Below are 71,927 nucleotides of genomic sequence, written 5' to 3' on the forward strand. Positions count from 1 at the left end.
CTCGAACACGGAGGACATGGACAGTGGAGCGCTCAGAGGCGACTGCCGGTGGTTTCACGCATAGGAATGCGCTTCATCCGGCCTCGTAACGAGGCCGGATGAAGCGCATTCCTATGCGTGAAACCGCCGGCAGTCGCCTCTGAGCGCTCCACTGTCCATGTCCTCCGTGTTCGAGCCGTGACCCGAAATGGGAGCAGGATTACCTGGATTTAACCCTTTAATGACGCAGGACGCATCACATCATGTCGGTCCCGGCGCTCATCTACGGCCGGGACCCGCGGCTAATACCACACATCGGCGATCGCGGCGATGTGCGGTATTAACCCTTTAGAAGCGGCGGTCAAAGCTGACCGCCGCTTCTAAAGCGAAAGTGAAAGTATCCCGGCTAGTCAGTCGGGCTGTTCGGGACCGCCGCGGTGAAATCGCGGCGTCCCGAACAGCTTGCAGGACACCGGGAGGGCCCTTACCTGCCTCCTCGGTGTCCGATCGGCGAATGACTGCTCCGTGCCTGAGATCCAGGCAGGAGCAGTCAAGCGCCGATAACACTGATCACAGGTGTGTGAATACACGCCTGTGATCAGGATGAGAGATCAGTGTGTGCAGTGTTATAGGTCCCTATGGGACCTATAACACTGCAAAAAAAAAAGTAATAAAAAAAAGTGTTAATAAAGGTCATTTAACCCCTTCCCTAATAAAAGTTTGAATCACCCTCCTTTTCCCATAAAAAAAATAAAACAGTGTAAATAAAAATAAAAATAAACATATGTGGTATCGCTGCGTGCGTAAATGTCCGAATTATAAAAATATATCATTAATTAAACCGCACGGTCAATGGCGTACGCGCCAAAAAATTCTAAAGTCCAAAAAAGCGTATTTTGGTCACTTTTTATACCATTAAAAAATGAATAAAAAGTGATCAAAAAGTCCGATCAAAACAAAAATCATACCGATAAAAACTTCAGATCACGGCGCAAAAAATGAGTCCTCATACCGCCCTGTACGTGGAAAAATAAAAAAGTTATAGGGAAAACGGAAGTTATACAGAATATATAAGTTTGTATGGGACCTGTCCAATAATAGGAATAGGTCCCACTGACTGTATGGACACTGGGGGGTTAACAGGTGCCGAACAAGGTTGGGGCCCTCCCACAGGTCGGGGTGGGAACTGGGTGTATAGTTACGCCCATAAGGGATATAGGAGACTCTCCTGCTTCCTCCCTCCTCTTACCTCACCAGCAACGAGAGACGTAGGTGCTCGCTATGGCTGACGAGGCTGTGTGGTTGGCGATACGGGAGCGGTTGCTGGCTGATCCTGGGCTTCTCTCACGGCTCCTTCCCGATATGGCCCCCGCTGGGGTTCCTTCTTCTGCCCGGTCCTTGTCTTCGGCGACGGTTTCGGTGCCTGCAGCGAGCCGCCGGACGGGTAGGCAATCCCGCCCCCCTTCTAGGTTGAGTCCCAGCCCGCCGCGGGTTGATACAGGTGGGCGGCGGGGACGTGCTGTGGCGCAGGCTTTGGCCTCTGCATCGGGGCCTGGGCCTGCTGCTGCTGGTGCCGGGTTGCGGGGGATGGCTCCTCCCCTTCCTGCACGTGCGCTTCCGGTAGTCGCGCGCGCATCTTCACTAGTAGCGGCGGTCCCCGGGCAGTGCAGTGTGAGTTCCGGGGTAATGGGGAACCATCATGCCCCCTCGGCCGGATCTCGTGCCTCCTCGTCGGCTGACGAAGTTCCGGACACGCCGCCGGCGCGGGTATCCGCGGTCAGCCTGCCACATGGTGGTGGGCTGGCTGTGTCACAACCCCTGCCAGTAGATTTGGGGGAGGAGGACCCTTTATTTGAGGATGCCCAAGATAGCATGGGCCCCGGGGTTGATACTGCGGGCCCCTCTTCTCTGACTGTCCCTCAGGTAGCGCCCCCACCTCTCCCTCCCCCCCCTAGCACCGGCCCTTCACAGTCTCTTGCTGGGGGTCAGGTGTTTGAGCAGCGGGTCAGCCAGCCCCCGCGTGACCGGGATTCAAGGGGGTCTGTGAGGAGTGTACGCAGGCGTTTTTCCAGGTCATCCTCCCGGGGTTCTGGCCGCTCTCGGCGGTACAGGGCTGCTGAGTCTCGTGCTCGGTCACACCGCAGTTGTCGCCGGGACCACAGATGCAGAGCGAGATCGGGGAGGTCCCGCTCGTCCCGCTGGCGATCGCCATCTTCTTCGAGAGACAGCTCCTGGAGCTCGGCGAGCCCGGACAGGAGGGCTCGCCGGCGTGGCAGTCGTCGGCGACGTTCCAGGTCCTCTAGGAGGTCTTCGCGTGGAGGCGAGCGGCCCAGTGCGGCTCCAGCTCCGAATCCGGATCCTGCTCCTCCTCCTGCTCCGGTGTCAGATCCAGTGCCTGATGCTTCCTCCAGTGGTCCATCGACTTCTTCTGGTGCCCCTGCGCGGACTGGTGAGTTCGACTTTGCGGGGGCTTGGGGTACTGGGGGTGGGTCTGCGGATGTTTTGTCTGTTTTGAAGGCTGTTCTTTCCAAGTTGGAAGGGTCGCCAGGTGAAAAACTGGCTACACCAGCCCGTCGTGTGTCCCCGGTTAGAGCGGGCGTACACAAGGAGGCTATTTTTTGTGGGCTCAGCCCTTTGGGGGTGCATGTGGACGAAGCGGTTAAGGAGAAGATTTGGGGAAATGCATATGTGGATGTGTGGTCCCTGGTTTCTGTGGACCAACATACCATAGATAGGGAGCGGCGACCTCAGTCTGAGAAGGCGGGCCCCTTCAGGCCTAAGGTTGCCAAGTCCATGGGTAACTGGTTACAGGCTTTTGCTGTCTTGGGGTGTGTTATGGGGGAGAGGCATCCCGAACGCTGTTCGGAACTTTTTATTTATATGGATTCTGTTTACAATGCCTACAAGGCTCATGGGGGGTCTGCCTGGTGGCGTTATGACGAAGAATTTCGTCGACGGCTGGCGTTGCAGCCGGAGGTTGGTTGGGGTGTCAAGGCGACTGACGTCTGGTTGCGCCTCATGATGTCCCAAAAGGGGCCGTCCTTTCAGTCAGGGGCCGCTGGTCAGCCCGGGGCTACGGGGTCAGTGGCCGTGCGAAGGCCCGGGGCTTGTTGGCTCTTCAATGAGGGCCACTGCCGATTTCTCAGCTTGTGCAAGTACAAGCATGAGTGTTCCTCCTGCGGCGGGGGACATGCCGCAGTGCGATGTCCTAGGGCTGCAAAAACGCCCCCCCGCCCGGCGTCTGCTGCCGGAGGGAAGGACCCCGGTGAGGGTGGCCGCGATGCGCCCGTGGTTAGAGCAGTACCCCATTAGGGAAGCCGCTTTGGTTCTGACAGATGGTTTTGAATGTGGTTTCTTTATTCCGTTTGTTTTGACTACGGTTGGTGGTGTTTTTCCGGATAACTTAAAATCGGCTCGTGAGCGTCCTGAGGTGCTCCGGGACAAGATTGGCAAGGAGGTGGCTTTGGGTAGGTTTATGGGCCCCTTTTCCGTCCCGCCTTTTCACAACCTGCGGGTGTCCCCTTTGGGTGTGGTGCCCAAGAAGGAGGCAGGGAAGTTCCGGCTCATCCATCACCTATCGTACCCGAAGGGTTCCTCGGTGAATGACGGAATTCCCAAGGAGGATGCGTCTGTGTCCTATGTTTCTTTTGATAGGGCAGTTGCCCTGGTTAGAAGTGCGGGAGCTGGGGCCTTGATGGCGAAATCCGACATTGAATCGGCTTTCAGGTTGTTGCCGGTTCATCCGGAATGTCACCACCTGCTGGGGTGTCGGGTTGACGGGTTGTTTTATTTTGATGTCTGTTTGCCTATGGGCTGCTCCATCTCGTGCCACTACTTTGAGTTGTTCAGTTCATTTTTGGAATGGGTGGTTCGGGTGGAAACAAGCAGTTCCTCTATTATTCATTACTTGGATGATTTTTTGTTTGTTGCCCCAGCCGGGTCCTCCAGATGTCGTTTTTTTGTTGGATTCTTTTTGTTTCTTTATGCGTAAATTTGGTGTTCCTTTGTCGGCGGATAAGACGGAGGGTCCTGCCACTGTGATGTCGTTCTTGGGCATTGAGATTGATTCGGTTGCCATGGTTTTTCGCCTGCCGAGTGAGAAGTTGGAATCTTTGTTGGGTTTAGTGGAAGTTTTTTGTGAGGTTAAGAAGGTCACGTTGCGGCAAATGCAGGTGTTGTTGGGTCACCTTGTCTTTGCGTGCAGAGTTATGCCCATGGGGCGGGTTTTTTCTCGGAGGCTGTCTTTGTCCACGCGAGGGGCGCGGTATCCGGACCACAGGATCCGCATTTCCCGGCAGCTGCGAGCTGATGTTTTGGTTTGGAGGGAATTTTTGAGATGCTATAATGGTCGCACTTGTTGGCAGGCGGCTGAATTGTCCAATGGTGACCTTCAACTGTTCACGGACGCTGCGGGGTCTTTGGGTTTCGGGGCTTTCTTTGATGGTGCGTGGTGTGCCGAGGAGTGGCCTCGGGAGTGGCGTGAAGACGGGCGATGCCGGAACCTTACGTTGCTGGAACTTTTTCCCATTGTGGTTGCGGTGGAACTTTGGGGCTCTCTTTTTAGTAACCGCCGGGTTGTTTTCTGGTCTGACAATGTGAGTGTAGTTCATTGTGTTAACGGTCTTACGTCCTCTTCGCTTCCTGTGTTGTCTCTGCTTCGTCATCTGGTGCTTCGCTGTCTGGAGCTGAATATTTGGTTCCGGGCCCGCCACGTCCCTGGGATCGACAATGTGATTGCTGATGCTTTGTCCCGTTTTCAGTTTCAGGCCTTTCGGAAGATGTGTCCGGACGCGGCCCAGGAGGGCACTCCTTGCCCCCGGTTGGTGTGGGACTTGGTGACGGTCGATTGATGCCTCTTATCCAATCATCGGTAGCGGCTGCTACTTGGACAGGACATGGTAAGGCGTGGGCTGCTTGGTGGGGTATGGTTGCTGGACGCCAGGTGGAAGTCTGTGGGGAGTCCCGCTTATCGGTAACCATTGACTATTTGTTATCTTTGCGCGCAGCTGCTGTTTCCGCTGTGGTGGCCCGCCGGAGGCTGGCGGGCGTGAGTTTTTACTTTAAACTTTTGGGTTGGGAAGATGTGACGAAGCGTTTTTTAATTCAGCAAGCGCTGAAGGGTTGGCAGAAGACCCACGTCAGGCGCGAGCGCAGGCGCCCGGTTTCCTACACTTTGTTGGTGGCTCTGTTGTCGGCTACGGAGGAATGTTGTTGTTACGCCGAGCGCTCCGGGTCCCCACTCCTCCCCGGAGCGCTCGCTACACTTCCCTCACTGCAGCGCCCCGGTCGGTTCCACGGACCCGGGGCGCTGCGTTACCACCTCCGGCCGGGATGCGATTCGCGATGCGGGTAGCGCCCGCTCGCGATGCGCACCCCGGCTCCCGTACCTTACTCGCTCCCCGTCAGTTCTGTCCCGGCGCGCGCGGCCCCGCTCCCTAGGGCGCGCGCGCGCCGGGTCTTTGCGATTTAAAGGGCCACTGCACCGCTGATTGGTGCAGTGGTTCCAATTAGTGTTTACACCTGTGCACTTCCCTATATCACCTCACTTCCCCTTCACTCCCTCGCCGGATCTTGTTGCCCTAGTGCCAGTGAAAGCGTTCCTTGTGTGTTCCTTGCCTGTGATTCCAGACCTTCTGCCGTTGCCCCTGACTACGATCCTTGCTGCCTGCCCCGACCTTCTGCTACGTCCGACCTTGCTTCTGTCTACTCCCTTGTACCGCGCCTATCTTCAGCAGCCAGAGAGGTTGAGCCGTTGCTAGGGGATACGACCTGGTCACTACCGCCGCAGCAAGACCATCCCGCTTTGCGGCGGGCTCTGGTGAAAACCAGTAGTGACTTAGAACCGATCCTCTAGCACGGTCCACGCCAATCCCTCTCTGGCACAGAGGATCCACTACCTGCCAGCCGGCATCGTGACAGTAGATCCGGCCATGGATCCCGCTGAAGTTCCTCTGCCAGTTGTCGCTGACCTCACCACGGTGGTCGCCCAGCAGTCACAACAGATTGCGCAACAAGGCCAACAGCTGTCTCAACTGACTGTTATGCTACAACAGTTACTACCACAGCTCCAGCAATCATCTCCTCCGCCAGCTCCTGTACCTCCTCCGCAGCGAGTGGCCGCTTCTGGAATACGACTATCCTTGCCGGATAAATTTGATGGGGACTCTAAGTTTTGCCGTGGCTTTCTTTCCCAATGTTCATTACACTTGGAGATGATGTCGGACCAGTTCCCCACTGAAAGGTCTAAGGTGGCTTTCGTAGTCAGCCTGCTGTCTGGAAAAGCCCTGGCTTGGGCCACACCGCTCTGGGACCGCAATGACCCCGTCACTGCCTCTGTACACTCCTTCTTCTCGGAAATTCGAAGTGTCTTTGAGGAACCTGCCCGAGCCTCTTCTGCTGAGACTGCCCTGTTGAACCTGGTCCAGGGTAATTCTTCCGTTGGCGAGTATGCCGTACAGTTCCGTACCCTTGCTTCAGAATTATCCTGGAATAATGAGGCACTCTGCGCGACCTTTAAAAAAGGCCTATCCAGCAACATTAAAGATGTTCTGGCCGCACGAGAAATCCCTGCTAACCTACATGAACTCATCCATCTTGCCACTCGCATTGACATGCGTTTTTCCGAACGGCGTCAGGAGCTCCGCCAGGATATGGACTCTGTTCGCACGAGGCGTTTCTTCTCCCCGGCTCCTCTCTCCTCTGGTCCCCTGCAATCTGTTCCTGTGCCTCCCGCCGTGGAGGCTATGCAGGTCGACCGGTCTCGCCTGACACCCCAAGAGAGGACACGACGCCGCATGGAGAATCTCTGCCTGTACTGTGCTAGTACCGAACACTTCCTGAAGGATTGTCCTATCCGTCCTCCCCGCCTGGAAAGACGTCCGCTGACTCCGCACAAAGGTGAGACAGTCCTTGATGTCTACTCTGCTTCTCCACGTCTTACTGTGCCTGTGCGGATGTCTGCCTCTGCCTTCTCCTTCTCTGCTGTGGCCTTCTTGGACTCTGGATCTGCAGGAAATTTCATCTTAGCCTCTCTCGTCAACAAGTTCAACATCCCGGTGACCAGTCTCGCCAGACCCCTCTACATCAATTGTGTAAACAATGAAAGATTGGACTGTACTATACGTTTTCGCACGGAGCCCCTTCTAATGTGCATCGGATCTCATCACGAGAGGATTGAACTGTTGGTCCTCCCCAATTGCACTTCTGAAATCCTTCTTGGACTTCCCTGGCTTCAACTCCATTCCCCAATCCTGGATTGGTCCACTGGGGAGATCAAGAGTTGGGGGCCCTCTTGTTCCAAGGACTGCTTAAAACCGGTTCCCAGTAAACCTTGCCGTGTCCCTGTGCTTCCTCATGTAACCGGTCTCCCTAAGGCCTATATGGACTTTGCGGACGTTTTTTGCAAAAAACAAGCTGAGACTCTACCTCCTCACAGGCCTTATGATTGTCCCATTGACCTCCTCCCGGGCACTACTCCACCCCGGGGCAGAATCTATCCTCTGTCCGTCCCAGAGACTCTTGCCATGTCTGAATACGTCCAAGAAAATTTAAAAAAGGGCTTTATCCGTAAATCCTCCTCTCCTGCCGGAGCCGGATTTTTCTTTGTGTCCAAAAAAGATGGCTCTCTACGTCCTTGCATTGACTACCGCGGTCTTAATAAAATCACGGTTAAGAACCGCTACCCCCTACCCCTCATCTCTGAACTCTTTGATCGTCTCCAAGGTGCCCATATTTTTACCAAACTGGACTTAAGAGGTGCTTATAATCTCATCCGCATCAGAGAGGGGGATGAATGGAAAACGGCATTTAACACCAGAGATGGACACTTTGAGTATCTGGTCATGCCCTTTGGTCTATGCAACGCCCCTGCCGTCTTCCAAGACTTTGTTAATGAAATTTTTCGTGATCTACTATACTCCTGTGTTGTTGTATATCTGGACGATATCCTGATTTTTTCTGCCAATCTAGAAGAACACCGCCAGCATGTCCGTATGGTTCTTCAGAGACTTCGTGATAATCAACTCTATGCCAAAATAGAGAAATGTCTGTTTGAATGCCAATCTCTTCCTTTTCTAGGATACTTGGTCTCTGGCCAGGGACTACAAATGGACCCAGATAAACTCTCTGCCGTCTTAGATTGGCCACGCCCCTCCGGACTCCGTGCCATCCAACGTTTTTTGGGGTTCGCCAATTATTACAGGCAATTTATTCCACATTTTTCTACCATTGTGGCTCCTATTGTGGCTTTAACAAAAAAAAATGCCGATCCCAAGTCCTGGCCTCCTCAAGCGGAAGACGCCTTTAAACAGCTCAAGTCTGCCTTTTCCTCGGCTCCCGTGCTCTCCAGACCTGACCCATCTAAACCCTTCCTATTGGAGGTTGATGCCTCCTCAGTGGGAGCTGGAGCTGTCCTTCTACAAAAAAACTCTTCCGGGCATGCTGTTACTTGTGGTTTTTTTTCCAGGACCTTCTCTCCGGCGGAGAGGAACTACTCCATCGGGGATCGAGAGCTTCTAGCCATTAAATTAGCACTTGAGGAATGGAGGCATCTGCTGGAGGGATCAAGATTTCCAGTTATTATTTACACCGATCACAAGAACCTCTCCTACCTCCAGTCTGCCCAACGGCTGAATCCTCGTCAGGCCAGGTGGTCTCTGTTCTTTGCCCGATTTAATTTTGAAATTCACTTTCGGCCTGCTGATAAAAACATTAGGGCCGATGCTCTCTCTCGTTCCTCAGATGCCTCTGAAATTGAACTCTCTCCTCAACACATCATTCCTCCTGACTGCCTGATTTCCACTTCTCCAGCCTCCATCAGGCAAACTCCTCCAGGAAAGACCTTTGTTTCTCCACGCCAACGCCTTGGGATCCTCAAATGGGGTCACTCCTCCCATCTCGCAGGTCATGCGGGCATCAAGAAATCTGTGCAACTCATCTCTCGCTTCTATTGGTGGCCGACTCTAGAGACTGATGTGGTGGACTTTGTGCGAGCCTGCACTATCTGTGCCCGGGATAAGACTCCTCGCCAGAAGCCCGCTGGTTTTCTTCATCCTCTACCTGTCCCCGAACAACCTTGGTCTCTGATTGGTATGGATTTTATTACTGACTTACCCCCATCCCATGGCAACACTGTTATTTGGGTGGTCGTTGATCGATTCTCCAAAATGGCACATTTCATCCCTCTTCCTGGCCTTCCTTCAGCGCCTCAGTTGGCTAAACAATTTTTTGTACACATTTTTCGTCTTCACGGGTTGCCTACACAGATCGTCTCGGATAGAGGCGTCCAATTTGTGTCTAAATTCTGGAGGGCTCTCTGTAAACAACTCAAGATTAAATTAAATTTTTCTTCTGCATACCATCCTCAATCCAATGGACAAGTAGAGAGAATTAACCAGATCTTGGGTGACTATTTACGACATTTTGTTTCCTCCCGCCAGGATGACTGGGCAGATTTTCTACCTTGGGCCGAATTCTCGTATAATTTCAGAATCTCTGAATCTTCCTCCAAATCTCCGTTTTTCGTGGTGTACGGCCGTCACCCTCTTCCCCCCCTCCCTACCCCCTTGCCCTCTGGTCTGCCCGCTGTGGATGAAATTTCTCGTGATCTTTCCACCATATGGAAAGAGACCCAAAATTCTCTCTTACAGGCTTCTTCTCGCATGAAGAGATTCGCAGATAAGAAAAGAAGAGCTCCTCCCATTTTTTCCCCTGGAGACAAGGTATGGCTCTCCGCTAAATATGTCCGTTTCCGTGTCCCGAGCTATAAGTTGGGACCACGCTATCTTGGTCCTTTTAAAGTTTTGTGTCAAATTAATCCTGTCTCTTACAAACTTCTTCTTCCTCCTTCTCTTCGTATCCCTAATGCCTTTCACGTCTCTCTTCTTAAACCTCTCATCCTCAACCGTTTTTCTCCTAAATCTGTTCCTCCCACTCCTGTTTCCGGCTCCTCGGACATCTTCTCTGTCAAAGAGATTTTGGCCTCTAAAAAGGTCAGGGGAAGAACTTTTTTTTTAGTGGATTGGGAGGGTTGTGGTCCAGAAGAGAGGTCCTGGGAACCTGAGGACAATATCCTGGACAAAAGTCTGATCCTCAGGTTCTCAGGCCCCAAGAAGAGGGGGAGACCCAAGGGGGGGGGTACTGTTACGCCGAGCGCTCCGGGTCCCCACTCCTCCCCGGAGCGCTCGCTACACTTCCCTCACTGCAGCGCCCCGGTCGGTTCCACGGACCCGGGGCGCTGCGTTACCACCTCCGGCCGGGATGCGATTCGCGATGCGGGTAGCGCCCGCTCGCGATGCGCACCCCGGCTCCCGTACCTTACTCGCTCCCCGTCAGTTCTGTCCCGGCGCGCGCGGCCCCGCTCCCTAGGGCGCGCGCGCGCCGGGTCTTTGCGATTTAAAGGGCCACTGCACCGCTGATTGGTGCAGTGGTTCCAATTAGTGTTTACACCTGTGCACTTCCCTATATCACCTCACTTCCCCTTCACTCCCTCGCCGGATCTTGTTGCCCTAGTGCCAGTGAAAGCGTTCCTTGTGTGTTCCTTGCCTGTGATTCCAGACCTTCTGCCGTTGCCCCTGACTACGATCCTTGCTGCCTGCCCCGACCTTCTGCTACGTCCGACCTTGCTTCTGTCTACTCCCTTGTACCGCGCCTATCTTCAGCAGCCAGAGAGGTTGAGCCGTTGCTAGGGGATACGACCTGGTCACTACCGCCGCAGCAAGACCATCCCGCTTTGCGGCGGGCTCTGGTGAAAACCAGTAGTGACTTAGAACCGATCCTCTAGCACGGTCCACGCCAATCCCTCTCTGGCACAGAGGATCCACTACCTGCCAGCCGGCATCGTGACAGTTGTCCTTCTCAGTTTGAGTCGTTGCTTTTTTCTGCTGCTTTTTGCGCCGCGTTTTTTGGCGCTTTTCGGGTCGGTGAGATGGTTCCCGCGTCTAAGTCGGGCGTGGGTGGTTTGTTGTTTGAGGATGTAGTTTGCTCAAACGGCGTATTGCAGTTGCGTATACGCAGGTCCAAGACGGATCAGATGGGCCAAGGGGCGTGGGTTAGTTTGCGGTCTGTGGACGGGGAGGTGTGTCCTGTTCGGGCCTTTTTGGGTTATTTGGCGGTTCGCGCGGGTGGTGAGCATTTTTTCGCGCATGCTGACGGCTCCCCTCTGACGCGCTATCAGTTCCAGGCGGTTTTTAAGCGGTGCCTTGGTGCTGTTGGTGCCCCGGTGGCTGAATTTGGCATACATTACATAGTTACATAGTTAGTATGGTTGAAAAAAGACATACGTCCATCAAGTCCAACCAGGGGATTGAAGGGAAGGATGTAAGGGGATAAGGGAAAGGGATGTAGTTTTATAATTCTGCATAAGCATTAATGTTATTTTGTTCCAGGAATGTATCTAACCCTGCTTTAAAGCTGTTAATTGTTCCTGCTGTGACCAGTTCCTGAGGTAGACCGTTCCATAAATTCACAGTCCTCACGGTAAAGAAGGCGTGCCGCCCCTTTAGACTAAACCTTTTCTTCTCCAGACGGAGGGAGTGCCCCCTCGTCCTTTGGGGGGGTTTAACCTGGAACAGTTTTTCTCCATATTTTTTGTATGGGCCATTTATATACTTATATACGTTTATCATATCCCCCCTTAAACGTCTCTTCTCAAGACTAAACAATTGTAACTCCTTTAATCGCTCCTCATAGCTAAGATGATCCATGCCCCATATTAGTTTAGTCGCGCGTCTCTGCACCCTTTCCAACTCCGCAGTGTCCCTTTTATGAACAGGCGACCAAAACTGAACAGCATATTCCAGGTGAGGCCGTACCAATGCTTTATAAAGGGGGAGTATTATGTCCCTGCCCCTCGAGTCCATGCCTCTTTTTATACATGACAATATCCTGCCGGCTTTGGAAGCAGCAGCCTGACATTGCATGCTATTTTGTAGTCTGTGATCTACAAGTACACCCAGATCCTTCTCTACCAGTGACTCTGCCAGTTTAATCCCCCCTAAGACATACGACGCATGCAGGTTATTAGTACCCAGATGCATAACTTTACATTTATCCACATTGAACCTCATTTGCCAAGTGGATGCCCAGACACTTAGTCTATCCAAGTCATCTTGTAACTTATGCACATCCTCTATAGACTGTACCGTGCTACAAAGCTTGGTGTCATCTGCAAAGATAGAAACAGAGCTGTTAATACCATCCTCTATATCATTGATAAATAAATTAAACAGCAGCGGACCCAGTACTGAACCTTGGGGTACACCACTAATAACCGGGGACCAATCAGAGTACGAATCATTTACCACCACTCTATGGGTACGATCTATGAGCCAGTGTTCAATCCAGTTACAAACTAAAGTTTCCAAACCCAAAGACCTTAACTTACCTGTCAGACGTCTATGAGGGACAGTATCAAATGCTTTGGCAAAATCCAGAAACACTATATCCACAGCCATTCCTCTATATACACAACCCCCCCTCTATATACACAGCCCCCCCCCTCTATATACACAGCCCCCCCCCCCCCCCACTATATCCACAGCCATTCCTCTGTCAAGGCTTCTACTCACCTCTTCATAAAAGCAAATTAGATTGGTTTGACAACTTCTATCCTTAGTAAACCCATGCTGGCTATCACTTATAATACAATTATCCCCTATGTATTCCTGTATGTAATCCCTTATAAGTCCTTCAAACAATTTACCCACAATGCACGTTAGACTTACCGGTCTATAATTGCCTGGCGAAGACCTAGAGCCCTTCTTGAAGATTGGTACCACATTAGCCTTGCGCCAGTCCCTTGGCACAATACCAGACACCAGAGAATCTCTAAATATCATGAACAAGGGTACAGATATTACTGAACTTACCTCTATAAGAACTCTTGGGTGTAGTCCATCCGGTCCTGGGGATTTGCTTACATTTATATCACTTAACTTACCTTGTACCATCTCTACATTAAGCCAGTTCAGTACATTACATGATGTGTTACCAGCACTGACCTGGCCAATGTCAGCTCCTTCTTCCATAGTATATACAGAACTAAAGAACCCATTCAGTAGCTCCGCCTTCTCTTGATCGCCTGTGACAACCTCCCCATTATCATTATTAAGGGGTCCTACATGCTCTGTCCTTGGTTTTTTTGTATTTATATATCTAAAAAAATATTTAGGATTAGTTTTGCTTTCTTCGGCCACCTGTCTCTCATTTTGAATTTTTGCTGTTTTTATTACATTTTTACAGATTTTATTAAGCTCCTTGTACTGTTTAAATGTTATAGCTGACCCATCAGATTTGTATTTTTTGAAGGCTATTTTTTTGTTGTTTATTGCTCTTTTAACCTCATTTGTCAGCCATGTAGGATTTAGTTTTAATCGTTTATATTTGTTCCCCTTTGGTATATATTTAGCTGTATAGTTATTTAGAGTTGATTTAAAGATGTCCCATTTACCTTCTGTATCAGTATTTGAGAACACCTCCCCCCAGTCTATGTCCTGTAGTGCAGCCCTCAGCCCAGGGAAATTTGCCTTTTTAAAGTTATATGTTTTTGCTTTCCCCGTCTGTCTTTGTTTTCTACATTTTAAGTCAAAAGTAACTATATTGTGGTCGCTATTACCAAGGTTTTCCCGCACAGTTACATTACCAACCAGCTCTGCGTTGTTGGAAATGATCAGATTCAACAAGGCATCACTTCTTGTTGGGTCCTCCACAAACTGGCCCATAAAATTATCCTGCAATAAATTTAGGAATTGTCGCCCCTTTGTAGTTTTAGCCAACCCCGGACCCCAATCTATATCTGGATAGTTAAAATCTCCCATTATTACCACTGTACCTGCCCGGGCGGCCCTCTCTATTTGTTTATACAGCCGACCTTCTATCTCTTCAGTGATATTAGGGGGTCTGTAGATTACCCCAAATATTATTTTTTCAGTATTTCCCTCCTTTTGTAATTCTACCCACAGTGATTCCACCTCCTCAGAATCATCACACACTATGGCACCGTTCACACTGACTTTCATACCACTTCTTACATACAGACAGACTCCACCACCTTTTCTGTTCATTCTATCCTTGCGAAACAATGTAAACCCCTGCAGATTAACAGCCCAGTCATGCGAGGAGTCCAGCCATGTCTCAGTGACCCCAACTATATCAATATGTTCCTCCAGTATCAAGGCCTCAAGCTCCCCCATTTTATTTGCTAGGCTTCTGGCATTTGTGAACATACACTTTACATTTCCATTAAGTTTTACACATATAGTCTCACTAATGGGATTTTCAGAGTTATTGGGGTTAATGTCATTTTTTGAGTTATAAGGGCTAATTGTACTATTTAAGTTATTGGGGCTAATGGGATTTTTTGAGTTATTGGGTCTAACGTTATTATTTAAGTTATTGGGGCTAATGGGATTTTTTGCGTTATTGCGTCTAACGTTGTTATTTAAGTTATTGGGGCTAATGGTATTTTTTGAGTTAATGGGGCTTATTGTAGTTATTGAGTTATTGGGGCTAATGGAATTTTTTGGATTATTGGGATTACAATTTTTCGGGCTACATTTATTTTTACATTTATTTTTACATTCCTTTCGGATTGGTGCGGCTACGGAGGCGTCGCGTGCCGGGCTGGCTGTGGCGGACATTCAGCGCATTGGGAGATGGCGCTCGGCATGTTATGCAGGATATGCTCGTCCGGAACTGCTTCTTTAACTTGTTTTTCTGTTTCAGAGTCTCCGGTGGCTTCCGTGTTCTTTTTGGGGCATTCATATATCCACCGGGCGGCCCAAAGGGCGAGTTGCCGTCCTGGCGGAAGATCGTTGGGGGTTCCGAACATTGATGCCCACTGGCGTGGGATTCCGGGCATGCGGTGGCACCAAATTCTTTCGGAAGCGGTGGTTATTGCCGGTATGGTTCGATCTCCGGTGATTTTGGTCGTTCATGCCGGTGGGAACGACCTTTGTTTTACCCGTTTTCCAGAGCTGATCACCGTTATGAAAGTTGATGTGGAGAGGTTATCTGGCTTCTTTACGGAGCTGGTTTTGGTATGGTCGGAAATTGTTCCTCGGGTCAAGTGGCAAGGGGCCAGGGATGCTGAGGCCATTGAGCGGTCTCGCCGCCTGGTCAATGCTAGGATGGCCCGTTTTGTCCGGTCCAAGGGCGGGGTGGTGGTCCGTCACCGCGAGCTGGAGGGTGACTACAGACGATTCATGATCGCAGACGGGGTCCACCTCAATGATATTGGGCTGGACATTTTTCTATCGGGCCTGCAGGATGGTCTGGAGCAGGCCCTGTTCCTGTTAAGTGGCGGTCGGAGCTCCGTGTAGGGATACACGGGCTCCTAGTGGCATGGAAATGGTATGACCTTAGAAGATGGAAGATGCCGTGGGCAGTCATGCCCGTCGGGGATCCGACGGTTGGCATTCCTCTACGGCTGTTGAACAGGTCAATATCATCGTTTTGTTATATGGTTACTGCTATGCAGTGTTGATTTAGAGTTGCACGCTATAGTGCTGTTCATTACTTAATAAATTGGAGCTGTGACCACCACCTCAGCCCACTAAAAGAGAAACACGGTGTCTGTTGTTATTTACTGAGCGGGGGGAGGGCAAAAGGTTTTGTAGAGGGAAGGTATGTTCAATGCAGTCTGTATGGGACCTGTCCAATAATAGGAATAGGTCCCACTGACTGTATGGACACTGGGGGGTTAACAGGTGCCGAACAAGGTTGGGGCCCTCCCACAGGTCGGGGTGGGAACTGGGTGTATAGTTACGCCCATAAGGGATATAGGAGACTCTCCTGCTTCCTCCCTCCTCTTACCTCACCAGCAACGAGAGACGTCCCGCCCTCCCTCCCCTTTTGGTTGTTATAATTTGTAATGTTTTCTTGTATTTATGTCTATTTTGGCCCGTGCTCCGGTTGTTCGGCGCGTGGGCTTGCTTGTTCACCCCTTTTAAAAAAAAAAAAAAAAATTATAATAATTTGAAATATATAAAAAAAATAAAATAAAAAAAAGGTGGTTTACGTTTCAGAGGCCGTACTGTAGGCTTGTCTACTCCCGTGATGTTTACGATTTTTCTGCTTCTTGTACTTATTTCTGTATTGTGTTTTTCTTATTCTTTTTGTCTTCCTTTTAGTCACAGCTGGCATGGAATGGTTTGACCTTAGAAGATGGAAGATGCCGTGGGCAGTCATGCCCGTCGGGGATCCGACGGTTGGCATTCCTCTACGGCTGTTGAACAGGTCAATATCATCGTTTTGTTATATGGTTACTGCTATGCAGTGTTGATTTAGAGTTGCACGCTATAGTGCTGTTCATTACTTAATAAATTGGAGCTGTGACCACCACCTCAGCCCACTAAAAGAGAAACACGGTGTCTGTTGTTATTTACTGAGCGGGGGGAGGGCAAAAGGTTTTGTAGAGGGAAGGTGTGTTCAATGCAGTCATACGGAAAAACCCTGAGTCCTTAAGGGGTTAAGCGGTGAGTGCAGGGCACCTTTGTTCTTTGTTTACTGTTATTTGGTGACTGCGGTCTTTATTGTCCTAGCACCTCCGCTGCCAGGGTGGATTTCCAGACTAGCGGGACGCCGTCTCCATCTCGTGGTCTTAGGAGGTTCAAGGTATCGGTGCCACTTCCCCTTTCTTTGTTACTATTAGTTGTCCTACATGAGACTTCTCCTTTAGGCCCATAAGGGACTTTTACTTGCAATACTGAATAATGCTATTGCGATCAGAGATCTACTGATTCAGGGGGGCATTCATCATTGTAGGTGTAAGGCTTCTTTCACATTACCGTTATGACACGGCAGTGTGACGCCCGTCGGTGGAGCCCGGGGGAATATCGGGAGAAAAAATACTGCAAGCGCCATCTTTTTCTCCCGCTGTTTCCGTCAAAAAACAACGGCACCCGGCAGTCCTAATAATAGTAAAAGGGAGCCGCCGGGACCCGTTATTGCCCGTTGCTCCCAGTCACGAGAACGTCTGTTAAAGGCACAAAAAAAAATGATCTGTTCTCATGACGGGCAGCAACGGCAGTGTGAAATGGGCAGAAGTGAAGCCTTTTTCGACACCTTTTGTTTGTGTGCTGGTGATGTGTACGAGCACCAGATGTATTAAATGGTCGCAGAGCATTTAATACATTTTGTGGGGGTCACATTTTCTGAAATTGTACTCTTCACATACACCACAAAGCTAAGCCAAGTCTGGGCTGGTGCAGTTTTGAGATTTTTGGGTGGTTTTGCAACTTTTTTTGTGCCTTTTTTTCACAAAAAGTCTCAGTTGATAAATCCATTACCACTACAAAAAAAACTAACCGTAACAGCTGGTCCGTACACACTTTTTTAATTTTTTTTATTTTTTTTTAATGGGCTCTCTCATGAAAACAAATTTTTGCTATTGCACTCCTTATGGTAAATAATAAAATATTTCTAATATACTTTGGTTAAAAATAAATGACGTTTTCTATGTTTTATTTGTGCTTAAAAAAGCTCAAGAGCCCATTTTCCCCTCATCTTATACACAGACTTAGGACCGAAGTCCAAACACAGGAAGTGCAGCCTGGAGTGCTGAGGGGGGGTCCAGCCAAAAGCATATGGCAGTTAAGTGTGAGAGGAGCTATGATTGGATGAGGCATGGCCATGACTAACGATTCTGCTGGATCCGAAACGCGTCATCGTGTCCTGTACTTTTTCCATGATCCTTCAAAAAAGTATTCTGTTTTACCACATGCTGTGTGGTGGACATTCCTCTTTGTATAGCTACAATCCGGTCTGGGGACACTGCTGGCCAGTTCGAGCGCAGGTGATTTGGAGTACGGGGGAGTGAGCTGTCTACAGTGCCGGACTTGCTTCTAATGTTGATGTGTCACAGTGCAGCGCAGCCAGTCAGTGACTGAGGACGGACATGCCATGGCCAGCAGACAGCCTTCTGTTGGAGCACCCCTTTAACAGTGTCCCCAGCCAATCAGATGTTAAAACCTCTGTGGCCTCTGTCTGGTGCCATTTATAGTGTTTACACCCCAGTATTTGCTCATATTCTCTTTGAACCTGCTCATCCTTTACATTGTGTTTGGCCCAGATGAGGTTTACCATGTGTATGTACCGGCACCCTGTATGGGTCTCTGACCTACTTAGTTTTATATACAGTGATCCCTCAACTTACAATGGCCTCAACATACAATAGTTTCAACATACAATGTTTTTTTTCTGGACCATTGTAACTTTGAAACCAGACTCAACATACAATGCTACAGACAGTCCAGATCTGTGAAATGTGTCGCAACTGGAGGAACTGACCAATCAGAATGGGCATTTTACTGGTAAATCACCTGTATTACTGAAGTGTATGCACTGACTGATGTCTGGTAGCGCCCCCTACAGTACAGGGAGGTATTACATGTTCTGTACTCTTTACCTGTATTACTGAAGTGTATGCACTGACTGATGTCTGGTAGCGCCCCCTACAGTACAGGGAGGTATTACATGTTCTGTACTCTTTACCTGTATTACTGAAGTGTATGCACTGACTGATGTCTGGTAGCGCCCCCTACAGTACAGGGAGGTATTACATGTTCTGTACTCTTTACCTGTATTACTGAAGTGCATGCACTGACTGGTGTCTGGTAGCGCCCCCTACAGTACAGGGAGGTATTACATGTTCTGTACTCTTTACCTGTATTACTGAAGTGTATGCAGTGACTGATGTCTGGTAGCGCCCCCTACAGTACAGGGAGGTATTACATGTTCTGTACTCTTTACCTGTATTACTGAAGTGTATGCACTGACTGGTGTCTGGTAGCGCCCCCTACAGTACAGGGAGGTATTACATGTTCTGTACTCTTTACCTGTATTACTGAAGTGTATGCACTGACTGGTGTCTGGTAGCGCCCCCTACAGTACAGGGAGGTATTACATGTTCTGTCCTCTTTACCTGTATTACTGAAGTGTATGCACTGAATGGTGTCTGGTAGTGCCCCCTACAGTACAGGGAGGTATTACATGTTCTGTACTCTTTACCTGTATTACTGAAGTGTATGCACTGACTGGTGTCTGGTAGCGCCCCCTACAGTACAGGGAGGTATTACATGTTCTGTACTCTTTACCTGTGCCAGGGTTAGTTACTCCTTTGGACACCAAGTAAGGGCGGCTCCATTTGGGACACTGTGTACTGTATAGGACCCTGAAGAAGCTCCTGTCCTCTACATAAACCATTGTTTCCCAACCAGGGTGCCTCCAGCTGTTGCAAAACTACAACTCCCAGCATGCCCGGACAGCCAACGGCTGTCCGGGCATGCTGGGAGTTGTAGTTTTGCAACAGCTAGAGGCACCCTGGTTGGGAAACACTGACATAGACAGTGATTTACAGCTCCCAGCAGATCTTTCTTACTTTTATATGTAAGGATTTGCTTTATCTATATTAGTTATCTACTTATTTTTCTTTAATCCTCACTTTTTCCTATTTTTGGATGACATTTTGGTGTCTTCAGAAAAAATTACCAGGTTTCCATAGAGTTATGGTCTCAACATACAATGGTCTCAACATACAATGGTCGTCCTGGAACCAATTAATATTGTAACTTGAGGGACCACTGTACTTGGCTCCTTGCCTTTGTGTATTAGTTTTCTTCCTGTACTGAGTTTAGGCTCCAGTTTGTCTCAGTTTAGGGCTGCACTTCACTGCTAAAACTGGACCTCACAAGTGACAAGATTTTTCTTCGTACTGTATAAGCAACCGACAAACCAAGAAAATCAATGGAGTCACTCAAATGACTATATAAAAGTAGATTTTATTGATATGCATTAAAATAACAACAATAAAAGGGACGGTCAGTGTGCCGAAACGCGCCTTGGAGTGGCGTCATCCTGGTCCATGCATTGCACTTCTCCTGTTGTGGCTAAGTGGGTAGTATATGCTTCTGGTTATGCACTGACATAACTTGTATCCTTTGACATTTATTGGCACTTTATGCAGAAGGCACTTTATTCTTCCATGTACAGTGATCCCTCAACTTACAATGGCCTCAACATACAATAGTTTCAACATACAATGGTCTTTTCTGGATCATTGTAACTTGAAACCAGACTCAACATACAATGTACAGATAGTCCAGATCTGCGAAACTTGTTAAGGGCCGGAAGAACTGACCAATCAGAATGGGCATTTCACTGGTAAAACCCCTGTATTACTGAAGTGTATGCACTGACTGGTGTCTGGTAGCGCCCTCTACAGTACAGGGAGATATTATATGTTCTGTACACTTTACCTGTATTACTGAAGCGCATGCATTGACCGGTGTCTGGTAGCGCCCCCTACAGTACAGGGAGGTATTACATGTTCTGTACTCTTTACCTGTATTACTGAAGTGTATGCACTGACTGGTGTCTGGTAGCGTCCTCTACAGTACAGGGAGGTATTACATGTTCTGTACTCTTTACCTGTATTCCTAAAGTGCATGCACTGACTAGTGTCTGGTAGCGCCCCCTACAGTACAGGGAGGTATTACATGTTCTGTACTCTTTACCTGTATTACTGAAGTGTATGCACTGACTGGTGTCTGGTAGCGCCCCCTACAGTACAGGGAGGTATTACATGTTCTGTACTCTTTACCTGTACCAGGGTTAGCTGCTCCTTTGGACACCAGGTGAGGGTGGCTCCATGTTACTTTTTTAGGACACTGTGTACTGTACAGGACCCTGAAGAAGCTCCTGTCCTCTACATAGACCAGCGTTTCCCAACCGCAGTGCCTCCAGCTATTGCAAAACTACAACTCCCAGCATGCCCGGACAGCCTTTGGCTGTCCGGGCATGCTGGGAGTTGTAGTTTTGCAACAGCTGGAGACACCCTGGTTGGAAAACCCTGAAATAGACAGTGATTACAGCTCCAGCAGATCTTTCTTACTTTTATATGTAAGGATTTGCTTTATCTATATTAGTTATCTACTTATTTGGGGCTTCAAAATCAATTACGAGGTTTCCATAGAGTTATGGTCTCAACATACGATGGTTTCAACATACAATGGTCATCCTGGAACCCATTAATTTTGTAACTTGAGGGAGCACTGTACTTATATTTACTCATGTTGCTCATTGTGCTGTTTGCTGCCTTTTATGTACTGCATTATGCGCTACCGTAATTTTTACCCACATACTGTATTATCATCTTTCTTTTATGCAGTGGTTCTGGTGATGTCGCATTTTTTTTTAATGCTATTCCTCCTTTTTATTGTTGTTATTTTAATGCATATCAATAAAAACTACTTTTATATAGTCATTTAGGTGACTCCAGAAAATATTAAATTGTTTAAATTAATATTTTAATGTTAAAAGTATTTTTGGTGATGTTCTTTTTCATTTTCCATGTCGCTATCTATATTAAAAAAACAATAACAAAATCTTGCAGTTTTCATTCTCTCCACTAGGGCTATAACTAAGCGGAGACTTCCTGTTCGGTCTGTAATGATAAGGAATGGGCTGCTTCAAAGTGATCTGTACGAAATCAGAGAGAAACGTGAAACGAGTAGATAGAGAAGACAATAGATAATGTCCACAGATCAGCCCCCCCCCCCCCCCCACTCCTTGTGGAATGAAGTCTTTAAGTCACAGAATATGTCCAGTAACTTTTCCCATTTATGTCAATGGGACAGCTCCTGTCTATAGTTGCCTATGTTAACGGGGATTGCTGCAAAGCATATCACAAAATGCTGTTTAAAAAAACAGCTCAGGCAAGATGGCCGCCCCCATAACAATATATATATATATATATATATATATATATATATAAATAAAAAAAACAACTACAGAGGTAAAGCAAATTTATTAATACCAGACTCTTCATCTTTTTAAGAGTAAAAGGTCAGAGGAACCTAACAAAAAGTATAGAATGTCCCAGCAAATAGGGCAGCGATCCCAACCAGTGTGCCCCCAGCTGTTGCAAAACTACAACTCCCAGCACGCTGGGAGTTGTAGTTTTGCAACAGCTGGAGGCACACTGGTTGGAAAATGCTGAAATAGGGGATACTATGACTTGAGTTACATTATTCTTTACCAATGAATTAGATATTTATGGAATTTTTGGGGACAAAGAAGACCGCTACTCCCACTATCCCACTCTTTTGCCAATGTAAATCTGTTTGTCGCTGACTAATGGGATGAATGAGCCGCAATACTGCGTTGTCTTCATACTCTTCAGTGCAGTGGGACTGAAGGTCCATTCAAAGACCTCAGGGGCAGAGGATGAAGGGGCACCATGATTGAGTGTTTTGGGCCCTTTGTTCTATAGACTGTGGGGGTCACTGGATACCAACCCCACCGATGACCTCTGCTGACACTGGGAATGTTAGGGTCCAACATGGCTGGTTCACCCCCTCCATATCTGCCACCATACATATTGTTGGCCAATCCCACCATAACTGTCCAAATTGGTCGCCAATATCTATGGCCATATTGAGTTGCCAGGTCCTATAACTGTAGAAGCTCCGGTCCTGGGGTGAAACATTTCATCAACTATACGGATGGAAATGGCTTTTTCCAGCATAAAGTTTTTGATGTTCTACTAAATTTGATTTCTTGGAAAAACATCTCCCACATTCCGCACATGTATACGGTCGTTCCCCTGTGTGGATTTTTTGATGTTCCGCAAGATTGGATTTAATGGAAAAACATTTCCCACATTGCATACACGAAAACGGCTTCTCCCCAGTATGAACTTTCTGATGTCTAACCAAATCCGGCTTCCGTGTGAAACATTTCCCGCATTGCGAACAGGAATATGGCCGCTCCCCTCTGTGAGTTTTCTGGTGCTCTATAAGATTGGATCTAATTGCAAAACTTTTCCCACATTCGGAACATGCAAATGGCCTCTCCCCGGTGTGGATTCTCTCATGTTCCACAAGGTGGGATTTCGAAGATAAACATTTTCCACAATCCTGACAAGAATAGGGCTTCACCCCTGTGTGAACCTTTTGATGTTCCCCAAGATTCGATCTCCAGGTAAAACTTTTCCCACATTCCAGACATAAATACGGCCGCTCCCCTGTGTGAATTCTCTGATGTTCGAGAAAATTTGGTTTATTTGTGAAACATTTCCCACATACTGAACATGAATATTTTCTCTGGGTTTTGTGGCTTGTCTTTTGCATAGACAAATGAGATTTCTTTGTAAAGTTATTTCCACCTTCAGGAAAAGTAAATTGTGACTGATCAGATTGAGGTTCTTCCAGAGTAGTGGAATCATATGAGAGAGACGAGAGATCTGTGCTGGGTATAAGTGAAGGTGGATCTGGGGTTATAGGACATTCTTCACAATAACTTTGTGTCACATCACATTCTTCTTTACATGGGGAAGATGGGGAGAGGTGGCTCCATTCTTGGTTCAGGATGACATCTGTCGGAAATAAAAAAAATTAAAAAAATGAATTTCTATTTCTTACCATAAAAGATAAAGTATTCTCAGTATTAAAGGGGTATTTTATTTTAAAGCTTAAACAGATTTGTAAATTGCAAGCACGGAAAAGGAAGTATCAGCTCACCTGGACCCACGGTGCGCCGCAATCCGCAATGCGAATACCAAACAAGTGGAACAACAGCCAGCACCTGTTAACTTGCGTTTATTGGAGTCCTTTAAAAATCCACATGGGATGCATGCCCTGACTAAAGGTCACTAGGCCTGAAACATGCCGGCAATATGAAGAACATGACGGCAACATGACGTAACACTGGACTTTATTGTTTCCACGTTCTCTCCTTCACTGCCTCCCATGTGGATTTTTTATGGACTCTAATAAAGGCAAGTTTTAACAGGTGCTGGCTGTTGTCTCACTTGTTTGAGATTTGTAAATCACTTCTATTAAAAAAATCTTGATCCTTCCAGTACTTATCGGCTGCTAAAGTTGAGTTGTTCTTTTCTGTCTGACAACAGTGCTCTCTGCTGACACCTCTTTCTGTCTCAGGAACTGTCCAGAGTAGGAGCAAATCCCCCATAGCAAACCTATAATGCTTCGGGACAGTTCCTGAGACAGAGACAGAGGTGTTAGCAGAGAGCACTGTTGTCAGACAGAAATGAAGAACTCAACTTCAGCAGCTGATAAGTACTGGTTGGATTAATACTTTTTTTAAATAAGTCATTTACAAGTCTTTTTAAAGGCGTACTCTGGCGCTAAGACATCTTATCCCCTATCCAAAGGATAGGGGATAAGATGCCTGATCACGGGGGTCCCACCGCTGGGGACCCCCGTGATCTTGCACGCAGCACCCCGTCATAATCAGTCCCCGGAGCATGTTCGCTCCGGGTCTGATTACTGGCGATCACTGGGGCCGGAGCATTGTGACGTAACTGCCCCGCCCCCTCAATGCAAGCCTATGGGAGGGGGCGGGACCCCCGCGATCAGGCATCTGATCCCCTATCCTTTGGATAAGGTATAAGATGTCTTAGCGCCGGAGTATCCCTTTAACTTTCTGGAGCCAGTTGACATGAAAAGAAAATGTTTTTAACTGGAATACCCTATAAGGTGTCAAATAAAAGGTTGTCCAGTTAATGTATTTTCATAAAAACCATAAGGAGGTTAACAGAAGAGAATCCCCTGTTCAGTGTAATGCCAACAGTTGGCACCCGCCAGTGTTCAGCATGTCCAGGCACCACCGCCAGGCTGTGTTCTCTGCTCCCCCTCCTCGCTGTCAGCTTCAGGCTTCCTCCTCTTCCCGATCTCCTGCTGCTTCCACCATGGCTGCAATTTCTTGTCTGACCTCTAAGGGGCCCTCTTTAATGTGTTCTACACCCATCCATGCCTGGCATCACCTGTGATGTCCCAGTACGGGATACGCATCTCACAGTCCTATCAGCTTGAGTCCCTGTACGCCCCCAGTCTCACCTGCACTGTCCCCTATAATCTGTATAATTGTATATTATGTGTAAAGGACCTTTGATATGGTCACATGTTTATTGATCACATGATAATGGTTGTCACATGCTTAAGTCGCATGTTTTGTTACCCAGAGAGCACCAGGTGACCAGATGACCCGCAGCTAGCCTATGGGCTCCTTGCTCCGCCCCCTTTATAAGAGGGGAGGAGCTGCAATCTGTCTCTTGTGTTTCAATTTCTGCTGAGGTTCGGTCCAGTCCAGACGTCTCAGAACCAGTGTCCAGCACATCTAGAGGCCTCAATCTAAATTACAGCCACAAGTCAGTAAGTCAAGTCAGCTCTGTCTGCTGTCACTATCTTCAGTCAAGTCAAGTCTATTATAGTCAGCGTGGCTGTGCTAAAGTCTGTCAAAGTCTGTCGGCCATTGACCCCATAGCCCTTGATAAAGCCACAGGTTGTGGTGAAACGTCGGGGAGGGGGGGGGGGGGGGTAGTGTGTGACAGTTTTTAATATAGAGTGGAGTCCCAGCAATGTTGCTTGTGGGCTGCAGCCACAGCAATGCAGACATACATACAATAGCATGTAGTATCATGCATTGATTATAATCTCTACCGGAGACAAATCCACTTTAAATTTTAATGTTTATGGCAAGGAATAAAAGTTATATTTTAGATATCATTTGATGGGTGGTAAATTTAGGGTCTTAGTGATCACTTAGTGATCAAATGTAAATAAATTGAGGATAATAACCCTCCACCCATAGGTCCGGTCTTCTAAAGTCTGTCAAAGTCACTACAAGTCCCAGCAAGCTGTGAGGTCCCCTGTGTTACTGGTCACCTCTCTGGGATCCTGGCCTAGCTATAAAGACTGTACCATCTGTCTACCTCAGTAAAGCTATCGTTAACCCTAACCTGGCCTTGGACTATTATTTGCCCTGCCTAACTAGGACTAGCGCTGCTACCGTTCGGGTGGTTCTCGGTTAAAACCATGCCCTGGCATCAGAAACATTTAGGGGTTAACACCATCCACCTCACTTCACACCCTGACACCACATACCTATTTAAGGCTGCTCTGCCCACTCACCTGTACTTGGGCAATACTGCTTCTGCCATAGCAAAGGTGTGTTGTTCCTGATCAGCTATTATGTTCCTTATCTGATCGTGTTTACCTTCTGCTGACCACCACCATCTGCTGCTGCCTGCCTGACCCACACTGGACTGTGTCTTCTGCCATTACCACCAGCAGACTGCTAACCTATTGCCCCAGCCTCACCTCTGCCTGTATTCTTGTTGCCTGGTCAGCTGTTACCTATACTGGGACCACTCTTAGGGCAGCGATCTGGTATCCTCCAGCAGCAGAAATCCACATCCTGAGGCGGGAGGAACAGTAAAGACTTAGAGGATTAGAGACTTAGAGTCCGCTTCCGAGTTTGGCCCTAAGTGATCCGGTAAGGTAAAAATTTGTGTCGACACCAATTGGGGCAGTGTTTTCCAAACAGGGTGCCTCCAGCTGTTGCATAACTACAACTCCTAGCATGCCTGGACAGCCGAAGGGGGCGTAACTAACTGCGACTCCCGAATTAAAAGAGTACCCGTCACCACACCAAACTTTGAATATATTGTTCCTTATGTAATTATAAGACTCATTGCTATTTACTTGCTGTTGAAATTCTCAACCTTTATATGCATTTAATGTGATTGAAAAAAACGTCCACTAGGTGGCTCTGTTCTGTTCCATTCCCAAGTTAAACAGTTAGTTTGGTCTCCTTCCGGACATGCAGAAGTCCAAACTCAGGAAGTGCGTACGGGGCATGGTGAGGCACAGCTCTCGTAGGCTTCAGTGACCTTGTGCCTGCTGGGGAACGCCCACTTTCTCCTGCCGGGAGCTCACACAGTGTGAGCAAGGGGAAAGGTAAGATACACAGCTTTTTAAAGCTCGGAATTGTTTTTTTTAGGGCAGAAGGGGTGTTAGGAGTAGTTAGAGAATATAATCTGAGTTAGTTCACAAAATATGGTTTCATGACAGGTACTCTTTAATAAAAAAAAAGGAGATGAAAAACAAAAATGGTCCTGTTAAAAATGGCCCTGTTAAAAACTACAGATAGGGGCGCAAAATGAGCCTCCTGCAGGCCCTTATAAGGAGAAATAAAAAAGTTCTAGGGGTCAGAATAGGACAAATTTCCCTCCATATGTGTATCCTGTGATGTAACACATATATAATTAATTATGCAAATTAGCATGGGCGGTATTTTTTTTTGCAGGAGAGGTGGCGACCCCATGTCAATGCCAAGCAACAAATGGAAAATATACAGAACCAATGTTTTCCCTTACCCTGTGATGTGAGGGGCTGCTGATCCTCCATCATGACTATGTCCTTGTACTGATCCTTGTGTCCCTCTAAATACTCCCACTCCTCCATGGAGAGATAGACAGTGACGTCCTGACACCTTATAGGGACCTGACAGACACAATGATACGGTCATCATCCGGACACATTATTGTAATATATCCCAGAATTCCCAGCAGCACTCACCTCTCCGGTCAGAAGCTCAATGACCTTATTGGTGAGCTCCAGGATCTTCTGGTCATGGCTTCTCTCATGTATCAGTGATGGAGGGAAGATGCAGCTTTGGCTCTCACTCCACCGTCCTGACACATGGGGGTTGGAGTTTGGAGTCGTATTCTCATCATATTTCTTTACTACTGTATAGCCCTGTGTATAAAGAGACACAATCATACGTATCAATATAAACATTCCAAGAATCTTACCCCTCTAATCCTGGCGTTATTATAGGAGCACTTTGAGTTTTTGTTTTGCTTTCTGCACCATATCATGCACACTCACCATCACTAGTCCTACAGTGTTATCTGTTTCATTCCAGCACAGCTGCATCCATGGGTTTCATTACTCTAATTTAGTCATGTGATCACCACTATGACCTACTAAAAGTTACATGGCTTAAAAGAGATATCCAGTGGTGAAAAACTGGTCCCCTATCACAAGGATAGGAGATAAGTTTCAGATTGCGGGGGGTCAGACCGCTGGGGCCCCCACGCGATCTCCTGTACGGGGCCCCGACAGCTGGCGGGAAGGGGTCGTGTTGACCACCGCATGAAGCGGCAGCTGACACGCCCCCTCAATATAACTCTATGGCAGAGCCGGAGGGCTGCCTTCGGCAATCTCCGGCTCTGCCATAGAGTTGTATTGAGGGGGCGTGTCTTCGTGCGGTGGTCGACACCAGCTATCTGGCCGGAGAGCCTGGGCCCCGTACAAAGAGATCGCGGGGGCCCAGCGGTCGGACCCCTCGTTATCTGAAACTTATCCCCTATCCTTAGGATAGGGGATACGTTTTTCACCACTGGACTACCCCTTTAATGTTTTGAAAGAAAGGAAGTCCTGGGTCAACTGACTTCCTGTGAATTACAGGAACATGATCACTTAAATTGCTTCAGCTCACAGACCCTCTCCCTCCAGTTCTATCTGTATACTGCTGCTGCTATCTCTATGGGATCAAGATATATAGAATTTATACACCTCCCTTCCAGCTCTATCTGTATACTGCTGCTATCTCTATGGGATCAGGATATATAGAATTTATACACCTCCCTTCCAGCTCTATCTGTATACTGCTACTATCTCTATGGGATCAGGATAGATAGTAGTTATACACCTCCCCTCCAGCTCTATCTTTATACTGCTGCTATCTCTATGGGATCAGGATATATCGTAGTAATACACCTCCCCTCCAGCTCTATCTGTATACTGCTGCTGCTATCTCTATGAAATCAGAAATTATAGCAGTTATGTGGTGTCCCAGCACCAAAGGCTGTCTTGTGGGCTGTGCATCTCCTCGGGCAGACCTGCGGCACAGATGCCGGGCCTACTAAGTGACTGGTTGTCACATTTAATATGTTTGAGCAGTTAATCATGTTTATAATATTTCTAATATACAATGTAAAATATGTTATTTATGTGTGTTGTACCTTTAAGAGCAGAGGAGCAGTATAAGCCATGTAAGCCCTGTCTGCCCAATGGGAACCCCTAAATTCGGTAGTATATAGTGTATTGGGGGAGGAGTTGACCCAGTTCAGCTTAGAGCTGTATGCTGAGCACAAGTGTGGTGAAGGAGTGAAGTTGTGTGTGGAACAAATCTCTTCTCATATCCTATCCAGCCATTCTGCAAGGATCCCCCGCACAGTGGAAAGTCAAGCCCTGGCGGAGAAAGTAACAGGACCTTGTCAGAACCCTAGCGGCCTAGAGAATCTTCAGTCTCATATCAAGTCAGTATTCATCAATTGGGTGAAAAGCACCATAAGTCCCAGCAAGGCAACAGGACTCCCAAAGGGTTACACTGCATCCTCTCCATCTGCACTCTGCTCAGTAAAAGACAGTTATCCGTAACCCGACGTCGGTGTGTTTCTTTACTTCCCGCGTCTGGCCCAGGAGAAGCTGTCTCCAACCTCGGACCGTGTATAGGCTAACGGTGCCCTGGCGTCACGAAGTGATAAGGTATTCCTTGCACCCCCTGCGGCACCACAGTTACTCACCTCTCCAGTCAGCAGGTAGATGATCTCCAGGGTGAGGTTTAAGATCCGCTCAGTCTTCTTGTTTCTGTCCTTCTCCATTTTCAATCATAAGAGGGGCAATTATTTTCAGAATATTAATATGGAAGAACCTTAAAAAAAAAAATGAGATACAGGAAAAGAATGATTCCAAACCCCCATTAGAGAATCAATGTGAGGCCATGTTCACACACAGGAGAAAAAAATATCAATTTTATTTCCATAAGAGGCTGAACAAATGGCCACAAATAAAGTATGTCCTTTTTTTTAATGGTGCGAGACACAAGTCTAATACATTCCAGGATGTCTATATGGCTATAAGGTTGGTGTAGGTGGAGCCCTGTTTACACCTTCTGTTTCGGAGGTTTATGTCCGCTGTATTACCTTCATGTATGTCATTGTATAGGTATTGTATAGGGGTATATGTCTGCCATTGCAAGAAATGTATACGTGATGTCCCAGTACTGGATATGGTCCTGTACAGTACTTAGGCCCTGTCAGGTTGAGTCCCTCTGTGTCCTAAGGGCCCTCCTGCAGTGTCTCCCCCATAGTGATATATGTATTATGTATAAGGACCTTTAAAGTGTAGCTCCCACCAAGTACTATATAATCTAATATGTCCCTACCTAGTAGGAGTGCGGCTCTGTTCCCATCCCTGTCAGCTCTCAGGGTACGGGAATAGATTTAAAAGCCTCGCGCGCAGCACTACGCAAATAGCGTAGGGCTAACGTAGGCAGCGCTAGGAGCCTGGCGTTAGCCCTACGCTATTTGTGTAGTACTGTGCATGCGCAGTACTACGTTAGCTGCGCGCGAGGCTTTTAAATCTGTTCCCGTACCCTGAGAGCTGACAGGGACGGGGAACAGAGCAGCGCTCAGCATCCTTGTGACACCGCTAGTGGGCACAGGGACCCCGCTAGCGGGGATGGTAGCGATCGCGCTTGTGGGCACAGGGACAGGGTAACGGGGCGGGCGGGGCTGTGTGCGAGGCCAGTGGAGCTGGCCAATGCGCGCAGCCCCAGCTATCAGCATGCTCGCTCTCGCCTGTTTGATTGACAGGCGGGAGCGAGCACCACAGTGACTGGATTTCGACTCATTGCCAGGCTTAAATGAGTCAAAATTCAGTAGTGACGTCACTGCCGAATGCATTCGGCCACTAGGAGGGCGACCCCTAGTGGCCGAATATAAAAGTGATTTTAAACTTGTTTAAAATCACTTTTTTTTTTATTAAAGTATATTAGAGATATGTTGTAGTACTTAAGTACTACAACATCAATTTTTTAACTTCATGACAGTGCCCATTTAAGTTAGTCACATGATAATGTGGTCACATGCTCTGTCTGCTGTCACTACCCTCAGTCAAGTCTATTATAGTCAGCGTGGCTGTCCTAAAGTCTGTCAAGTCACTGCAAAGTCCCAGCAATCTGCGAGGTTCCCTGTGTTACTGGTCACCTCTCCGGGATCCTGGCCGAGCTGTAAGGACTGTACCATCTGTCTACCTCAGTAAAGCAACCATTAACCCTGACCTGGCCTTGGACTCTTATTTGCCCTGTCTAACTAGGACTAGCGGTACTACCGTTCGGGTAGTTATCGGGAAAACCACGCCCTGTCGTCACGAACATTTAGGTGTTAATACCATCTGCCCCTGGGCTATAACATCTGCCCCATACACCTCACATCACGCCCCGTGGCTCACCACATATACAGCATGGTAGATGATTTTTACTGTGCCCCCATAGGAAACTATGTCAAGGCATTTTACAGCAGTACACTTTTTTTTAGCACATGTAGCGTGCTTGTGGACATGTTTACCGCATACACCAGGAGAATTCATGGCACACGCCAAAAAATGTGGCCCTCCAGATGTTGCAAAACTTCAACTGGGAGTTTAAGTTTTGCAGCATCTGGAGGGCCACAGTTTGAAACCACTGTTTTAATTTGATACCAACCCTTTAAGGCAGGTGTCACCTATAGGGGAAAATGTATCAAGATGTGGTGGCCCAGTACGGGATGGTGTTTCCCTGTACCTCTCCTGCCCTGTCAGGCAGTGTCCCTTCATGTCCCCAGGGCCCCCCTCCAGTGTTACCCACATATGTTATACATTAAGGGTATGTTCACACTACGGAATTCCCGCATTGTGAATTTAACATTAGTGTGAATGGGTCTCCGTGAGATTAATCCTTCCAATAATTTTCAGCTGCTGAAGTTGAGTTGTTCTTTTCTGTCTGGCAACCGTGCTCTCTGCTGACATCTCTGCTTGTCTCGGGAACTGCACAGAGTAGAAGAGGTTTGCTATGGGGATTTGCTTCTACTCTGGACAGTTCCCGAGACACGTGTCATCAGAGAGCACTTAGACAGAAAAGAACAACTCAACTCCAGCAGCTCATAAGTACTGAAAGGATTAAGAGTTTTTAATAGAAGTAATTTACAAATCTTTTTAACATTCTGGAGCCAGTTGATTATATATATATATATATATATATATATATATATATATATATATATGTTTTTTCCTGGATAGCCCATTTAAGGCTAAACCACGCCCTGGCGTCACGACAAGAAGCGGTTAATAACATCTGCCCCTAGGGTTATAACATCTACCCTACATTGCACCCCCGCTGACACCACAAAGAAATGTGCAGAGCAGCAGTTGCCCATAGCAACCAATCAGATTTCAGATTTTCATTTTTCAGAGACCTTTTTAAAAATGAAAGCTAGAATCTGATTGGTTGCTATGGGCGACTGCTGCTCTGCACAGGTCTTGATAAATCTTCCCCATAGTGTTTTTAGGAAAACCACATTTTTGTTGCATTTATCATGGCCGAGATACATAGTAGCCCGATGTTAGCTAAAAGTCAATGGGGAAATATAAAACACACTACGCACAACACCCTTCTTTTGCAGAGTTTGTGCAGTTTATTAATTTTTCTTTATTTTAATTTTCTTAGTTTAACCCCTTTAAAGGAGTACTCCGCCCCTAGACATCTTATCCCCTATCCAAAGGAGATGGGACCCCTGCGATCTCTGTGCAGCACTCAACGTCTGTTTAGAAAGATGGGTGCGGGTGGCGGGGGTCATGACATCACGGCCACGCCCCTTGTAATGTCACAGCCACGCCCCTTGTGACAACATGCCACGCCCCCTCAATGCAAGTCTATGGGAGGGGGCGTGGCAGCCGCCACGCCCCCTCCCAAAGACTTGCATTGAGGGGGTGTGGCTTGACATCACGTGGGCATGGAATGGCATCATGACCCCCCCCCCCCTCCAAACAAAATATTCCAAATGCTGGGGCAGTGGAGTACCCCTTTAAGGACCTTGCCCATTTTCGTTTTTTTCCTCCTCGCCCCTTAATAGCCATAACTCTTTTATGTTTCCTCTACACACCTATATTTTTCCAAGACCAATTGTACTTTGTAGTGATTTCCTTTATTTTTCTTGTGCTCCAAAACTGAAATAAAATAAAAAAATATTTGTGAGGTGAAATTTTAAATATATTAAGAAATGTGATTTAGCAAATTTGGGATTGCATCTTATTTACACCACTAACCGTGCAGTGAACCTCTTGAAGGAGAACTCCGTTTATAAAAACGTATTGCCTATCCTGAGATCCAACCACTGCCCCCCCCCCCCAAAATCTCCCGAACGGTGCCCCAGCTATTCTCCTGAATGGGGCGTGTCGACCACAGCAGGAAGCAATGGCCGACACCCCCCTCCATGAGAACCGGAACGATGTGTTCGGCAATCTCCGCCTCTGCCATAGAGCTGCATGTCGGTCGCAGTTTTGGCGGCGTGCAGGAGATTGCAGTGGGTCCCAGCAGTCGGACCCCGCAAAATCTGACATCTATCCCCTTCCTTAGGATAAGTTTTTATAAACCGGAATTCTTCTTTAACGTCAATGGCGGACATCAGCGTGCATGAAGTGACCGGAGCTCCTGCGCTCACTTGATGTACAGGACGTAAATGTACGTCTTCATACATTAATACTAGGGCACCAGGTTGTACATTTACATCCATTGTCGTTAAAGGGGTACTCTGCCCCTAGACATCTTATCCCCTATCCAAAGGATAGGGGATAAGATGTCAGATTGCGGGAGGTCCGGAACCTCTGGAGGTCCTCAGGCTGAGTCCATCTCGACCAGGAGGATGGAGCATAGTGACGTCACGCCCCCTCCCATAGGTTGGCATTGAGGGGGCGGAGCGTGATGTCACACAGGGGCGGAGCCGTGACATCACTATGCTCCATCCCCATGATCGCCAGTAATCAGACCCGGAGCGAACACACTCCGGGGACTGATTCTAATGGGGTGCGGCGTGGAAGACCACAGCGGTCCCCAGCAGTGGAACCCCCGCGATCAGGCATCTTATCCCCTATCCTTTGGATAGGGGATAAGATTTCTTAGCGCCGGAGTACTCCTTTAAGAGGGTATTTATTAGGGCACTATGACGCCAAAGTCATGTATGTAAAGCAGTGCTTACCAACAACCATGCCTCCCACTGTTCCAAAACTACAACTCCCAGCATGTCTTTGGCTGTCCGGGCATGCTGGGAGTTGTAGTTTTGCAACAGCTGGAGGCATCCTGGTTGGGAAACACTGGAGTACACAATAGTGTTTTTTTGCATACAGCAAAATTAAACATTTTGTATAGGAAACAGCAAAACGGAGACATAAAACGCAGCGTAAACTCCACACACAACAATCTACATAATAATAGAGTAAAACATACACTGACTGTGCAGGAGACTCCAGACCACAGTGGACAAAGGACCTTTAATGATGTCACGATCATGTGACCATACACGGGAGCAGTCGCTTGTCTGTAGTGACTGATCACATGATCGTGACATCATCGAAGGTCCTTTAGCCGACTACTTGTCACAAAATCAAACGCTCCAGAAAATCACATGCGGGGAAATTTATCAAAACCCGTCCAGTGGAAAAGTTGCCCAGTTGCCCATAGCAACCAATCAGATCACTTCTTTCATTTTGCTGAGGCCTTGTTAAAAATGAAAACAGAAATCTAATTGGTTGCCATGGGCAACTGGGAAACTTTTCCTCTGGACGGGTTTTGAGAAATCTCCCCATGGAGCCAGTAAAGATATATATGTCGCCAGGGGGAAAAAAAGTATGGGAACCCTTCCACTCCAGGGCTGGTCCTGCAGGACTCCTACTAATGGGAATGGTGTTCCTGCTGTGGAAAAAGTGCAGGTACTCAGTTCCCATGCGTTCCTGCAGGACTTGAGACCTGTATGTCACCCCCTGTGTGTGATTATGCCGTCCTCTCCCCTCTATACAGTATATACAGATAAGTTACTGGTGGTGGTATGTAATACGTGCACTGCGCTTTTATTGCATTGCGTTTTCATTGTGAGTGACCAGCTGAGAAGTGATACAATTGTATCTAGTCTAGACAATGCTCTGTGAGCTCCAGACTGATACATTGTATGTAGCTAGTCCTGCTCTCAGCTGAGAAGTGATACAATTGTATCCAGTCTAGACAATGCTCTGTGAGCTAAACAGCCTGGACTCCAGACTGATACATTGTACATAGCTAGTCCTGCTCTCAGCTGAGAAGTGATACAATTGCATCCAGTCTAGACAATGCTCTGTGAGCTCCAGACTTATACATTGTACATAGCTAGTCCTGCTCTCAGCTGAGAAGTGATACAATTGTATCCAGTCTAGACAATGCTCTGTGAGCTAAACAGCCTGGACTCCAGACTTATACATTGTACATAGCTAGTCCTGCTCTCAGCTGAGAAGTGATACAATTGTATCCAGTCTAGACAATGCTCTGTGAGCTAAACATCCTGGACCCCAGACTGATACATTGTACATAGCTAGTCCTGCTCTCAGCTGAGAAGTGGAGACAATTGTATCCAGTCTAGACAATGCTCTGTGAGCTAAACATCCTGGACTCCAGACTTATACATTGTACATAGCTAGTCCTGCTCTCAGCTGAGAAGTGGAGACAATTGTATCCAGTCTAGACAATGCTCTGTGAGCTAAACAACCTGGACTCCAGACATACATTGTACATAGCTCGTCCTGCTCTCAGCTGAGAAGTGGAGACAATATATAGAATCCTTTATCCTGCAGTGTTTTCCAACCAGGGTGCCTCCAGCTGTTGCAAAAGTTGTAGTTTTGCAACAGCTGCAGGCACACTGGTTGGGAAACACTGATATACTGCATACACAATACCCTTGCTTGCAGTGATGCCATATGAAACATTGCAAGTACCGTATTTTTCGCCGTATAAGACGCACTTTTTCTTCCCCAAAACTGGGGGGAAAAAGTCGGTGCGTCTTATACGGCGAATACACCCCTATCGCGGCGGTCCCTGCGGCCATCAACGGCCGGGACCCGCGGCTAATACAGGACATCACCGATCGCGGTGATGCCCTGTATTAACCCTTCAGACGCGGCGATCAAAGCTGACCGCCGCGTCTGAAGGGAAAGTGACATTAACCCGGCTGTTCAGCGATTTCACCGCGGCGTCCCGAACAGCCCGACTGAATAGCCGGGTTAGTGCTTACAGGACACCGGGAGGGACCTTACCTGCCTCCTCGGTGTCTTCTCCGTTCAGGGATCCCCTGTATGGCCGGCGCTCTCCTTCCTCGTCATCACGTCGTCGCGTACGTGCGTCGGCGTGCGTAACGACGTGATGGCGGCGACGGAGAGCGAGGATACCCGGCCGGCAGCAGAGACGTTCCGGAGCGACGGGGACACGGCGACAGCGATGGAGCGACATCCAGGGCAGCGGTGACGGGTCCGTAGCGGCGGGGACACGTGAGTATTACCTCCTCCTGCAGTGGTCTTCAATCTGCGGACCTCCAGATGTTGCAAAACTACAACTCCCAGCATGCCCGGACAGCCAACGGCTGTCCGGGCATGCTGGGAGTTGTAGTTTTGCAACATCTGGAGGTCCGCAGGTTGAAGACCACTATTGGGTTAAAAATCTTTATTTTTTTAGATTTTGTCCCTAAAAATTGGGTGCGTCTTATACGCCGGTGCGTCCTATAGGACGAAAAATACGGTAACAGGTGTGAATGCGGACGTGTAATGACACCCAACCTAATGTGACTGTGTATGACGGTTATAAACAATCCTGTTACTCGCTACTTTCTACATGTCCTGTATTTACATGTTATGAAGTATAAAGTAAATTTATTGGATTTATTTATTCAGATTATAGCACATTACCATTAGATGTTTCCTTTACGAGATATTTACCATTTTGATGAATGTTCCTCCTGGAATGGAGAAGGACAGGAAAAATGCCCCAGCGGTCGGACCACCCGCGATCTGAAACTTATCCCCTATCCTTAGGCTAGGGGATAAGTTTTCAGCACTGGACTACTCCTTTAAGAGAAAGTGGTAGTCTGGTAAAAAAAATAAAAATGAACTGTAGCCAGAATATTACTCAGATTTGTAAATTACTTCTATATAAACTCTTAATCCTTCCAGTACTTATCAGCTGGTGTATGCTTCAGAGGAAGTTGTGAAACCCTTTTCTGTCTGATCACAGTGCTCTCTGCTGACACCTCTGTCCATGTCAGGAACTGTCCGGAGCAGGAGAGGTTTTCTTTGGTGATCTGCTCCTACTCCGGACAGTTCCTGATATGGACAGAGGTGTCAGCAGAGAACACAGTGGTCAGACTGGAAAGAACTACACAACTTTCACTGGAGTATACAGCAGCTGATAAGTACGGGAAGGATTAAGATTTTTTTTTTTTATAATTGAAGTAATTTACAAATCTGTTTAACTTTCTGGCACCAGTTGATTTAAAGAAATAAAATAAAATTATAAAATTTCCACCGGAGTACCCCTTTAACTCCTCAGCCGCCCAGGACTCCTGCAGTGCTGCGGTACTACTCCTACTCCTATCATGGAACAGACTTGGTCCCATGATGGGAGTAGTAGTTCTCCCTGGCTGCGGGAGTCTGGGGATGGCTGTGGTGACTGCAGTAGCACTTGTACTACTACTCCCATCATGGAACAGAGTCTGGGTGGCATTGCGTTACATTCCCCGACCAACCAGCACCCAGTTATGTCACTGAACATCACTGTATTTTTACATTCCCCGCCGTGGATGGCCGGTCAGTGGCAGCCATTCAGGGCTCCTAGTGGAGAATATAATTTAAAGTGCAGAGTTTACATATATCTCTCCGGGAATCGGGCAGCGTGCTCCCCTGGTTTATGATCACAGCGATCTCAGAAGTGAGACCAGGTGCGATCGGTCCTGTACTACTCCTGCAGTCACCACAGCGCTACTACTTACTCCATGATGGGAGTAGCGGTACTCCTGGCTGAATGAGTCTGTGGGCAGCTGTTGAATGGCTTTTTCATCAATATAAAAATTGTATACAGTTTTTATAATGCACAATTTAGCAATTTTTTGGAGAAAAAAATTCCGATTGGGGGAAAAAAAAAAAAAGTATACAAGCCCGTATTGCAAAATTGTGATGTGAATGTAGCCTTATATGTGTTCCTATACTGTTAGATATCTGTTATTGGTTTAGAGTTTTGGCAGAACAAGCATTTTGTGTGTATAAACTATCACTAATGCATAGATCCATAGATTTCATGGCCGTTTGCAGGGTGGGTGCTTAGGGTGCGTACACTGAGGAATAGGAGAGGAATCCTTGTGTAAAAATTGCGTTGCAGAATTAAAAAAAAAAATTTGCGTGAAATATAAAAGGAAACAGTTTTTTTTTTTTTTTGCTGGACTACAACCACCAATTGGAATTTCCCTTTTTATTTATTTTTTTTGTACAGAATTTCCGTGCAATTTCCTTGCAAATTCTGCTAATTCCAAGTAAATTCCCCTTGAATTACTCAGTGTGAACGCACACTAAGGGTGCGTTCTCACAGGGCGTATACGCAGCGTATTTGACGCTGCGCAAAATGTATGGCAGCAGCGGGAAATACGCTGCGTATTCCTTGCTCACTATACACACAGGGCTTTCCGGCGGCAGCTCTATGTGTGTAGTGAGTTTTGGAGGCGGGGCCGCATACCACAGATACGTCGGCACACGGCCCCGCCTCCAAAACTCACTACACCCATAGGGCTGCCGCCGGAAAGCCCTGTGTGTATAGTGAGCAAGGAATACGCAGCGTATTTCCCGCTGCTGCCATACATTTTGCGCAGCGTCAAATACGCTGCCTATGCAGAATTCTTTGCGGATTTTCCGCGCAGAATATAGGAGGAAACTGTTTTTTTTTTTTTTTTGCTGGACTGCAACCATCAATTGGAATTACCCTTTTTATTTATTTTTTTCATACGGAATTTCCGCGCAAATTCCGCGTGGAAACTATTTCAAGCAGAATTTTTTTAAATTTTTTTTTACCATGGACTTCAAATGGACTTCTGCTCGCGTATTCCGCAAGAAGAATGAACATGTTCTTTCTTCTAGCGGAACGGAATTCTGCGGCGGAATTCACGCAGTGTGAACAGTGCAGAGTCAAATACACTGAAGTCAATGGCAAAGCAGAGGTTAATTATTTCTAAGTGGAGAAATAACGCCGCACGGAGGTCCCCTCACCTTCCTCCTTCCGGCTCCCGGCGTCTCCTGCTCTGGTCTGTGATCGAGCAGACCAGAGCAGGAGATGACCAATAATACTGATCTGTTCTATGTCCTATACATAGAACAGATCAGTATTAGCAATCATGGTATTGCTATGAATAGTCCCCTATGGGGACTATTCAAGTGTAAAAAAAAATGTAAAAAAATTTAAAAGTTACAAAAAAGTGAAAAATCCCCTCCCCCAATAAAAAAGTAAAACGTCCGTTTTTTCCTATTTTACCCCCAAAAAGCGTAAAAAATAAATTTAATAGACATATTTGGTATCGCCGTGTGCGTAAATGTCCGAACTATTAAAATAAAATGTTAATGATCCCGTACGGTGAACGGCGTGAACGGAAAAAAAAATAAAAAATTTATTAAAAAAAATTATAAAAAATGTATTCAAAGTTTTTTATATGCAAATGTGGTATCAAAAAAAAGTACAGATCATGGCGCAAAAAATGAGCCCCCATACCGCCGCTTATACGGAAAAATAAAAAAGTTAGAGGTCATCAAAATAAAGGGATTATAAACGTACTAATTTGGTTAAAAAGTTTGTGATTTTTTTTAAGCACAACAATAATAGAAAAGTATATAATAATGGGTATCATTTTAATCGTATTGACCCTCAGAATAAAGAACACACGTCATTTTTACCATAAATTGTACGGCGTGAAAACAAAACCTTCCAAAATTAGCAAAATTGCTTTTTAATTTCCCCACAAAAATAGTGTTTTTTGGTTGCGCCATACATTTTATGATATAATGAGTGATGTCATTACAAAGGACAACTGGTCGCGCAAAAAACAAGCCCTCATACTAGTCTGTGGATGAAAATATAAAAGAGTTATGATTTTTAGAAGGCGAGGAGGAAAAAATGAAAACGTAAAAATTTAATTGTCTGAGTCCTTAAGGCCAAAATGGGCTGAGTCCTTAAGGGGTTAAGGCTGTATTTGTGCGAGGGGCAAGAGTATTTTACACCCCCTGCACTACTAGGCGGGGCGTACAGGAGTTTTTTGAGGGGCGTGGGTATAAAAAATAATTAAGAATTTTTTTTTAATTTTTTTTATAATATTTTTCAATAATTATTTTGTTTAATTTTTTTTTTATAATTACTTAAATAACACCTTCCCCCCCCCCCCCAAAAAAAAAAAAAAAAAAGGAAAAACAAAACAATAAAAATCAACATAATCAAAAAGCTGGTGTGAAATATTTGATGTAAACTGGACTCTCACCCCTTTGAAAATATGTAAAGCCGACAATATACGTGGACACGCCCACTTATACAAAACAGACGTGAACAGTGTAAACCGCGACACAAAGCTCTTTGAAAATGTGCTCGATACTTTTCGCACCAAAATTTTGGCGCAAAATTCTTTGAGAATCTCCCCCACTGTGTGAACACAGCCTAAGCTGTGCACCATCAGCCCAGGTTAGGCTGGGTTCACACTACGTTTTGTTAAATACGGTTCCCGTATACGGCTGGGAGGAGGGGGGGCGGGGCTTAATCACGGCGCCCGCACTCAGCCGTATTCGGGAACTGTATTTAATGTATGTCTATGAGCCGACCAGAGTGAACCGCAGCCTCCGGTCGGCTTCGTTTTCGGCCGTATGTGGTTTCCCGACCGCAGGCAAAAACGCGGTCGACCGCGTTTTTGCCTACGGTCGGGAAACCGCATACAGCCGAAAACATATGCTGCTCTGGACAGTTCCTAAAATGGACAGAGATGTCAGCAGAGAGCACTGTGTTCCAAAAAGAAAAGAATTTCTGCTGTAGTATTCAGCAGCTAATAAGTACTGGAAGGATTAAAGATTTTTTAATAGAAGTCATTTACAAATCTGTTTAACTTTCTGGCACCAGTTGATTCATAAAAAAAAAAGTTTTCCACCGGAGAGCCCCTTTAATCCTTCCAGTACTTATTAGCTGCTGAATACTACAGAGGAAATGCTTTTCTTTTTGGATTTCTCTTCTGTCACGACCACAGTGCTCTCTGCTGACCTCTTCTGTCCATTTTAGGAACTGTCCAGAGCAGCATGTGTTTGCTATGGGGATTTTCTCCTGCTCTGGACAGTTCAAAAATTGGACAGCAGAGGTCAGCAGAGAGCACTGTGGTCATGACAGAGAAATTCAAAAAGAAAAGCATTTCCTCTGTAGTATACAGCCCCTAAAAAGATTTTTTTAATAGAAGTCATTTACAAATCTGTTTAACTTTCTGGAACCAGTTGGATTACCCCTTTAATCCCGGGGATTTTTACCCCAGGACTCCTCCTTCCCACTTCTGGATCCCCTTCATATACCTGACTTTACCAAAGACCTTGTGTGCATTGATGAAGGGTTTTACCCGAAACGCATTTATAAAGGTTGACCTCTCTAAGACAGTGTTTCCCAACCAGGGTGCCTCCAGCTGTTGCAAAACTACAACTCCCAGCATGCCCGGACAGCCAACGGCTGTCCGGGCATGCTGGGAGTTGTAGTTTTGCAACAGCTGGAGGCACCCTGGATGGGAAACACTGCTCTAAGATGTCTATACAAAATACGTTTTGGGAATCTTATAATGGATTCATAGGGGATCAGAATTCCAATGTGATGAAGAAACACAATAAAATCGAAATAATCGCATAACTAATAAAACTCATATTTATTATTTTCAGTCAAAAACTTTTTCATCAATAAATAATAATAAACATTTAGAAAAAGTTAGTGGCCCTTTAGGTAAAAACATTGTCCCGTATATGAGTCTTCTGATGTTTAACCAGATGTGACTTCAGGGAAAAGCTCCTCCCACAATCAGGACATAAATATGGCTTCTCCCCAGTGTGAATTCTCTGATGTTCAATCATAACTGATCTCCAGGAAAAACATTTCCCACACTCCGAACATGAAAATGGCCACTTTCCTGTGTGAGCCTTCTGATGTCTCAGAAGGTGTGACTTCTGGGTAAAACATTTCTCACATTCTGAACACGGGTATGGTTTCTCCCCTGTGTGGATCTTCTCATGACTCTTAAGATATTGTTTGTGTGTGAAACATTTCCCACACTCCAAACAGAAATATGGCTTCTCCCCGGTGTGGATCTTCTGATGACTCTCAAGATATTGTTTACGTGTAAAACACTTTCCACACTCCGTACACGAATATGGCTTCTCCCCTATGTGGATCCTCTGGTGTATTAAGAGGTTTGGCTTATGGATAAATCCTCTCCCACAATCCGGACATGAGAATGGCTTCTCTCCAGTGTGGGATTTTTCATGCTCGGCAAGGTTAGATTTTTTGGTAAAACATCTCCCACATTCTGAACATGAATGCGGCTTTTCACCTGTGTGGATTCTCTCGTGGGTAACAAGACTTGATTTCTTGGTGAAACATTTCCCACATTTTAAACATGAAAATGGCCTCTCGCCTCTGTGAGTCCTCTTATGTATCGTAAGATTAAATTTGTTTCTGAAACATTTACCACATTCAGAACATTGGAAAATTTCACTTTTCTGTGATTGGTCAGAAGAAGCTTCCTCCAAATCAGATGTTAGAGCTCTGTTAAGGAACGATGGTATATGTGGGGGACATGGATGTTCTCCAGACGTATCTCTGTATTCTGCTTCATCTATGTTGTTGGTGTATGGAAAATCTGCTGGAAATAGGAACAAGATCAGAACGAAGATAACCAAGGGACCAAATGCTTCCTGGTGGTACAATGCTGAGGAACATCTCTTGCTGGAGGACACCCTCACAGAAATTGAGACCATACACATAAATAATATGGTGGTCTCTCCAGAGTTGGCGCTCAATGACCCATAGTAAGAAGGAGAGCAGGGAATACATGACTATGTTAAAGGGGTTATCCAGGAAAAAAAAAAAGTTTTCTTTATATCAACTGGCTCCAGAAAGTTAAACAAATTTGTAAATGACTTCTATTAAAAAATCTTAATCCTTTCAATAATTATCAGCTGCTGAAGTTGAGTTGTTCTTTTCTGTCTGGCAACAGTGCTCTCTGCTGACATCTCTGCTTGTCTCGGGAGCTGCACAGAGTAGAAGAGGCTTGCTATGGGGATTTGCTTCTAAACTGGGCGGTTCCCCAGACACGTGTCATCAGAGAGCACTTAGACAGAAAAGAACAACTCAACTTCAGAAGCTCATAAGTACCGAAAGGATGAAGATTTTTTTAATAGAAATAATTCGCAAATCTGTTTAACTTTCCGGAGCCAGTTGATATGTAAAAAAAAAAGTTTTTTCCTGGAATACCCCTTTAATACATACCTGTGCTGCCATCGGTGGGGATCTCCCATTCAGACCTCATATTAGGCTCTTTTTCTTCTACTATATCTTCATCTTTAATATCAATAAAATCTTCCCCCTGATTGAAGATGTAGAAAACATTATAAACAGTACAATATATAGAACCTTTGCCTTAAAGGGGTACTCCGCTGCTCAGCGTTTGGAACAAACTGTTCCGAACGCTGAAGCCAGCTCCGGGAGCTCGTGATGTCATAGCCCCGCCCACTCATGACGTCATGCCCGCCCCCTCAATGCAAGTCTATGAGAGGGGGCGTGACAGACGTCACGCCCCCTCCCATAGACTTGCATTGAGGGGGCGGGGTGTGATGGTACGAGGGGGCGGGGCTATGATGTCACAAGCTCCCGACTCCAGCATTCGAAACAGTTTGTTCCAAACACTGAGCAGCGGGGTACCCCTTTAATGTACTGTATTTGTTACTTGTGGACTCCAGAAATCTGCCTATATTCTTCTTACTGTGTATATATATATATATATATATATATATATATATATATATATATATATATATATATGAAATACAATATTCATATTTGTTTACACATACCTGAGCCTGAATATATCTTTACACAATCTATATTATACTAGCAGAGTACAGTGCATTGACTGGTCCTCCTACCTACCGTATTTTTCGCCATATAAGACGCACTTTTTCTTCCCCAAAACTGGGGGGAAAAAGTGTGTGCGTCTTATACGGCGAATACACCCCTATCGCGGCGGTCCCTGCGGCCATCAACGGCCAGGACCCGCGGCTAATACAGGACATTGCCGATCGCGGTGATGCCCTGTATTAACCCTTCAGACGCGGCGATCAAAGCTGACCGCCGTGTCTGAAGGGAAAGTGACACTAACCTGGCTGTTCAGTCGGGCTGTTCGGGACCGCCGCGATCTCACCGCGGCGGTCCCGAACAGCCCGACTGAATAGCCGGGTTAGTGCTTACAGGACACCGGGGGGGACCTTACCTGCCTCCTCGGTGTCTACTCCGTGCAGGCATCCCCTGTATGGCCGGCGCTCTCCTTCCTCGTCATCACGTCGTCGCGTACGTGCGTCGGCGTGTCTAACGACGTGATGGCGGCGACGGAGAGCGAGGATACCCGGCCGGCACTAGAGACGTTCCGGAGCGACGGGGACAGCGATGGAGCGAAATCCAGGGCAGCGGTGACGGGTCCGGGGCGGTGGGGGCACGTGAGTATTACCTCCTATGCAGTGGTCTTCAATCTGCGCACCTCCAGATGTTGCAAAACTACAACTCCCAGCATGCCCGGACAGCCAACGGCTGTCCGGGCATGCTGGGAGTTGTAGTTTTGCAACATCTGGAGGTCCGCAGGTTGAAGACCACTATTGGGTTCAAAATCTTTATTTTTTTAGATTTTGCACCTATAAATTGGGTGCGTCTTATACGCCGGTGCGTCCTATAGGACGAAAAATACGGTAAACCTTGTGGGAAAGGAAAAGCAGTAATGACGCTTTTTTCCTCATATCCCGTCCTCATATCCTGACCTCATTAGTCCCCCAAAACACTCTCGGCACCTGCTGGACAGTCGGCAGGATGTGTTAAAGGGGTATTCCGGCCAGAGACATCTTATCCCCTATCCAAAGGATACTGGATAAGATGTCTGATCATGGGGGCTGAAAGCCGCTGGGATCCCCTGCGATCTCCGTGCAGCGCCTAAATTCTATGCCGGGCCGCTGCTCCAGTATCGGAAACCTCTGTGTTTTCAGGACTGGAGATGTGACATCACCCCACGCCCCCTTGTGATGTCATGCCACACCCCCTCCATTCATGTCCGTGCGGGTGCTGCATCGAGATCACGGGAGGTCCCTGCGATCCGACATCTTATCCTCTATCCTTTGTATAGGGATAAGATGTCTTTGGCCGGAGTACCCCTTATGGGTCCGTTGACACGTACACAGATTTGATGCGCAGGATTTTCTGCTGCAGATTTCAATGTAAATAAATGACTGAGCGCAGCTTCTAATCGGCAGTTACAAATTCTATGCATCAAATCTGCGCAGTACCTTTAAAGGGGTACTCCGCTGCTCAACAGTTCCAAACGCTGGAGCCGGAGTCAGGAGCTCGTGATGTCATAGCCCCGCCCCATCATGACATCACGCCCCGCCCCGTCAATGCAAGTCTATGGGAGGGTGCGTGACCTCCCAATAGACTTGCATTGAGGGGGTTGGGGTGTGACATCATGAGGGGACAGTTTGTTCCAAACGCTGAGCAGCAGAGTACCCCTTTAAAGTCACGGGCAATTCCTGCAGCCTGAGAGTAACACAATCAGAAGATGTAGGGGAAGTCTTATAGACACATATTATGGGGGGAGATTTATCAAAACCTGTCCAGGGAAAAGTCACTGGGAAAAGCCCATAGCAACCAATCAGATCGCTTCTTTCATTTTTGAAAAGCCCTCTGAGAAATGGAAGAGCGATCTGATTGGTTACTATGGGCAACTCAGCTACTTTTTCTCTGGACATGATTTGATAAATCTTCCCCCATACAGTATTTACATCGGTTCCATCTACCTGATCATCCTGTAGGACATCCTGACAATATGGAGGACTGTGAGGACTCTCCGGTGTATTACTTCTACTGTATTCATCTGTAATAAACACAAAAATACTGAAAATGACTGAATAAACCAGCAACACTGTCCTATAGCGACCAATCGCAGCCTCCATACCTCATAGAGGACATATGACGGAACAAGTAACTAACACAAAATAAAGACAAACGCGGTGGGTGCAGTTCAGTGGGGGTCCCAGGACTCCAAAACTTCACATAGATTAAGGAACACTGCAGCAGCACTCCTGGGCTTGTGGTAAAAACTTGTTTAAAGTGTTTATTCCATCATAATGCAGAAGGCGAAGGCCCTGGAGTGCTGCAGTGCTCTATCATCTATCAAACATAAAGGAGGAATTGATCACTAGTGCAGATTTTTGTGCAAAGCGAAACCTGCTGCACAAGCGTGCGGTTTTCTTTACGTTGCGCATGTCACTTCATAAATTTGCCCCTGGAAAATGTAAAGTAGGGTGAAAAGCTCACACACATTCCTACACAGTCACTGGAGCATGTTTGTACAAAAAAATTTTTTTGTGCAAGTGGCCCCGGGTGCCACTCACAAGGGGGGGGGGGGGGGGGGGGGGGGCCATGACAGAGTCATCCTCCCATCCACTTCTGCACTGCAAACGCGACGCTTTTCTGCCCGGTGCCTGCATCTGTGGAGTCAGAGAGCAGGGGGAGGAGTGTTGCGGCGGTGCGCAACGTGACGTCACAAAGCTGACGCCGCCTTCACGGATCTTTTAAAGGAGCGGAAGGATCCATCACCAGCGGTCAGACGGAGGCATCATCAAAATGTAAGTAAATAATTCTATGTGAAGGGAGGGGGTGTAAATAAGGGGGGGGGAGGAGGGGGTGTAACTAAGGGGGGGGGGGGTGTAATTAAGGGAGGTGCGGGTGGGGGGGACATATGCTCTAGGTACGCCCCTGGGGGGGGGGGGGAGCACATAAGGCCGCAGGGCATGGCCGGAACAGCTGTAAAATGTTGTAATATTTGTAGTATTTTTGCTAAAAAACACTGAAAGATCACTGGAAAAACCCATGAAAAACTGTACTGTGCGAACAAAGCCTAAAGTGGAGCCTAAAGCCCCACGATAGGTCAGAGTGTCCTCTTACCCTGTGATGTGAGGGGCTGCTGATCCTCCATCATGACTATGTCCTTGTACTGATCCTTGTGTCCTTCTAAATACTCCCACTCCTCCATGGAGAGATAGACAGTGACGTCCTGACACCTTATAGGGACCTGACAGACACAATGATACGGTCATCATCCGGACACATTCTACCTGTGATGTCCCAGCATTCCCTGCAGCGCTCACCTCTCCGCTCAGCAGCTCAATGATCTTGTAGGTCAGTTGTATGATCTTCTGGACATGGCTTCTCTCTTGTATCAGAGACTCAGATGGAGATGACATCATTGTGCTCCGCCCTCCTGACACACAGGGAAGGACACCGGGGGCCACATGGTTATCGGACGACTTCTTCACTATGGTGTAATCCTGTGTATGGAGAGAGACGGGATTAATAGAACCATATGTGGGGGTAGAATCCCTCACCTCTCCAGTCATGTCGTGGCCTTATTAATAGAGATAATTGTGATGTCATGTGACAAACATCCCAGAATCCTTCACCTCCATAGTCATGTCAGATAAATGTGATGAATCCCAGAATCCTCACCTCTCCAGTAAGCAGGTAAATGATCTCCAGGGTGAGGTTTATTATCCTCTCAGCCATTTTGTTCCTGTCCTTCTCCATTCCGGGGGGTGGATCATTCATAAAAATGATAAATATCTTCAGCTGGAGACATCAAAGCAAATGTGGACAAAAGAAAAAAATAAACAATAATAAAACTAGCAATATCCTTCATCCCCATCTCATGGGAAATATATTAGATACCAGACATGATGATGGAAAAAAAGGGGGAATTTATTTTTATTGGTTTTATTACTTTTTATTTTTATTAATTTTTATTAATATATTTTGCTGGAGGTGCAGTGAAAATAAAAAATAAGTCATACTAACCTACCTTTGTCCCCTGCAGCTCCTGTTCCAGCACCTTTTGGACCCCCTGCTTACCACTTGTTCCAGTCCATGAGTAGGCAGGTCCCGCTGTGACAATTTATCTGGGATGGAGGAACAAATGTTAACGAACGGGGAACAAGAAGGTGATGGAACAGGAGCTGTGGGGGGGGGGGGGGGGGTGAGTATGGCTTATTTTTTATTTTTAGTGGTGGTGACACAGAGCTGTATATTTGGGATCACACTGGAGAAAAGATTAAAGGGGTATTCCAGGCAAAAACATTGTATCCCCTATCCAAAGGATAGGGGATAAGATGTCTGATCGAGGGGGGCCACTAAGCCCCCTCCCATAGACATGAATGGAGGGGGGTGTGGCATGACGTCGCGTCCCCAGTCCCGGAAACCTGGAGGTTTCCCAAACTAGAGATTCAGCACCCGCATAGAATGCGGGTGCTGCAGAGAGATCAGACATCTTATCCCCTATCTTTTGGATAGGGGATAAAATGTTTTTGCCCGGAATACCCCTTTAATGACTTTGCTGTGTCTATTGAGGGGCACAGATCATCAGGTCCTTAATTGTGAACAAAAGGTAAAGATGAGTCAGAAAAGTAATAGTCCCCGGCACCCACACAGCCAGCTCCATAATAGCATTAGTGTGTACTCACCTATAATGCCACAATCCGAAACAGGGAAGTCTGGGAGCATAAAAGAATCTTAAACTCTCCATTAAGTATAAATCGTGCTATTCCCAGGAATCAGATCACCACTGATATCTGTACAAAGAATGAAAATACAAATGTTTGCATATATATTATACTAAATAAATTATACTATCCAATAGCAGCTTCCTAGGACATGTGACCTGTATCCTGAAGTTCGACACAGAATATAATAATCATTTTTAAACTATCAGTTGCACTTTTTTTTGGCAAGAAAAAATAAAATGTTAGAGTGTAAATGGGGCCCAGCACCAGCATACCCGCCCAACTATTTCCTTAAAGTGTTCCTGTCAGATCCCCAAAAAAAAAAAAAACTGTAATATGTTCCACATTACCGAATTCTGATCATGAACATTACATTTTTATGTCTCTATCACCTATATTTAACAAAAAAATAGCATATTACAGCTGCTCAATGTCTTTTTCATCTTCTCAAAGGGAGGGGGCGTGTCCTTCTCTTGCCTTCACTATAATGACTCCTCCCCTTCTCTCACTCTGCTGACTCACTGCTCACAGAGGAGCCTGGCAGGCCTGCTCTGTAACCCTTTCCTTTCTGGCTTTATGCTGTACACACACACACAAAATGATTATTGGAGATTGCCTGTACTCTACCACCAAAGACACTCACTATGGTGAGTGTATAACTTACATCTTCCTATGTCATTCATGTGTGCCATCCTTAGGCAGTCCTGCAATGCTGGGACTTGTAGTTTTGGAATAGTTAGGGGTACAGTGTTTGGATAACTCTTTTTACAGCAGTGTTGCCTTCAGCTGTATGCGCACAGCTTTTGTAAAACTACAACTCCCAGCATGCCCAGACATCCTTTGACTGTCCAGGCATGCTTGGAGTTGTAGTTTTGAAACAGCTGGAGGCGCATGATTGGTAAAACTCTGTGTTACAGCAGTGTTGCTGCAGGCTATGTTCCTCCTGCAGCCTTGTCAATCAGCCATCTCGTGTCCATGACCCTTGGACATCCTTATGCTGCTGTGGGACTCATCAGTATCCCAAGAGGTATGGGGACCCCTAGTGGTGGGATTTTGAAAGGCAGCTTTCTTTAATAAAATGTGATTTTAAAGAAGTATATTAGAAAAACTATTGTTTTGCCAAGATGTACAACATATAAAAAGTTTTATATCTGACAGCGCCCATTTAAGTTTCCTCGTGGGAATTATTATATAATGTGGTTTGATCAGAGAAAGTTCCCACAGACTATGCTATATGTATTATGTGATTGCATTGATCCCTATAAGACACGCCCCATTCAGCTGCAGTAGAAGGGGGTGTGGCTTATAAACTAACTTTACCATCTCAATATGGAGATTATATATAGCCAGGTCTGCTCATCTACATGATATAATTCCATCCACATGAAAAGGAGGTAACTTAATCAAATAAGAAACCAGTGTTATCTTACTGAGAGTATGCTTAGATGCACCATGGCTGCCTGGTGTGCATGGAAATACCTAGGAGAGAGGCAGGGCCAGATTAAGGCTGCCTGGAAGATGGAGCACTTAATTATGATGCCCCCACGACAGGTTCCCCACATTAGCTTGGCAGTATAGTTCCCCCACATTAGGTGCAGTACAGTTCCCCCACATTAAATGCAGTATAGTTCCCCACATTAGGTACAGTATAGTTCCCCCACATTAGGTTGGCAGTATAGTTCCCCCACATTAGGTTGGCAGTATAGTTCCCCCACATTAGGTGCAGTACAGTTCCCCCACATTAGGTGCAGTATAGTTCCCCCACATTAGGTGCAGTACAGTTCCCCCACATAAGGTGCCGTATAGTTCCCCACATTAGGTGCAGTATAGTTCCGCCACATTAGGTGCAGTATAGTTCCCCCACATTAGGTGCAGTATAGTTCCCCCACATTAGGTGCAGTATAGTTCCCCACATTAGGTGCAGTATAGTTCCCCACATTAGGTGCAGTATAGTTCCCCCACATTAGGTGCAGTATAGTTCTCCACATTAGGTGCAGTATAGTTCCCCACATTAGGTGCAGTATAGTTCCCCCACATAAGGTGCCGTATAGTTCCCCACATTAGGTGCAGTATAGTTCCCCCACATTAGGTGCAGTATAGTTCCCCACATTAGGTGCAGTATAGTTCCCCCACATTAGGTGCAGTATAGTTCCCTCCACATTAGGTGCAGTATAGTTCCCCCCACATTAGGCGCAGAATAGTTTCCCCCACATTAGGTGCAGTATAGTTCCCCACATTAGGTGCAGTACAGTTCCCCCACAGACATACAGCGTATGGCTGGAGGCTGTATACCTGTTTACTGCCCCACTTCAGTGTTCCGACCACTGCTCCGGGGTCACGATCTACTGCTATGGCCTATGGGCCATAGCAGTAGGTCCCGGGACCGGAGGAGCGGAGGGCGGAACACTGAAGATGACGTGCCGCTGGTGACTTACCATGCACAAGCGTCTTCCTCCGTTTTTAAAGTTAACGCGGGGCCGCAGAGAGGTAACCGGGGCATCCTTGTGTCCTGAAAAGATTTTTCGGGGCACAGGGATGTCCCGAATGTGACGGGGGCCCCCTGCGTGCACGGGGCCCGGAGCAGGCACTCCATGAGCCAATGATGATCCAGCCCTGGAGAGAGGGGGAGAGGGAGGAAGCTTGATAACAGGAGAAAGAAGCATTTTTCTCTAAAAAGATATATTACAAAGTTTCTTATCTTCACTTGTACTACTGATCTATGCAAAGTTGTTTAACCTCTTAAGGATGCTACGCCCTGTGCCTGGTCTATAACGGGGGTCACGCCATAGCGGGTCGGTCCTGGCAGCTAATGAAAGCCAAGACCGTGGGCTAATTGTGTGCAGCACCGATTGTTGTGCCGCGCACTATTAACCCTTTAGACGCGGCTTTCAAAGTTGATCACTGCATCTAAAGTAACAAAAATACACTCCCGGCACTCCCGCACCGTCAATGGCGTACGCGCAAAAAATTCCAAAGTCCAAAATAGTGTATTTTTGGTCACTTTTTATATCATGAAAAAAATGAATAAAAAGCGATCAAAAAGTCTGATCAATACAAAAGTGGTACCGTTAAAAGCTTCAGATCATGGCGCAAAAAATTATCCCTCATACCGCCCTGTACGCGGAAAAATTTGCAGAGAATTTGCTTGTGTGTTTACCCTTTTGTGGATGTATTTTTACACCTTTATAGGTCTAGACCAGTGTTTCCTAACCAGTGTGCCTCCAGCTGTTGCAAAACTACAACTCCCAGCATGCCCGGACAGCCAACGGCTGTCCGGGCATGCTGGGAATTGTAGTTTTGCAACAGCTGGAGGCACACTGGTTAGGAAATACTATGGAGTCCAGGTTGTTTAGCTCACAGAGCATTGTCTGGACTAGATACAACTGTATCCACATCTCAGCTGAGAGCAGGACTAGCTATGTATGGGGTCTGCAGACCCTTAATATAAAGAAGTGTTCTCATTCACTGACAGCAAACAGATATATTGAAAACTTCAAAAAATTCATGACATATTACCAGTAACTTACCTGTATATACTGTTTAGAGGTGCAAGGACCTTTGGTGATGTCACACGAGGGCGGAGTTACATGGTTTATTTTCCTGAAGCGTCCAATGGCGTGAAAAGTGGCAGGTTAAAGGACCTTTGATGATGTCACACGAGGGCGGAGTTACATGGTTTATTTTCCTGAAGCGTCCAATGGCGTGAAAAGTAGCAAGCTAAAGGACCTTTGATGATGTCACCGTCACATGATCAGTACATGTTGAGGGGCGTCAGTCTAATTACTTGCTGCTTCCGCGTCACATGATCGTGACATCATTAAAGGTCCTTTGTCCACCGTGGTCTGGAGTCTCCTGCACAGTTAGTGTAAGTTTTACTCTATTGTTATTGTGTAGTTTTAGGTTATTGTTATTTTTACATGTAGGGCTGTGTGCACACGTTCAGGTTTTTATTTGCAATTGCACTTCGTACCTGACTTAATATTGTACTTGATATTAGTGGTAAATCTTTGTTGTTACATATAGCATTTTTTTGTGAAAAACTTCAAAATATTGTGAAAAATTGGACAATTTCTGTTTTTTTTTCTCCCCCCTCCTTAAAGGAGATATCCAGTGGTGAAAAACGTATCCCCTAATCCTAAGGATAGGGGATAAGTTTGAGATCGCTGGGGCCCGACCGCTTTCAGCGGTATACAATTCCGCAGCTGAAATTGTTCTGTGCTAAGAAGGAATATGTTCACAGTTTGGCCCTGTGATCTACCCCCATAGACCCCACACCCCTCCCCGATCACAGATTGTAAGGCCTTGGTTTTTTACTTTGATTCTTCGATAACGAGTGATGGAGCGGAATGTTAGTGTAGCATGTGGTATAGTGTATAGCTCAGGGAACCTGTGCTGTATATTGTACTGTACATGATTGAAATTTATTGTACAATTTGTAATGACGACTGGTTACCCAAGCTCTTTCAATAAACTTGGCCATGGTGGAGAATTTGGAAGCTGATTGATTCTGTGGACAGGTGTCTTTCATACAAGTAACAAGCTGAGATTAGGAGCACTCCCATTAAAGGAGTAGTCCATTGGTGAACAACTTATCCCCTATCCTATGGATAGGGGATAAGTTGCAGATCGCGGGGGGGGGGGTCCGACCGCTGGGGCCCCCCGCGATGTCCTGTACGGAGCCCCGACAGCCAGCTCGAAGGGGGCGTATCGACCCCCACACGAAGCGGCAGCCGACACGCCCCCTCAATACAACTCTATGGCAGAGCCGAAGCGCTGCCTTCGGCAATCTCCGGCTCCGCCATAGAGATGTATTGAGGGGGCGTGTCTGCCGCTGCTTCGTGCGGAGGTTGACACCCGCTATCTGGCCGTAGAGCCTGGCCCCCGTACAGAGAGATTGTAGGGAGCCCCAGCGGTCGGACCCCCCGCGATCTCAAACTTATCCCCTATCCTAAGGATAGGGGATAAGTTTTTCACCACTGGACTACCCCTTTAAGAGAGTTTTTAGGGGTTGAGATCTGACTGCTCGGACCCCGGCTGATCTGTAGAATGTGCAGAGACGTACTTGTGTCTTGACTCTGTCTCCCTGCCCTGTCCCTTATTATCTATGCTGTTGATCGATGGTTGGACTACCCCTTTAAGTATTGCCGCCTTCATAGGAACTATATCTATTACATATGATTTACCAAGGCTCTGTGCTCTCTCACTATTTTTATAACCATAATGTGGTGAAATATTTCATATACTGACCTTTTATTATCCATTCTTAGGATTGGGATATAACTTCATCCAGTGGTTTGGCAGTGTCTGGTATTAGCAGATTTCATGGCGGTGAGTAAGATCTGTAGTTTACAATATTGACCTTCTACTGTCCCCTCCTCACAGGCGTCATTTGCTTCAGTGACTTCATTCCTTTGCCTCGCAATGTGATGTAGCAGTGTTAATAAAGTTAAAGTGTACCAGGTGTTTGCAAAAAAACCTTTTTATATAATAGATAACTATTACCTGTGTGTCTCTAAGCCGAGGCAAAATACAGTGTGGGTGGAACAAGTCTGTGCAGAGCCCGGCCTGTCCTCACTTCCTGTATTTGGTCTCCTCACAGGGACACACAGGCAATAGCTGCAGGGACAGCATTTATATATACAGTGATCCCTCAACTTACAATGGCCTCAACATACAATAGTTTCAACATACAATAGTCTTTTCTGGACCATTGTAACTTGAAACCAGACTCAACCTACAATGGACAGACAGTCCAGATCTGTGATACCTGTCAATGGCCGGAAGAACCGACCAATCAAAATGGGCATTCACTGGTAAAACCCCTGTATTACTGAAGTGTATGCACTGACTGGTGTCTGGTAGCGCCTCCTACAGTACAGGGAGGTATTACATGTTCTGTATTCTTTACCTGTATTACTGAAGTGTATGCACTGACTGGTGTCTGGTAGCGCCTCCTACAGTACAGGGAGGTACTACATGTTCTGTACTCTTTACCTGTATTACTGAAGTGTATGCACTGACTGATATCTGGTAGCGCCCCCTACAGTACAGGGAGGTATTACACGTTCTGTACTCTTTACCTGTACCAGGGTTAGTTGCTCCTTTGGACACCAGGTGAGGGCGGCTCCATGTTACTTTTTAGGACACTGTGTACTGTACAGGACCCTGAAGAAGCTCCTGTCCTCTACATAGACCAGTGTTTTCCAGGCAGGGTGGCCCCAGCTGTTGCAAAACTACAACTCCCAGCATGCCCGGACAGCCTTTGGCTGTCCGGGCATGCTGGGTGTTGTAGTTTTGCAACAGCTGGAGGCTCCCTGCTTGGGAAACCCTGACATAGACAGTGATTTACAGCTCCCAGCAGATCTTTTATTACTTTTATATGTAAGGATTTGCTTTATCTATATTAGTTATCTACTTATTTATCTTTAATCCTCACTTTTTCCTATTTTTGGATGACATTTTGGTGCCTTTAGAACCAATTACCAGGTTTCCATAGAGTTCTGGTCTCAACATACAATGGTTTCAACTTACAATGGTCGTCCTGGAACCGATTAATATTGTAACTTGAGGGACCACTGTATATTGATTATAAAGTGTATTACAAATATACATAGAATGTTATTATCTACATTATATAAAAAGTTTTACAAATGACAGGTTTACTGTAACCATTTTGTTCTCCTTGGTTTTACAACAGAATGACATCAGTCGCATTGTGGAGTATTAGCAGTTTTTACGCTATGCATTGGCACATAGTAGTACAGCCAAATGGTTAATTTGTTGTCTTTACATGTTAAAAAAAATATATATATTTTTTTTAAATATATTTGTGTGATAATTACTTATGGCTGTTAGGAAGCATTGTAGGGGGTTATCCAGCTAAGAAAAATGTATCCCCCTATCCAAAAGATAAAGTATATGTGTCAGATCGGGGGGGTTGAGGGTTTTTTTTTGAGGGGGGGGGGGTTGAGGGGGGTTTTGGGGGGGGGGGGTTGAGGGGGGGGGGGGGACGGACGGTCAGCATGTGCCCTCCATTCATCTCTATGGGAGAGCAGAATTGCTGTACTCTTGAATCTCCAGCTCTCCCATAGAGATGAAAGAATAATGTGTTGATTAGAGATGAGCGAACTTACAGTAAATTTGATTCATCACGAACCTCTCGGCTCAGCAGTTGATGATTTATCCTGCATAAATTAGTTCAGCTTTCAGGTGCTCCCGTGGGCTGGAAAAGGTGGATAATCCTAGGAGACTCTTTCCTAGGACTGTATCCACCTTTTCCAGCCCACCGGAGCACCTGAAAGCTGAACTAATTTATGCAGGAAAAGTCATCAACTGCCGAGCCGAGAAGTTCGTGACGAATCGAATTTACTGTAAGTTCGCTCATCTCTAGTGTTGATCACCGCTTTGTGCTGTGGTCCACATAGCTCCCTGCAGAGTCTGGCGGAGGGTCCCAAGGGTCGGACCCGTTGACATCTAACACTTCCCCCTATCCTTCATACTAATACTTGTTTAAAGGAGTACTCCGCCCCTGGCATCTTATCCCCTATCCAAAGGATAGGGGATAAGATGTCAGATCGCCGGGGTCCCGCTGCTGGGGACCCCCAGGATCGCCGCTGCGGCACCCTGCTATCATTACTGCGCAGAGCGAGTTCGCTCTGTGCGTAATGACGGGCGATACAGGAGCCGGAGCAGCGTGACGTCATGGCTCCGCCCCTCATGATGTCACGGCCCGTCCCCTTAATGCAAGTCTATGGCAGGGGGCGTGACGACCGCCACGCCCCTCCCATAGACTTGCATTGACGGGGGCAGGCCATGATGTCACTAGGGGCGGAGCCGTGACGTAACGATGCTCCGGCCCCTGTATTGCCCGTCATTACGTGCAGAGCGATCTCGCTCTGCGCAGTAATGATAGCAGGGTGCCGCAGCGGCGATCCTGGGGGTCCCCAGCAGCGGGACCCCGGCGATCTGACATCTTATCCCCTATCCTTTTGGATAGGGGATAAGATGTCTAGGGGCAGAGTACTCCTTTAACTACAGATGGGTGTAGATGGCCGAATAACATTGTAATATGAAAGCTGAGATTGCTGCTTTACATTTTATAGACAATGGAGGAGAAATACAAATTGATCCACAAATTCCTCTCCACTGGCGAAATACCGTCCGGTTACAACAAACCTCAGAAATTCAGCTTTCGACGGACCTGTGCCAGGTATTCGCTGAAGGGTGAGTATCTGCAATGTAGTAAACTGTAGAAAAGCAGGAGTCCAGCGCAGGATATAGTGCAAAATAAAAGCTGATTCTTTCTTCAAGCCACGAGACAGCAGGATACTTTGTATGTGGCTTGAATAAAGAATCCGCTTTTATTTGCACTATATCCTGCGCTGGACTCCTGCTTTTCTATATTACCTTGGTGTTGGTTCACACAGTGCGTCAGGTCTCTGGCTGAAGAACTATCTGTCTATAGCAGTGGTCTTCAACCTGCGGACCTCCAGATGTTGCAAAACTACAATTCCCAGCATGCCTGGACAGCCGTTGGCTGGGAGTTGTAGTTTTGCATGCTGGGAGTTGTAGTTTTGCAACATCTGGAGGTCCGCAGGTTGAAGACCACTGCTATAGACAAATAGTTCCTCAGCTCACCTCTTCATTTTACTATAGACCAGTGGTCTTCAACCTGCGGACCTCCAGAGGTTGCAAAACTACAACTCCCAGCATGCCCGGACAGCCGTTGGCTGTCCGGGCATGCTGGGAGTTGTAGTTTTGCAACCTTTGGAGGTCCGCAGGTTGAAGACCACTGGTCTATAGTAAACTGTAGTCAGAGTCTGGCAGGTAAGAAGTCGGGGACATCTCGGCTGAGTTAGAGGTTTCCTGCATATACAAATCCCTCACAGCTTCGATCACATCTCTTATCCCAGTCCACAACTAGACGGGAGCTTCATTGTTATAAACTGTGACAAATTCAGGAATTAGAGCGAAACGCTCACCTGGTATCTTTATAAATAATGAATAATATTTAATCCAACATTGGGGACAGGTACAGGGGAGCGGACAGGTAAAGAGGGAGGGGGTGGTGTTTCTGGCCACGGTCCGTGTTGTGCATGTGGCTCTTTGTCAGGTCCCCTCAGGGTCCTAATGAAATGCTACGTTGTGGACACGGACCGGACGCATGGAGAGGGGCGTTTCGGGCAACAGTCGCTGCCGCGCATGTATCACTTCGTGAGGCACCTGAGGGACCCTGGTGGAGCGCTATGTGCACAACATGACACGAAACAAACTGGTGAAGAGGAAGGGTGGCGTTTCAGGTAACGGCCAATGTCACACACACAGCACTTCATCAGGCCCATGTCACACACACAGCACTTCATCAGGCCCATGTCACACACACAGCACTTCGTCAGGCCCATGTCACACACACAGCACTTCGTCAGGCCCATGTCACTCACACACACACACACACACACACACACACACACAGCACTTCATCAGGCCCATGTCACACACACAGCACTTCATCAGGCCCATGTCACACACACAGCACTTCGTCAGGCCCATGTCACACACACACAGCACTTCATCAGGCCCATGTCACACACACAGCACTTCATCAGGCCCATGTCACACACACAGCACTTCGTCAGGCCCATGTCACACACACAGCACTTCGTCAGGCCCATGTCACACACACACACACACACACACACACACACACAGCACTTCATCAGGCCCATGTCACACACACACAGCACTTCGTCAGGCCCATGTCACACACACACACACACACACACACACACACACACACACACACACACACAGCACTTCATCAGGCCCATGTCACACACACACACACAGCACTTCATCAGGCCCATGTCACACACACACACACACAGCACTTCGTCAGGCCCATGTCACACACACACACACAGCACTTCGTCAGGCCCATGTCACACACACAGCACTTCATCAGGCCCATGTCACACACACACACACACAGCACTTCATCAGGCCCATGTCACACACACACACACAGCACTTCATCAGGCCCATGTCACACACACACACACAGCACTTCGTCAGGCCCATGTCACACACACACAGCACTTCGTCAGGCCCATGTCACACACACGCAGCACTTCGTCAGGCCCATGTCACACACACACACACACAGCACTTCATCAGGCCCATGTCACACACACACAGCACTTCATCAGGCCCATGTCACACACACACACACACAGCACTTCATCAGGCCCATGTCACACACACAGCACTTCATCAGGCCCATGTCACACACACACAGCACTTCATCAGGCCCATGTCACACACACACACAGCACTTCATCAGGCCCATGTCACACACACACACAGCACTTCATCAGGCCCATGTCACACACACAGCACTTCATCAGGCCCATGTCACACACACACACACACACAGCACTTCATCAGGCCCATGTCACACACACACACACACGCAGCACTTCGTCAGGCCCATGTCACACACACACACGCAGCACTTCGTCAGGCCCATGTCACACACACACACGCAGCACTTCGTCAGGCCCATGTCACACACACACGCAGCACTTCGTCAGGCCCATGTCACACACACACGCAGCACTTCGTCAGGCCCATGTCACACACACACACGCAGCACTTCGTCAGGCCCATGTCACACACACACACGCAGCACTTCGTCAGGCCCATGTCACACACACACACGCAGCACTTCGTCAGGCCCATGTCGCGCACACACGCAGCACTTCGTCAGGCCCATGTCGCGCACACGCAGCACTTCGTCAGGCCCATGTCACGCACACGCAGCACTTCGTCAGGCCCATGTCGCACACACGCAGCACTTCATCAGGCCCATGAGGGCGTTATGTGTGCGACAATGACCAGACAGGTGAAGAGAAAGGCTGCTGTTTTCTGACATCGGGTGCAGCAACAGGGGAGCAGACAAGTGAAGAGGGAGGATAGTGTTTCGGGCAACAGTCTGTGTCGAGCATGTAGAGCCCCTGAGGGGCCTGACGAAGCACTACGTGCGCGACATGGACTGGACAGGTGATGAGGGAAGGGGGTGCTTCGGGCAATGGACCATGTTACAGACGTAGCGCTTTGTCAGCCCCCCGGGGCTTGTAACATGCTCGACATGGACTAAATGGGTGAAGAGGGAGGGGGGTGTTTCGATAAACTGTCTGTGCCACTCACGTAGCACTTCGTCAGACCCCTCATGGACCGTTGCCTGAAACACTCCCCTCCCTCTTCACTTGTCCGCTCCCTTGTTGCTGTACACAATGTTAGAATAAAGATTTTTTGAAGATACCTGCTGAGTTCTCACGTCTTCTAATTTCTTGATTTGCCTAGTAAATTGTAGCGGTTTTGGAAGATGGCTTTTTCAATAAATCTATTTCATCAATTTTCGTTTCGGTACAGACGGCGAACTTTTCTTTGGGAAGAGGAAAGTCGTCAAATCGGAGGAGGAAGCCCGCGCCCTTTTCAACGAAGTGCATGCGTTACCGATTGGTTCTCATTCAGGCATTACTAAAACATGTTCTGCAATCTCCTTTGAGTGGTACTGGAAGGGCATGAGTATTGACATCGCCAACTGGGTACATACTAAATATTTTATTTATATATTATTATTTTTAATATTTTTTATATTTTTGCAAAGCTGTACACATGGTAACATCAGTTTTATCCCCAGGTTCAGGAATGCGAGCAGTGTCAAAAGGTTGAGAAGCCCCTGATGGCCCCACAGACATTGCCGTGTATTAAGGTAAAGATCGAGTATACCTAACCCAGCGCGCATATATAATGTTGTGCACTCTGCTGACTAGTTTTTTTTTTTAACTCCTTAAAAGGGTACTCCGCCCCTAGACATCTTATCCCCTATCCAAAGGATAGGGGATAAGATTTCAGATCGCCGCGGTCCCGTTGCTGGGGAGCCCTGGGCGCTATCATTGCTGCACAGAGGGAGTTTGCTCTATGCGTAATGACGGGCGATACAGGGGACGGAGCAGCGTAACGTCATGGCCCCGCCCCTTGTGACTTCACGGCCCGTCCCCTTAATGCAAGTCTATGGCGGGGGGAGTGACGACCGCCGCGCCCTCTCCCATAGACTTGTATTGAGGGGGGCGGGCCGTGACGTAACGATGCTCCGGCCCCTGTATTGCGCGTCCTTACGTGCAGAGTGAACTCGCTCTGTGCAGTAATGATAGCGCGGTGCCACAGCGGCGATCCCGGGGCTCCCAGCAGCGGGACCGCGGCGATCTGACATCTTATCCTCTATCCTTTTGGATAGGGGATAAGATGTCTAGGGGCGGAGTACTCCTTTAAGGGACATCAGAAGTAAATGTACGTGCTGGTACTTGGTGCACCAGGATGTACATTTACATCCTGTACATGAAGCGAGCACAGGAGCTGCGCTCAGTTCATGCATCACAGGTCCTGGCTGATCCGCAGGGGATCAGATCAGCCAAGATGGTGGCCACAGGTCTCCTCCCCTGCCTCCGGCCGTCATCACGGGGTTTTCTTCTCTTGTCTACCTTCCAGTAGATTGCCAATAATACTGATCAGTGATATGCCTATGCATAGCACTGAACAGTATTCGCATCTATCGGGACATAAACAGTGTAAAATAAAAAAAATTGTATTTAAAAAAAAAATAAAATCGTCCCTTTTTTTTTTTTCACTCCAAAAAGTGTTAAAAAAATTAAATAAATCAACATACTTTTAAACATACTTATTCTATTTTTTATTTTTTATAGCCGTACAATAATAGAAAAGTATGTAATCACGGGTATCATTTTAATCGTATTGACCCACAGAATAAAATAAAACATGTCATTTTTACTGTAAAGTGTACAGCGTGAAAACTAAACCCTTCAAGATTTGCCAAATTGCCATTTTCTTTTTAATTTCCCTACACAAATAAAAAAAATTTTGTTGCGCCATACATTTTATAGTTAAATGAAAGAGGTCATTACAAAAGGACAAGAGGGGGGGGGGGGGGGAACAAGCTTTCATATGGGTCTGTGGAGGGAAATATAAAGTTGTGGCTCTGTCAAGGCTATGAAGAAAAAAACTAAAATTCAAAAATGGAAATTGGCTTAAAGGGGTACTCCGGCGCTAAGACATCTTATTCCCTATCCAAAGGACCCCGTTAGAATCAGTCCCTGGAGCGTGTTCAATGGTGATCACGGGGACTGAGCTGTCACGCCCCCTCCCATAGGCTTGCATTGAGGGGGTGGAGCGTGGCGTCACACGGGGCGGAGCCGTGACGTCACAACGCTCTGTCACCGTGATCGCCAGTAATCAGACCCGGAGCGAACACGCTCCAGGGACTGATTCTAACGGGGTGCTGCGTGCAAGATCAGGGGGGTCCCCAGCGGCGGGATCCCCGCGATCAAGTATCTTATCCCCTATCCTTTCGATAGGGAATAAGATGTCTTAGCGCCGGAGTACCCCTTTAAAATTTTCTTTTAAATCAACTGGCTCCGGAAAGTTAAACATATTTGTAAATTACTTCTATTAAAAAATCTTAATCCTTCCTGTACTTATTAGCTGCTGAATACTACATAGGAAATTATTTTCTTTTTGGATTGCTCTCTGATGACATCACGAGCACAGTGCTCTCTGCTGACATTATTATAATAATAACTCTTCATTTATTGATGTCCTTAGTGGGATTTGAACCCAAGGCCCCAGCGCTGCAAGGCAGCAGTGCTAACCATTGAGCCACCATGCTGCCCTTAGCATACATCTGCTATGCATGGTTACTAAAATGGACAGAGATGTCAGCAGTGAGCACTGTGCTCGTGATGTCATCAGTGTTCCAAAAAGAAAGGAATTTCCTCTGTAGCATTCAGCAGCTAATAAGTACTGGAAGGATTAAGATTTTTTAATAGAAATAATTTACAAATATGTTTAACTTTCTGGCACCAGTTGATTTAAAAGAAAAAAGGTTTTCACCGGAGTACCCCTTTGATGGCACATTGATAATGTTTTCAGGGCCAGCTTTATTACGTGTGTGTGTGTGTGTGTGTATATATGTATAAATATATATAGCTCACTGTGTGGTCTTCAAATACATTTACACAGCCCTTTTATACAATTTTAATGAATTTGTATAATATCTATTATTATTATTATTTTTTTTAAGGTGTCCACTGTCTGGGAATTCGTAGGCATTGACATGATAGGACCTTTCCTAACAACGCAGGAAGGCCATCGGTATATCCTAACCGCTACGGATTACTTCTCAAAATGGGTAGAGGCTTTCCCAATGAAGACAAAATCTGCTCCGGAGGTGGCAAGGCACGTCTGCTCCATGATTTATCGTCACGGTTGCCCAAAAAGGATACTTTCCGACCAGTGTAGTGAATTTGTCAACCAAGTGCGTGTTCTTACATTTAAAATTGAAGATAAACTATTTTATTTATTTTTTTATTTAAAATTTAATTCATAATTTTCTTTTCTTTTTGGTCGGTAGCTGAACAGCCGGATCTGCACTCTCCTGGGAGTTGAAAAAAGTGTATTCGCAGCTTACCATCCCCAGGCGAACGGGCTCGACGAGATAACAAACCAAAACATTATGCTGTAAGATTCCTCCTCCAGAATATTTTATGTAAAAATATTCTGATCGGTCAATGCTGAGACCCCTACCGATCTGGAGTACCGAAAAGTGTCAGCAAGTTTCACTATGCTTGTTGCTACAATCTCCATCCTTCGACCCCACAGATTTATAATGGAGCCACAGGACTGAGATCGTGGCGAGATGGGTTGTGAAGCTCATTGACACTCAAATTTTATGCTTCGTTCTCCTGAGCGGTATTGGTCTCGGCATTGACACCTTGACTGATCAACATATTTAGACTTTCATTTCTTATAATGTTCTTCCTGGATCCAACTTATTTCTATGACTGTATGGTTATTGCGAAACTTAAAGGGGAACTCTGCCCACAGACATCTTATCCCCTCAGGGGCAGACACAGACAGCAGAGGGCCCCTGTGCAAAGAATGTGCCTGCCCCCCCCCCCCCCCAGGGACCTGACCCGCAGCACTGTGCCCCCTCATGTAACCAGACCCTACAGGAGTGCCCCACTTACCCTGTGCGTGTAGTGTCGCCGCCTGCCTCATCCGGCACAGCCCCGGGTGCAGTAGCCCACAGGTGGATGGAACTGCTCCTGAGGTGGGCTCCAGGGGGCCCCTGTCCCTCTCAATGTGTGGCCCAGGCCCGGTGAGTACTCCCACCCACTCACAGTACTTGCAGAGTACTTCTCTGTTGCCTTTCCTTTTCTTCATTTGGTCCAGACACCAGGATTTCTTCCAGCTACATCTTCTCTGCAGGGTCTGATGCCCGGAAATCATTGGTTCCTTAATTTGTCAGCAGATCCTCATCCTATGTATGAAGACAAAAAGAATTATATTTCTGCCAACCACTGCACCCTCTACATATATGATGGATATGTGTGTGTATATAATAGGAGTGATTTATCATACATACACACATCTATCATACATACACACAAACACATAAATCTATCATACATATACAGACATTCCCTCCCTCTTCCTCGGTTTCCTCATCACCGCATACCCCTCATCCTATCCTCAGTCTCCTCCCCCACTCCATCATTGGTCTTCTCATCACCCCAATGCCACCTCCCCCCACCAAACCCAATCCTCTGTCTCCTTATCACCCCACACACTCCATCCTCTGTCTTCTCCCCCCCCCCCCCCCCCCCCAAAAAAAAAAAAAAAAAAAAACTGTCCTCAGTCACCTAATGACCAATACATAAATTTAGGTGCACTACTGTGGTAGATGTAGACAGTGACCTATGACTAACCCTCAAACTGATGTTAAAATTGAGACCTTAGCCAGTATATCCTTATATGAAGGACATACCTGAGCCCGCACACCAACGCCAAGGTTTCTCAAGTGGCACAGGATCTAACACTAACCTACCTGTGCATGATGAGCAAAACAGGAGCCAGTGGGCAATTACAGCAGAATTAGGTCCAACTCACAGCCTGCTCCCATTACCGTATTTTTCGCTGTATAAGACGCACTTTTTCTTCCCCAAAACTGGGGGGAAAAAGTCGGTGCGTCTTATACGGTGAATACACCCCTATCGCTGCGGTCCCTGCGGCCATCAACGGCCGGGACCCGCGGCTAATACAGGACATCACCGATCGCGGTGATGCCCTGTATTAACCCTTCAGACGCGGCGATCAAAGCTGACCGCCGCGTCTGAAGGGGAAAGTGACACTAACCCGGCTGTTCAGTCGGGCTGTTCAGGACCGCCGCGATTTCACCACCGCGGTCCCGAACAGCCCGACTGAATAGCCGGATTAGTTCTTACAGGACACCGGGAGGGACCTTACCTGCCTCCTCGGTGTCTTCTCCGTTCAGGGATCCCCTGTATGGCCGGCGCTCTCCTTCTTCGTCATCACGTCATCGCGTACATGCGTCACGACATGATAGCGGCAACAGAGAGCGAGGATACCCGGCCTGCAGCAGAGACGTTCCGGAGCGACAGGGACACGGCGGGGACACAGCGATGGAGCGACATCCAGGGCAGCGGTGACGGGTCCGGAGCGGCGGGGACACATGAGTATTACCTCCTCCTGCAGTGGTTTTCCATCTGCGGACCTCCAGATGTTGCAAAACTACAACTCCCAGCATGCACGGACAGCCAACGGCTGTCCGGGCATGCTGGGAGTTGTAGTTTTGCAACATCTGGAGGTCCACAGGTTGAAGACCACTATTGGGTTCAAAATCTTTATTTTTTTAGATTTTGCACCTATAAATTGGGCGAAAAATACGGTACTACCGGTGTGGTTAAGCACAAATACAGTGGGAGGAGGGAGGAAAGCTGAGCCCCACCCAAGTTGGCTAATATGTCGCCGGCCTCACAGGTGAACCTCCTTCTAATGATCATTACAAAAACCACCTAACCCCCCCCCCCCGCCCCCCTTTACTCCTTTAATATTAAGTCTGACAGAATTAGAATTTTTATTTGCTCACATTACAGGGCGCTCACAAAGCTTGTGAACGAAAAGCAGAACGAATGGGACACTTATTTAGACGCAACGTTATTCTCCTTGAGATCCACGATCCAGACGACGGCAAAGTACTCGCCGTTTCTTCTGATGTACGGGAGAGAAGCAGATTTTCCCTCAGAAGATTCCTTCTCCTGTATTATGGTCAGTTATTAAACAAAAATTTTTATTCCCAATAAAAATCGAAAACATTTAAATCATTGCGCCAAACATTTAATAACCTTTTTTTTTATTTTAACAATCTTGAGGCTGTATTCAGGGGCCATACATGATGGCATTACACATATAGTGAGCCGCTCGTGGGGTTGAATACCCCATCCACATATTTTTAAGACAAAGACACATGTCTGAGCCAGAACTTACACCAGAATTGAAAAAACCCTACAAACTCTTTTACTTAGAAAACCCGAAGAAAAAGGGGCGTAACTGTCGGGGAAAGGGGGAGCGGCCACCGTAAGGGGCGTGTCCCTGACACTTTCACAAAAACTAAACATATTTACTAAGGTTTCCTCAGAAAATGTGGTGAATTTAAGCTGAGGAAAACCTGACAGATCAGAGCATTTGTAAAAAAAATAAAAAAAAATAAATAAAAAAAATAAAAAAAAATTCAAATAAAATAAAAAATATATAAAATAAAAAATATTTTTTTATATATGTGGGGGAAAAAAGTGTAGGGAATTAACTCACGAAAAACTACACTCCACTCTTAGTAAATCAGGGCCATTTTTATTTTATTTTTTTGACCTAAAATGTTATTTTTGTTTTTTGTTTTTTTTCTCAGGGTGAAGATTGGGTGGAGCATGTCCTGATCTTGCCAGAGGATACTAGCGAGATGATGTTGTCCTAGCATATGAGTGTTATGATGTCCTCTACTAGGATACAACCAGATTATGTTCTCTTCAGTGAAGAGTGGGGCTGTGCGTCTGTGGAGATCGGGGCTGGAGCCTGCGGAAAGCGGTGCTGAGATTTCTGACTGAAATATCCGGAGTTGTTGTAGTGGAGAGCAGGGCTGCGGGGCTGAGATTTCTGACTGAAATATCCAGAGTTGTTGTAGTGGAGAGCAGGGCTGCGGGGATGAGATTTCTGACTGAAATATCCGGAGTTGTTGTAGTGGAGAGCAGGGCTGCGGGGCTGAGATTTCTGACTGAAATATCCGGAGTTGTTGTAGTGGAGAGCAGGGCTGCGGGGATGAGATTTCTGACTGAAATATCCGGAGTTGTTGTAGTGGAGAGCAGGGCTGCGGGGCTGAGATTTCTGACTGAAATATCCGGAGTTGTTGTAGTGGAGAGCAGGGCTACAGGGCTGTGCAGCTGAAGGCAGGGAAGAACAAGGCTGAAAGGCGCGGTGACTAGCAGCGGAGAGCGAGGCTGACCGCCGTGGTGACTGAGAGGAAGGCTGGAGGCAGGAAAAATTGGGTTACATTTCTGCCTGCAAGAGAGTCCCCACCTAACAGCTGAGCTGCAGCACACCCTCCCTGCAACCAATAGCAGGGGGAGTGTGTGCGGGACCCAGCCAATCATCCATGGTGAGCTGACTCAGCTTGTTGCTCTAACGTCCCCACCATAACTCAGGGACGGTGGGCAGCTGACATGCCTGGCCGAGGAAGGCTTTGTGTGAGGCGGGAGTGGATGGACTCACTGGATGTACATGGCTCCCCCTGTCAGTTTCCGCCGCTCCTGACTGAATCATGACATGTGCACAGCGGCCTCTGCCGCTGTGCACATGTCATGATTCAGTCGGAGCGGCGGAAACTGACAGGGGGCGTCATGACGGGGGATGGAGCCGGTATCCTACACAGTAACAGATGGCTGCCTCTCCTTACACCTCCGGATCTACTGCTGTTGTTGGTGTCGTCAAGTTATGCCATCACTTGTTCTCTAGGTAAAACGGCAGCCCCGACTAAAAACATTATTATTATTATTATTAAATAAAAAATAAAGTTTAATTAAATACAAAAACACACCTGGACATTGTTTCTTTCCAGCAGAATCCGCTACTAAAAGCACATTCAATTAATGGGACTTCAAACTAAATTCCACGGCATATTCCATGGAGAATTAATGGCAATTTCAATAAGGATTTCAGCAAGGGAAATGTTCCCGCTGAATTCTATAGTGTGACCATATACCCCATCTTGCCACCTTGCGGTTCATTGTGTAGTGAGATTATGGGCTGCAGGTGGCGCTACCATACCCTGAGTTGCTAGAAAACAGAAAATACCTGGATAACAGACTACCTGGATATGTTCCCTGTAAACCATCCTGCCTGATATGCATGGCTCCTGTGGCTCCTGTTGTCTTCTCTGGCTGCTTGATGTTCTTTGCCATCCTTCCCTCCTCTTGCCTATGTCTCCCAGCAATCATTGCAGCTCTGCTCTGTCAGCCAGGTTCACACTGAGAGCAGACCCCACCCTCTTGCTTTGAGTAGCAGAGAGAGGTTCAGTGTCTGATTGGCTGAGGCTGCACACACCTCCTGATTCTCAGCACCAAACTAAGCATGACAGTGCAGGGCAGAAACCACATGGTCTGTGTCACTCAGGAGGATGGGGGCTGCTTTCAGAGAGGGATTTGGACAGAGACAGAATGGATGTCTGGATGATGTCATTCCCTCAATTCATGCATGTAAGTGACAGCCAAAGATGGGAAACTGCTCTCTATAGCTAATGAATGATATATAGTAAATTAAATATGGAAGAGAGGGAAAGGATGGGCTATGGGTTTAGTTTCCAGGAGTACCCCTTTAATTTATGTATGGGGTGGTTTTGTGCTGGAGGGGGATGTGTGGTGAGATCACACAAGGTGCCAGGGGAGTCTGTCTTTGGCTCAAAGATAGAATTGGGCCTCAGATTGTCCATTTAGGGGGTTTCCAATGTTCTGCTTTCTTCAAAAACAGCACCACATCTGTCCTCAGGTTGTGTGTGGTATTACAACTTGGCTTTATTCTCTTTAATCGAACTGAGCTGCAATACTGCACACAACCTGAGGACAAAAGTGGAGCTATTTCCACATAAATGCAACTATGTTTTTATAATCCTGAAATGCCCCCCTTTAAGAAAGGAGGAGAGAGGAAAGGAAGTGCACATAATCGCTGAGGCCAGCGATTGGCTGCTGTGGTCCCCTGAAGAGTATACGGGACACATTCGTGGAACCTCAGCTGGAGACTACAGAGCAACTCTGCTCTGGACCGGTAGTGTAAGGTAAGTACGTTTTTTGTTTTATTGATTTACTCTTCCATTTCCTGTTACTGGACAAATTGGCAGAAAAACCCCTTTAATGGCCTACTCCAATGTTTTCCAACCAGTGTTCCACCAGCCGTTGCAAAACTATAACTCCCAGCATGCCCGGACAGCCTTCAGCATATATATATATATATATATATGACTATTTTTCTGGTATGTGATGTGACCAAATATCAGCAATTTTTAATATATTTTTGTATTTATTCGAAAAATAGGGTGTTATTAGGGAAGGGGCTTATGTGTGTTTTATAAAACATTTTTAATATTTATTGTAAAAGTCAGACCCCCGCACACATGTTGTGGGGGTGCCGATCAGTTAGGGACACTGTCATTGCCGCGTTTAAGTGCTTTGATTGCTATTGATCATGGAACTTAATGGGGTACTCCGCTGCTCAGCGTTTGGAACAAACTGTTCCGAACGTTGGAGTCGGCGCCAGGAGCTTGTGACGTCATAGCCCTGCCCCCTCATGATGTCACGCCCCGCCCCCTCAATGCAAGTCTATGGGAGGGGGCGTGACATCCGTCACGCCCCCTCCCATAGACTTGCATTGAGGGGGGCGGGTTGTGATGTCATGAGGGGGTAGGGCTAGGACGTTGCGAGCTCCCGGTGCCGACTCCAGCGTTCAGAACAGTTTGTTCCAAACGCTGAGCAGCAGAGTACCTCTTTAAGGATCATCATTAACTGTAAGTGCATGGCTGCCTATAGAATCTGTCACTTACAGTCTATGAAGAGAGCGCAGCTCCTGTACTCTCTTTTATAGTCAGACGGCCGCTTACAATGTAAATGTACATCCTGGTGCGTTAAGTTCCGGGAGGTACATCTACATCTATTGTCCTGAAGATAAAACCTCAAATATTGAGTTTTGCCATATTAAAAACGCAAGCAGAATCACATGACACTGTTAATTAATAAAAACTTTATTACATCAGTAAAAAAAAAATATTTCTTCTGTAAACACTTTGACGTTAGAGGTCTTCTAAGTGAGAGAATCATTGTGAGTCAGTCTTCTGATATTTAACTAGACACTACCCCCGTCCCCAATGTGAATCCTCTGATGTTCAATAAGAACTGGTCTCAAGGTAAAACATTTTCCACACTCCGAACATAAAAATGGGAAAATAAAAAAAGGGAACTGTGTGAACCTTTTGATGTCTAAGATGATGTGATTTTTGGGTAAAACAGTTGTCACATTCTGAACATGGGAATGGCTTCTCCCCCATGTGGATCTTGATTTCGCGTGAAACATTTTTCACACTCCACACAGAAATATGGCTTCTCCCCGGTGTGGATCCTCTGATGTATCATGAGGTTCGGCTTATGGATAAATCCTCTCCCACAGTCGGAACATGAGAACTGCTTCTCCCCCGTATGGTATTTTTTTTTTAATGTTTGACAAGAATGGATCTTTTGGTAAAACATCTACCACATTCAGAGCATGAATACGGCTTTTCTCCTGTGTGGATTCTCTCATGGGTAACAAGACTTGATTTCCTGGTAAAACATTTGCCACATTCAGGACATTCCTCTAATGAATCATAAGATTAAAATTATTTTTAAAACATTTACCACATTCAGAACATTGGAAATTTTCACTTTTCCATGATTGGTCATAAGGAGCTTCCTGGGGATCAGATGATAGAGCTCTGCTGTGAAGGACCGAAGGTATATGTGGAGAACAATGATGTTCTCCAGACATGGCTAAATTCTTCTTTATCTAAATTTTTGTGTAGGGATAATCTGCTGGAAATAGAAACCGATCTTATTGTTAGTTGCTTCCAAAACACAAAGGTTCAAATCTCAGGAGCCAGGAAGCCTAAGAACCTAGAAATATACTGCTGGCACCAAACTTTTTTGGGGTTATTTTTTGATGTCTTTTGACCTCTTGTTCCTCTCTAAGCCATCACTTGTTTTCTATGGTTGTTCTTGTATTTGGTTCAGTACTCTGCAGTGTTAATGGTGTATTCCGCAAATTTTTTTTTATTTGACTATGCTACAGGGGCGGTAAAGTTAGAGTAGTTCATAATATAGTGTCTGTACCTGTGTTTGATGGTGGTCTTGCAATTCTTATGTAATCTTTGCCCCAATTGTTAGTAGCATACAAAATGAGTGTTTCTGTTTTTTCCCAAGTGTCTGTTTGGCCCAAGACATTACATTAGAGTAGATGTGCAAAGGGAGCATGTCTGTGCTTCAATAGGTGGAGTGCCCGCTGGGTAGGAGGGAGATTACTGTCCACAGGGCTGCAGGGAATTGTAGATTTAAGCACAGCATGCATGGAAGGGAGCCTAGCTGTGCTGCAGTGGGTGGGGTGGCTGTTGTGTGGGAGGGAGAAAAGTCGCCTTCCACCTAGAAAAAAGGGATCCTGGGGATTGTAGTTAAACAAACCAGCAGCGTCCTGGGGGCCATTTACCACCAACACAAGCATGGATCCTTCTTAAGCTTGTCCATTACTGGCGGACAGGTAAGTACTAAAGTTACCTTATGTTGGATTAGGGGTACTCCGTTGGAAAACATTTTTTTTAAATCAACTGATGCCAGAAAGCTAAACAGACTTGTAAATGACTTCTATTTAAAAATCTTAACCCTTCCAGTACTTATCAGCTGCTGTATACTACAGAGGAAGTTCTTTTCTTTTTTTAATTTCTTTTATGTCTGACCACAGTGCTCTCTGCTGACACATCTGTCCAAAGCAGGAGACGTTTGCTATGGGGATTTGCTCCTTCTCTGGACAGTTCCTGACACAGACAGAGGTGGCAGCAGAGAGCACTGTGGTCAGAGTGGAAAGAAATTTCTCTGTAGTATACAGCAGCTAATAAGTACTGGCAGGGTTAAGATTTTTAAATAGAAGTAATTTACAAACCTGTTTAACTTTCTGGTACCAGTTGATAACGTTTTTTTTTTTTTTTTTTACACTAGAGTACCCCTTTAAGTCCCTCATCCACATTACTCAAAAGTCATCTGAACCTTCTGCCTTTGGCTGGACTGGCTCACTGTCTAATATGTATGGGGTTCTCTGGACTCTTCCCCCAACAGATGATGTTGGGGTGAGAAGAGTCTTGTGTCCTAACAGACAAGCCGCCTCCAGAGGAGTGTGACATCACCTTAC

At 46.7% G+C, this 71,927-nt stretch overlaps 3 protein-coding genes across 9 annotated transcripts in view; 1 reads left to right on the plus strand and 2 right to left on the minus strand.

Annotated features, from left to right (window-relative positions):
- Positions 1–21,762: 21,762 nt before the first annotated feature.
- On the minus strand, positions 21,763–34,249 carry LOC130290300 (oocyte zinc finger protein XlCOF7.1-like). The gene is made up of 6 exons (XM_056537717.1): positions 34,108–34,249; positions 32,768–32,831; positions 29,372–29,499; positions 27,357–27,536; positions 27,155–27,281; positions 21,763–23,350 (listed from the first exon to the last, which is right to left on the minus strand). The coding sequence occupies exons 3-6, from the start codon at positions 29,447–29,449 to the stop codon at positions 22,467–22,469; spliced, it is 1,269 nt and encodes a 422-aa protein (XP_056393692.1). The 5' UTR covers positions 29,450–29,499; positions 32,768–32,831; positions 34,108–34,249; the 3' UTR covers positions 21,763–22,466.
- Positions 34,250–41,586: 7,337 nt separating this feature from the next.
- LOC130290298 (oocyte zinc finger protein XlCOF7.1-like) overlaps positions 41,587–71,927 on the minus strand; it is a 33,257-nt gene continuing 2,916 nt past the window's right edge. Inside the window, exons 2-10 of one of the 7 annotated variants that reach the window (XM_056537714.1) lie at positions 63,782–63,921; positions 48,486–48,593; positions 47,824–47,924; positions 47,479–47,598; positions 47,121–47,300; positions 46,918–47,044; positions 45,768–45,844; positions 43,204–43,300; positions 41,587–42,577 (exon numbers count right to left, since the gene is read on the minus strand). In XM_056537714.1, coding sequence (XP_056393689.1) covers positions 41,658–42,577; positions 43,204–43,300; positions 45,768–45,844; positions 46,918–47,044; positions 47,121–47,300; positions 47,479–47,577 — 1,500 coding nt within the window. In that variant the 5' untranslated portion in view covers positions 47,578–47,598; positions 47,824–47,924; positions 48,486–48,593; positions 63,782–63,921 and the 3' untranslated portion in view covers positions 41,587–41,657. Of the gene's footprint in view, positions 42,578–43,203; positions 43,301–45,767; positions 45,845–46,917; positions 47,045–47,120; positions 47,301–47,478; positions 47,599–47,823; positions 47,925–48,485; positions 48,594–50,959; positions 51,596–52,051; positions 52,171–63,781; positions 63,922–71,927 lie in introns of those variants that run through there. The other 6 variants (XM_056537713.1, XM_056537711.1, XM_056537712.1 and 3 more) reach the window with 6 other exon arrangements.
- The window catches only part of ATF6B (activating transcription factor 6 beta), a 66,758-nt gene continuing 65,053 nt past the window's right edge, over positions 70,223–71,927 (plus strand). Inside the window, exons 1-2 of the mRNA XM_056541449.1 lie at positions 70,223–70,297; positions 70,400–70,486. Of these exons, the coding sequence (XP_056397424.1) occupies positions 70,223–70,297; positions 70,400–70,486 (162 nt within the window). The remainder of the gene's footprint in view (positions 70,298–70,399; positions 70,487–71,927) is intronic.

The sequence above is a fragment of the Hyla sarda genome, chromosome 9 (assembly GCF_029499605.1).
Source record: "Hyla sarda isolate aHylSar1 chromosome 9, aHylSar1.hap1, whole genome shotgun sequence".
Lineage (NCBI taxonomy): Eukaryota > Metazoa > Chordata > Amphibia > Anura > Hylidae > Hyla > Hyla sarda.

Coding starts and splice junctions, on each gene's coding strand:
- LOC130290300 (XM_056537717.1), bottom strand. CDS start 29,449: ATGGAGAAGGACAGAAACAAGAAGACTGAGCGGATCTTAAACCTCACC. Junction 27,537..29,371: donor TCTACCTGCTGACTGGAGAG/GTGAGTAACTGT, acceptor CTTTATACACAG/GGCTATACAGTAGTAAAGAA. Junction 27,282..27,356: donor TTGAGCTTCTGACCGGAGAG/GTGAGTGCTGCT, acceptor TGTGTCTGTCAG/GTCCCTATAAGGTGTCAGGA.